The sequence below is a fragment of the Phodopus roborovskii genome, unplaced genomic scaffold (assembly GCF_943737965.1).
Source record: "Phodopus roborovskii unplaced genomic scaffold, PHOROB, whole genome shotgun sequence".
Lineage (NCBI taxonomy): Eukaryota > Metazoa > Chordata > Mammalia > Rodentia > Cricetidae > Phodopus > Phodopus roborovskii.
Window position 1 is genome coordinate 21102790 of NW_026126469.1, and position 72089 is coordinate 21174878.

At 44.3% G+C, this 72089-nt stretch overlaps 1 protein-coding gene across 1 annotated transcript; it reads right to left on the reverse strand.

The window, feature by feature from the left end:
- Nucleotides 1–18812: 18812 nt before the first annotated feature.
- Nucleotides 18813–44123, reverse strand: Casr (calcium sensing receptor). Its single transcript, XM_051191416.1, has 6 exons — nt 43911–44123; nt 41144–41450; nt 35737–36621; nt 24462–24692; nt 22114–22237; nt 18813–20531 (listed from the first exon to the last, which is right to left on the reverse strand). The coding sequence occupies exons 1-6, from the start codon at nt 44093–44095 to the stop codon at nt 19027–19029; spliced, it is 3237 nt and encodes a 1078-aa protein (XP_051047373.1). The 5' UTR covers nt 44096–44123; the 3' UTR covers nt 18813–19026.
- Between the last annotated feature and the right edge of the window lie 27966 nt (nt 44124–72089).

Here is a 72089-nt window from a genome sequence, read left to right on the forward strand (position 1 = left end):
TCATAGCTGTAGTTTTGCTATGGTTATGAATGGTCATGTGACTATCTTGTATGCACATGGGCTGTGAGTCATGACTCACAGGTTGAGAACCACAGAAGCAGAAGCAAGGCAGACCCAAGGGAGGCACAGCAAGGTCATACCTGGAACTTGCTGTTCTAAGAAATCTGTTAATTAATTATATTCACCTACCGACTTCCTAGAAAACTCACATTCTTCAACAGTACAAAGAAGGGCTTACCCCTGGAAATTTTCAAGTCTAAACACCTGCAAGGTAGTGACTCTCACATGTGTGACAACGATCCCCATGTTCCTTCGCAGGGCAGACTGTAGCAAAGAAGTCACAGGGACAGCAAGGCGGGGAGCTGCCAGCCCTGGGGCTTAGCCTGCCTCAAGAGCTAAATCTAGCCTAGCTCCTTATCTTAAAAAGCCCTTTGAGCTAGGAATAGGTTTTGCATTTTATAATTTATTTATTTTATATGCATTGGTGTTTTGACTGTGTGTATGTCTGTGTAAGGGTGTCAGATCCCCCGGAACTGAACTTATAGCCAGTCGTGAGCTTCCATGTGGGTGCTGGGAATCAAATCCCAGTCCTCTGGTAGAGCAGCCAGGGGTCTGAACTGCTGAGACATCTCCCCAACCCCGGGTTTTGTATTTTAGAGAGAGAGTGCAGTGTCTGTGGAGGCCAGAAGAGGGCGTTTGGAGATGGAATTATAGGCAGTTGTGAGCCACTTGACATGGCTGCTGCCGATTGAGCTGAGGACCTCTGCAAGAACATTAGATTTCTTAATCTTGGAACAGTCTCTCCAGCCCCCAGTTTTTGGCATTTTTAAATGGTAGGGGGAAAAAACCCAAAGATGAATATTTTATGAAACATGGAAAGGAGGTAAACTTTCTATTTTACTGTCTACTGACAGTTTCCCAGAACCAGTGGGGCAGCTTGCAGTCATCACCTCTTGCTCCATGGTCAAGTTGAGTAGTTGCAACAGTGTAGTCTTGTAAAGCTTAATATATTTGTTATCTGGTTCTTCCTAGAAAAAAAATATGCAGCTCAGGGTTTAGACAAAGAAAACAAATCCCTCAGAGTACAACACTTTGTCTGATGCCATATTAATAAATAAAACCCAATTCTTCCTTTTAGGATAGTTTAGCTCAAGAGCAAGCCTAAGTTGAATTATCCATTTCTTTCCCTCTGTCTTCTGTCTGTCTGTCTGCCATCTGTGGTTATCTGTTGTGTGTGTATAAAGTCTGTCTATCCCTAACAAAGGGCTTTGCTCTGTGTTTCTTGACTAGTACAGAAAATATGGCTTGGAGAAAGAGAGAGAGAGAGAGAGAGAGAGAGAGAGAGAGAGAGAGAGAGAGAGAGAGAGAGAGGTGGAAAGGCTACCATAAATGCCCTTCCCTGATAATGAGATTGTTGACTAACTTATCCACCATCATAGAGTCCTCATCTAGTAGCTGATGGAAACAGAAGCACTGAGCCGGACTGGAATCCAGATGCAGAGAGGGAGGACAAGACCAGGCTACAGAAATCCACAGAGACAGCTGACCTGAACAAGGAGGAGCTAATGGCTCCCCCCCCCCAGACTGATTAATAGCTGGGAATCCAGCATTGCACTGACTCAGACCCCTGGAACATGGGTCTCAGTCAGAAGGCCTGGGCAGACTAAGGGACCTTTGACAGTGGAACCAGGATGTATCCCTGTGCCAAAAGGACTTTAGGAACACATTCCCTATGGAGGGATACTGCCTTAACCTAGAGGCAGGAAGGAGGGCCTAGTCCCTACTCCAAATGACTTGACAGATTTTGTTGATCCCTCCTGGAAGTCATCACCCTCCCTGTGGAGTGTGTGTGTGGGGATATGGGAGGGAGGGAGAGGGAACTGGGGTTGATATGTAAAATGAGAAAAATAAATTAAAAGAAGAATACAGGTATGCTTTTAGGATAGATAGGTTGTAAAAGCAATTATGTTGGAAGTGCAGGGCATGGTAAGGTTGGTTGCACTGTTTCATAAAGGCAGGTTAGGGCTATACAGGCTCAGCACACGCTTGGGAAGCAGGTGGCATTGGTCATTTTAAGTGATCTCAAGGTACATTGGTGACTTGACTACAAGTCTGGCAGAAGAAGCTCATATTCTGGCGGCGAGAGATGTTTCCACGTAAAGTCCTTCCCATGCTACATTTCAGTCCATGGCTGAACAGAGAAGGTGCTTCCTTTCCAGGCCATATAACGTTAGTTATTGTTATGATTCCAGCCATTCCCTTCACCCTTGAAACACGTTCCAGCTCCAAAGGCCTTTCCTAATAGAATTTTCTAATTTGTCTCCACACCCCCTTTTGGCCCAAACAACACACGTTTTGCTTTGCCTCTACTTCTCCATTAAAGGCCATTCATTTTCTGAGTGGGCCAATAAAAAGCAGGTCTTAATGCCTGTACAGAAATAGCTTTACATTTTAATTTTTAAAATAAATTTATTTATTTTACATCCCGGCTGCAGTTTCCCTTCCTCTTTCCCTCCCAGCCTCTCCACCCCTCCCCCCCCCCGCTCCTGCCCCCCAATCCTCTCCTCCATTTCTGTTTAGGAAAGGACTGCTCTCCCATGAATATCTACAAAACATGGTATATCAAGTAAGATATACCAAGGTAAGAATGAGCACTGACCCATGTGTTAAGACTGCTACCCAGCCACTTTTTATCTTTTTTGTTTAAAAGCAGCGTAATGGAGCCAGATGTGCTGCTCACATTTAATCTTAGCACTCGGGAGGCAGGGACAGGATGATCTCTGTGAGTTCTAGGCCAGCCTGGTCTACCTAGTGAGCTCCAGGACACCCAGGGCTACATAGTGAGAACCTATCTAAAAATCATTTCAGAGAAGTTATTGCAGAGGTCTGCTTTCAGCCACAGGATGAGCCTGCTCACCACACAGATACTGTCTTCTCTCATGTAATGGCAAATTATTTGTTCACGTCTTTTGTGTATTTTTTATTGGACGTTTGTTCTTTTTTTATTTCAGTTCCTTATAACCCCCTTCCTCTCACCTGAACAAGAAAAGTCAAATTTTTATGTATCAGTACAAAATAATAATTTCTGAAAAGAAAACTTTGAAGGAATTTCTCAGCTCACCTCAGGCTTCTCCTGCAATTTAGATAAGCTCCACTAGGTGGTAGCAGATCTCTTAGCTATGGCTTCTAACTAGCATTCGAATTAGCTTTCTGTTTTAATGACAGTACCGTTTAAATTGCGATTAATTAAAACACTATTTGAACATTTAAAACTTTAAACTTAGCTGGGCAGTGGTGGAGCACATCATTAATCCCAGCACTTGGGAAGCAGAGGCTCTGTGAGTTTGAGGCCAGCCTGGTCTACAGAGTTCCCGGACAGGTTCTAAAACTACACTGAGAAACCCTGCCTCAAACAAAACAAAACAAAAACAAGCAAACCAAAGCCAAAACAACCCAAAACTTTAAACTATTTATTATTATTATTGTTGGTTTTGTTTTGTTTTGAGACAAGGTTTCTCTATGTAACAACAAATCCTAGGTGTCCTGGAACTGGCTCTATAGACCAGGGTGGCCTCAAACTCAGAGATCCACCTGCCCCTGCCTTCTGAGTGCTAGGATTAAGGGTGTGTGTCATAATCAGCTGGTTAATTATTACTTTTAAAAGCCAGGCATGGGGACACAAGCTTAGTTTTTAGCTAAATATTTATTTTGTTATTTTATGTGTATGGGTGTTACCTGTATGTATGCATATGCACCATATGTATGCCTGGAGCCTACAGAATTCAAGAGAGGGTGTTGGAGTTCCTGGGGCTGGAGTTACAGATGAGGTGCTTAGAACTGAACTGGGGTGCTCATCAAGTGCTCTTAAATGCTGAGTCAACTCTCCAGCCCTGTGTGCCACCACATATGGCTATTGTTTGAATGCAAATAAAAATCATTTGTTTAAAAAAAAACTTAAAAAGAAACTTGTGTAAATCTGCCTGTCATTCTTTCTTTAACCAGTTCTTATCCTTATACCAATTAGGAAGTTAGCCCTTCATTCTCTTTTATAGTTTCATATGGGAATATGTTAGCAAGAAACAGTTGGCTTAACTCTGGGCCTTTAAACTTGGTGACCCTAACTTCTCGCTTGTGACTTCTGTCTACTGTGGTATACAGGATGTTGAGGTGTAGGGAATAATGGCTCGGATTGCCTTTTTCACTTGTGCACAAGCTTCTATTTTTCTTTTTTTTTTTTTATTTTTAGAGTCTCACTTTTATCTGTTTTGTTGGCAAAATCAAGAAATGAAATCTATGATTTGCTGAGACCAAAAATCCCCACTCTGCCAAGCTGGGTTTTATCTTGTGGGAAGCAATTTCCCACTGATTCATAGAATGACATCGTCCTATGCCCATAAGCTTTCTAACTAGAAACATACTTAAGCTATTTTACCTACGAGCACATTTTCTACAAATTTGAGTTACTGCAATTCATTTTTTTTTTGCTTTTTTTGAGGGGGGTGAGGAGGCTGGAAGTTGAAAGGGGGCCTTAGAATTAGTAGGCAAATACTAAGCTATCTTACCAGCCCTGCTATTAATTTTATTTATTAATTTTTTACAGTCTTGGGAGATACAATTAATTTTAGAAAGAAAAATTCTATTTATAGAAGGAATTTAAAACTAAAATGGAAGGTTTTTGAACAAGAATTAAATAAGTACTCACAGTTTTAAAAACTAATTTCCTTAGCTTTTAAGGTTTCATACAAGCATATGTTGTGTGCTACATATCCCACAGTTTTTTCCCCAAGACATTTATTTATTTGTGTGTGTGTGTGTGTGTGTGTGTGTGTGTTTCGCACACACACACATTGTTTGCAGGTGTCTGAGGAGGCCAGAAGAGGGTGTCAGATGTCCTGGGGCTGGTGGTTGCGACTGCCAGATGTGCATGATGGGAATTAACCCTGGTCCTCTTCAAGAGCCACAGACCTCTTACCCTCTGAGCCATTCCTCCATTCCCTTCCCTCTAGCTTTTATTATATCCAAACACCAAGGCAGTACAACAAAGACTCTGAACCACTTGATCAAGCAATTATCAATATTTCTTATATATTTTAATATTTATGCATTTTGGGGGACATTTGAGAGCAAGTTATATCCATCGTGACAGTTCACTCTGAAACTGATCATCATGAAGTTCTTAAAGACAAAGAAATTCAGCTGGGCAGTGGTGGCACATGCCTTTAATCCCAGCACACAGGAGGCAGAGGCAGGTGGATCTCTGTGAGTTTGAGGCCAGACGTCTACAGAGCAAATTCCAGGACAGCGGGGGTTATGCAGAGAAACCCTGCCTCAACAGAACAAACAAACACACAAACAAACACACAAAATTGGTTTAATTCTATCACTGCCATAAAGAAAAAAAGATATATTTTTAGATGATACAGATCTAAAGGACCTCGGCATCAATAAACATGATTCTTACTGTGCTTGAACTGGAGAAATGCAAATGTATTTTTAAAAGGTTGGGTACTTTGCTTTTGAAATTTTATTTTATTTTAGTTTTTGTGTAGGGAAGTCTGACCTGCATGTATGTCTGTGTACTACATATATACAGGGCCCTCAAAGACCAAAAGAAGGTTACAGATTCACCTGGGACCAGAGTTAGAGTTGTGTGCCACCATGCAGGTGCCAGGAATTGAACCTGGGTCCTCTGGAAGAGCAGCAAGTGCACTTAACAGCTGAGCTATCGCTCCAGCCCATAAACATGGGCACCATGTGTATATAGGAGGCTGAGGAGATCATCCAAGGCATCAGATGATCTGTAAGTGAAGATACAGACAGATGTGAGTGCTAAAAATTAAACCTGGGTTCTCTGCAAAAGTAGTGATGGGTCATAATTGTTGAGCTACCTCTTTAGCGCCAAGAAAGGCCTTAACACACACACACACACACACACACACACACACACACACACACACACACACCACACACACACCACAAACACACAGACAAACAGACACACAGACACACAGGCACACACAACTGTAACTCCAGTGCTCAGAGGGTGGGTACTTGTGTATGTCTGTGTGGGTATATGTATCTGTTTTAAAGGAGACTTGGCCCGTGGCCCTTTTAATACGTTGGCATCATGCTTTTATCTGATTTTCCTTTGAAGTATTTAATTTCATGACTTTTAGTTCTGAGCAGTGTGTGAGGTTTTTCAGAAGTGGCCGTGGTTTGAACCCACAGTCTTTTGGTTTGAACAATTCTTTCATGGCTCAGGAAGACATGTAACCATAGACTGTCAGAACAGGGAATCTACTCCCACACACTAGAGAGCCGAGACTGTGAAAGGATACGTGCCCTGGTTTCCTGTTGTTGCTGTAGTGTGTTACCACAGACCAGACACTTCACATGACATAGATGCATCATTTCACACATCTGGAGGTCAGAAATCCACATGGGACTCCCAGGTTACATCACAGTGCCAGCAGGCTGGAGACAGGGACACCAACCTGTTTCCCAGACTCTGTTCCTCGGCTTCTGCTTACTTCCACCAGAGCTAGCAGCGGAATGTCATCTTCAACTCTCTTTCACCCAGACTTCACCTTTCTGCCTCCCTCTGATATGTGAGAGGACTCTGGAGAGCACACTGGACACACTTGAACAATCCAGGACACCCTGCTGATCTCCAGGTCATCTGATGAGCAATCTGAGCTCCACAGGCAACCTCATTACTCCTGGCCAGTAACATAGCATAGTCACGGGCTCTGTGGGCCAGGGCATGGACATTGTTCGAACCATTATATAATTAGGAGTTTCTTACCAGGACCTTTAGCACACACAATCACAGCTGTTTTGTACTGGAATTCAGCAAAAGGTGGGCATAATGGAACCCTATTCAAGAGCTTACTAAGAGAGAGATGTTGAAAGTTCTGTATGATAACCTTACCTTCAGACAGCCAGGTGGAGACAGCTGAGGGGAAGCACTAATCTGCTCATCTGAAGATTTTAAAGTTAGACTTTAAAAATAATGTATTTTTATCTCATGTGTATGAGCATTTGCCTGCATGTATATCTGTGCACCATTGTATGCAGTGCCCATAGAGGCCAGAAGAGGGAGTCAGGTCCTCCTCTGGAAGTGGAGTTACAGATGGTTGTGATCCACCATGTGTGCTGGGAACCAAACCCAGGTCCTTTGGAAGAACAGTCATCTTTCCTGTTCACTTGTCTTGTTTTTGAGACAGGGCTTCACCTTGTAGCCCATGTTTGTATTGAAATACGCATATATACTACATACATATATATACACACATACATATATATATATTTGTATATTATTTGATCTTGATGTATGTACACATATATACATACATACATATATATATATAGGTACATATATATATTCGTATATTATTTGATCTTGTACAGATCTTATGCAGTTAACTACAGCTGCTGTGAGTTCATCAGTTATTTTAAAAATGTACACACACACGTGCACACACACACACACACATGCACACATGTGCGCGCGCTTGCGTGCACACAAGGACATAGGGGACATAAGAGAGGGAAGAGGGGGAGGAGTGAAAATTGTGTAAATACAGTAAGTACTTGGGCATGACATTTGTGTTAGCTAAGGTGTCTATTGCTGCAACAAAACACCATGACCGGGGAGGAAAGGGTTTGTTCAGCTTACACTTCCATATCATTGTTCATCATCAAAGGAAGTCAGGACAGGAACTCAAGTTGTGCAGGAACCTGGAGGCAGGAACTGGTGCAGAGGCCATGGAGGATGCTGCTTACTGGCTTGTTCATCATGGTTTGCTCAATCTGCTTTCTTATAAAACCCAGGACCACCTAGGATGGCACCAACCACAATGGACTGGGCCCACCCCCATCAATCACTAATTAAGAAGATGCCCTACGGGCTTGCCTACAGTCCAATCTTATTCTCAATTGAGGCTTGCTTCTCTCTGATAAGTCTAGCTTTGTTTCAAGTTGACATAAAACCAGCCAGTACAACATGATCAAAAGGAGAAGAGGAGAAGGAAGAAGAGGACATGTTTTGGGGAGGGGAAGATGTTGGGAATCTAGGGAGAGTTGTGGGGGGATGGGGGTGAATATGTTCACAATGCATCTTGTACATGTATAATATTCTCAAAGACTCAAAAAGTTCTACTATGTCGTCTTTTCTCTCTTATATCAGCTCAATTAACCTTCTTAAATCAGAGGTCTCCTCTCAGAGTTTTGGTTTCGTAGGGGGCATGGTGATAGGTAGAGGGATAGCTACAAGGAAGTGCCAAATTGGACTCAGCTCCAACAAGTAACAGTAGAGATTTTAAACCAAGGAGTGGTAGTGGAGGTGGGGGTGGCGTATCAGCAGAAAATTATTGAAAGGGAATATTAAAGTCAGGGTTAAAATGAGTTTATAGGGTCATTGCTGAGGACAGGTCAAGCTGGCCAGCATTCGAAGGTGATTGTATATGCTTCCAGCAAAGAACTCCCATTTCACAGGGAACAGGAGATAGTTTCTTCTGAGTCACATGAGTGACAATGACCTGGGAACACAGGTTCAGATACTGAATGGCTTGTTCTACTGTGGAATAGTTTACACAAAATTTTATGGTACTATAACAGAAGACATTTACAAAGCAGTGTGCTTGATAAGAGTAATTGGTGGGTACATCACGAGAGGGGCCACAGTAGAACAGGGCCTCAGATGTCTTAGTTTTAGGGTTAGAATGGAACCTGGCAGTGAGTTAGCCAAGTTCAACCATATATCCCAAAAGTTGCCTCAAGGATGTTGGTTCAGCTGCAGGGCTTGGCAGTGAATGGCTGGTAAAGGAATGAGAGTCAGTCCATGACAATTTTGGCCGTTAATCTGCCACAGCTCATGTTCCCACCATCACACTGTCCTAATCAGTCTGTTGCAGGGTCTGCAACAGATTTCGAAGTTGCTAAGAGAATATTTGTTCACAGTAGCAAGGGTAGAGGATCTTCCCTAAACTGACCAGATTCAGCAATTGATGGAGGTTAGGGCAGAGGTCAAGAGGAGAACTCAGAGAGTCTTACAACATTTGGACCCAACTAGAGCCTTTTTTATAGTGGAATTCCATAAATGGAAGAGCAAAGTGGGCACTTGAGATGTGTTGAGTCTCCGGTTGAAGTGGTGTTGGGGAAGTACACTGAGCATCTTTGTGTACCACATTGGGTCATTTATTCTATCTGGTGGCTATTGCTTCTCAGGAGAGAGCTGATCTCCACCCAAGCTTGAGGATTTAGAGTTTATTCTTTTGTATATTCCTAGGTCCTACTCAACAGGAGAACTGTCTGGTGAGGCAGATGAACTATACATTGAAGGAAGCCTGGGATAGTAGAAGCATTACTTGTGATTTTCACTGATTTGTTTTGTGTTTTTTTTCTTTGCATTTTGTTGGAGAACAGTCAAAAAAATTAAATAAATAAAATAAAGGAAAAAGGAGAGAGAAAGAAACTGAACCATCAAATAGTTGGTACATTTGAGGATAAGGTGACAAAAGGAACAAATGTCACAGCTTAGCAAACTCCAGCGAGGACTTTCTGATATGATCCAAAGAGTCACCATGGATCTGGTGTTGGAGTTGGAACCCAGGACCTCAGCAAACACTAAGATAAGCACGAACTCACCTACTGACTCACACACAGCCAGTTTTATCCAAAGGCTTTTACTTAATGAAAATGCTGACTCCAGAGCAGACTTTCAGGTTCTTTTTGCTCTGATCACTTGAGTGACTAAGGTCACCAGTGATTAATCTCAGTCAAGTCAGGGAAATTCTTCAGTGTGACTTTTAAGCTGTTGAATTTTAAAAAATCCTTTGGCTGTTTCATGATAAATTTTTTATTACAGAAGATAATTAACCTTCCCCCTGCCCCTTGCCCCAGAGGCAAAGAAATAAATGTAGCTTTTAACACTAATGACCCAGCTGGGTGGTGGGGGTGCACGTCTTTGGTCTTTGATGGGTCTCAGTGAGTTGGAGACCAGCCTGGTCTACAGAGTGAGTTCCAGGACATCCAGGATGGGTTATGCAGAAAAACCCTGTTTTGAAAAACCAAGAAAACAAAACAAAACAAACAAAAACAACAACCATGACCTTTTATTCTTCTCTTTACTACGTATCTATCCTTGCATGGCTGTATTATATTTGTGTGTATATGTGTTTGGGTCAGTGCCTGTGAACACCCTTGGAGGCTAGAAGGGAGAGTCAGAGCCCCTGAAGCTGTTGTGAGCCTTCCCAGGCCGGCACTGGGAAGAGAACTTAGGTCCTCGGCCAAGGCACCCACTTAGCGGCTGAGCCCTCTCCCCAGCCCCCTCCAGGCTTCATTTTAAAGAAAACTGTGAGATCATCAGATTGCGAGCATATGGGCTTCTGTTAAATGAGCATAGCACAAGTCTCAGAATAAATGGGATAAAACAGATGTCAACAATAAGTTACTCTGGTATGGGAGAGTTGGGAATTTTTTGTGTTACTTTTATTTTTCAAATTTTCTGTCATTTGAAGTTACTTCTAAATAATAATAATAATAATAAAACCCCAATGAACAAAGGGAAACCATGACAATAACACCATTATATCTAATAACCCTGATGACAAGCTTCTTGTTTTATTATAAAGCCCCCTTTTAGAAGTTATTTTTGTTATCTTTATTTTGTGGTGCTGGGGCTGAAACCCAGGAGCTTGTGAGTGCTGGGCAAATGCTATCACAGAATGACATCTCCAGCTTTGCTTTTTATTTAATTGGGGAAAAAAATCCATCTTTGTTTTCTCTTTGTGGATAGAAGTTAATAGAAAATGAAACCCAGGAAGAGATTAAAAAGGAAATAAAATGATGCACATCCTAAGACCCAGACATAATCACTGTTAAAGGACTGTGCGTGCCTTTTTTCCTGTACACCAGATACTGCCAAGTAAGTGAAGATGCACGTACACAGACACACATCACTAAAAAGCCAACACTAATGGCCTGTAACAGACCCCACCAGACCCCACACCCTTCGGAACTCCCCTGCCTGCTTGGTCTCATCTGCCTGCCAGCAGGTTCTTCCCCCTGGCAAAACACTAGGTCATTTCTGCCTTCCTCCCAGTGCCATTTGATCTACTGAAGCTGTCGACATGAAAGGGGACCATATTTGCTTTTTTTTTTAAATCCCCATCAAGAAAGTATGAGTTTCATTTGATGTTTGATCTTGATCTTACAAGATGCGGTTTGACTTGGCAGGGTGACAGACTAGCCCATTCATCACAAACCATCATCTTCCAGCACACCCTCTCTCACAGAAGAGGGCACAAAAGCCAAAGGCACATTTCCAGGTTGACTGTGGGCCTACAGGCCTGCCTGCCACTGGCTGTGGCAGCTACAGGGCAGCCTCTGGGTCTGGGGTTTTGGGTCCTGTGTGCTGAGGGAAAGTGGGGTAGGTAGTGAAGCTTTTTGCCTAACAACCTGGTGAGGGATAAAGCACAGATTGCTCTTGTTGGGTGCCATCCAAACTTGAATCATTCTCTTCCCAACATTTTATGTGTCCCAGTGCCGTAGCACAAATCCCTCTCTGCTTACGCAATGTGGAGTGGGTGCTGGTATTTCCAGTCCTGACAGAAGAAACCATCGAATTCCATACCTGCTGAGTATTTAAAAGCAAACCTGTGGTTTGGGCACTTATCTATATTTGGCACGTATTCTTGAAGGTGACACTTTCTTTCATTTTTCCCCTCTTTCTTCTGTCTGAGACAGGGACTCCCTTCTGTAGTTCAGGCTGATGATTCTCTGCTCCCTCCTGAAAGCTGAGATGATCAAGTGTGATCAAGATTTGGTATGTTTAGAGGCGTGTGTGTGTGTGTGTGTGTGTGTGTGCACTCACCACATATGTTGGTGCCCAAGGAAACCAGAAGAGGTGGGATGCCTAGAGCTGGAGTTACAGGCAATTGTGAGCTGCTTGGTGTAGTTGCTGGGAACTGAACTTGGGGCCTCTGCTAAGTAGTAAGTAGTCTTAACCACTGAGATTAACTGTCATTTTTGTTTTACAGTGCTAGGCACTGGACTCAGGACATGTGTATACCAATAACTTCACACCAATTACAAGATGTGGCACAGAACCATCGTTTGCAACTTTAGTGGGGGTGTTGTCTCTTCTTGATGCAGGAAACTGAAGCAAAGTCAGAGTGTTATACTGGTTGAAATTCTGCTCCTGGCTTTCCATTAATCTACACAGTCAATGGGTTCATGAATAAATAAATCCAGGACTACTTCAAACTACAGAAAAACTGTAGGGGCTGGATGAACACCCGAATTGAGTGATTCTCATCTTAAACAATGTGCGGATTTGTTTAAAAATTCAGCTACATCCTTTAAATTCTTTTATTTTGAAAGAAATTTTGTTGTATATATTTAAGGGTGCAGAAAGATGCTGTAGGATGAAGACAGATAATGAAACAGTTATTACTAGAAAGCAAATTAACGTAGCTGTTATTTCATAGAGCTGCCTTAATCCATTTTGTGCTGCTGTAAGAGAATACCCAAGATTGGGTGATCAAAAAGAACCGAGACTCATTTCCTACAGTCTGAGAGCCTGAGAAGGCCAGAGTCAAAGGGCCCACACCTGTGAGCACCTACTTGCCCTGCTGTGAGACCAGGGGGCGTGTGAGCTTACACATGTGTACACAGGAGCAAGGAGGTGGGAGGGCGAGAAGACTGGCCCACACTGGTCTGTGGCAGGAGCCCACCTCACTTCCAAGATGTAGAATGAGGAACTGACTTCACGTGTTTTTGTTGTTTTCTGTTTCTAAGGCAGGAGTTCATCATGTAGCCTCTTCAGGCCTGAACTCAATCTGTAGACTCAACTATAGAGTTCAGGCTGGACTTGAACTCACAGACACACCAAGTTCTGCCTTCAGAGTGTTGGGTTTAAAGGTGTGGGTACCTCACCCACTCCTAAGTACCTCTTTAAGGTTCCATCTTTTAACACTGTTTCCTCTAGAGATAACTTTCTACCATGTGAATTTGGGAGGACATACTCAAGCTGTGGTACTACTTTTGTTTATCTATTTATCCCTTTTTAGCAAGAACAGCCAAAATAAATCCATTTAGCAGGAATCTGAGATCTAACAATTCTGATGAACCCTAGTCTTTGTGCTGACCGTTACTTCCTAGACTTATTCATCTTTAGGGAAAAGGAGTAACACCTGTAATCCCAGCACTTGGATGGCACAGGCATGAGGATGGAGAGGTCAAGGCCAAGGCCGTCTTTAACTATATAGTGAGTTTGCGGTTAGCCTGGACTACATGAGACCCTGTCCTGAATTAAAAACAAAGAGACAAAACCAAAACCCAAGACAGAACCAGCTCCAGCCATTCATCCGTTGACTCCAGCAAACTCCGTGTAGACCGTGAACATTGTCAGTGGTCAGAGAGAAGAAAACATTCAAAGAGACTCAGGGCCTTTTGAGCAAAGGCTGCAGGTTTAACATCCAGGAAGAGGACCACATCCTTTCTGCAGCATTTCCTGATGCTTTTGTCAGGCTTCCAGAGCTGTACCAATCCCAAGGGCTTTTCCTGGGATTTCATCTCTTCTGTGTTCAGTAACTATGAAGGCAGACGTTTGTCTTCCAAACTCGAGGACCTCAGTCCTGGAGTTAACTGATTTTTACAGCTGCCAGCCCCTGTGGAAGTTCAGTCACCCAGGTGATGCTCACCCACGCTCCAGAGGCAGGCAGCAGCTGATGCTTCTCTAGTGCCTCTTGACTGTCTCTTCTCTACCCCTCACCCTCCAGTCTGTTAGGAGCTCTATTCCTTTCCTTTCCTTTCCTTTCCTTTCCTTTCCTTTCCTTTCCTTTCCTTTCCTTTCCTTTCCTTTCCTTCCCTTCTCTTCCCTTCCCCTTTTTTCCTTCTCTTCCCTCCCATTCCTATTCCCCTTTCCCTTCCTTTTTTCTTTCTTTTCTCTCCCCATCCCCCCTTTTTTTGAGATAGTGTTTCTCATGTAACAGTCTGGCTGTCCTAGAACTCACTATGTAGACCATGCTGACATTGAACTTGCAGAGATCCACCCGCCCCTGTCTCCCAAGTGCTGGGATTAAAGGTGTGAGCCATCACCACTTAGTTTTCTATTTTTTAATTGTTTTATTTCATTATTTTATGTGTGGGTATTTCACCTGCATACATGTCTGTGTACTATGTGCCTGGTGCCCTGGGAGGTCAGAAGAGGGTATTGGATCCCTTGCAAGTGGAGTAACAGATGGTTGTGAGCCACTCTGTGGGTTCTTGGGATCAAATTCTGTTCCTCTGCAAGAGCAGCCAGTGCCCTTTACCAGTGAACTATCTGTCCAGCCCCGTGAGCTCTTAATATAAACAGATGGTCCTGATTTCTTCTCCTCCAAGCTCCTCTGGGGAGGAGAGGTGTGTGTAATAAACCTCACCCAAAGGGAAATTCACCCCAGACTCATTTGATATTTGAGGTAGGGCTTTCCCTTCATTTCCTAGATAATCTTCAGGCTGGTCCTGGTCAGCTGGCCCTGTGGCCCTTTACCAACTAGTTCCCACTTCTCATCCTACTTGCTAAACAGTGAAATCCTCCATCTGTCCTCAGAATGAGCATCATCCCTGACTGGTCCCATCCTATGCTTACATGACTGGCCTTGTCACACTCTGCTTAACAGCCTGGTTATCTGAGTTCTCAGGCAGCCCTTAAGTTTTTCCTCTGTCTGGGCCAGGGACCCAGGTTCTCCTGAAAAGCAGAGATTTCACAGCTGCCTCCTATTACTCCCCAATTCCATACATATCTAGTGTCTGTGTCTGCCTTTGTCCTTAAAGGATTCTAAAATGACCAGTCAATGCATGTGACCTCCTCCGGTGATTTATTCTGCATTCTTGTGATATTTTTTCACTCCCTCTCTTAGTCCTCCCTTTCTTTCCCCTCTCCTTCCCCCTTTCACAGGGTCTTGCTATGTAGCTCAGGTTGGCCAGGAATGCTCAATCTTCCAGCTTCAGTTTCCACAGTAACTAGGGTTACAGGCAATGCACTATCTCATCCAGTTTAACACTAATTATTTCAAACATAGGTGACAGGGGCAAAAGAAACTCAGGCTTCAGGCAGAGGCAGTCACAGCCATGTGGCTTCCAGGACAAAAGGCAGCATTGTCCCAAAATGTGGTTTGTAGAGAGATAGTTTCAGCATAGCCCAGCGTTTCCCCAGTTTGAGACACTAACCCATGATAGTGGACTAAGCCTCTGAGACTGTAAGCCAGCCCCTAATCAAATGTTTTCTTTTATAAGAGTTGCTGTGGTCATGGTGTTTTTTTTCCCGGCAAACAAACAAATGCAACAGTGACAAAGACAGTGATCCTATGTAACTCGCTGGGGAATGGATGAGAGATGGGATGGGGGGTTGATTGGGGGCATGGGAGGATGGCAGGGAGAGGGAACTGGGATCATTATGTAACATAAGATTGTTTTAATGTAAAAAAGACAGTGATCATATATTTATCTCTTATAATCTTTTATGCAACAGAGAAAACAAACGCCAGTGTGATAAAGCAACTATATGTTAGGTTTCTGCTGCTAAGGGATTGGTTGGGCCAGCATGGCCATTTGTTTTCTGTAGCTAAAGTCCAGCATGACTCACAGCACAGGGTTTACACTTCCTGTCCAGATCTGGAGAGTAGAACACTGCTATAAGACCTGCTCCTGGGAAGAGTGAGAATGTTGGAAGGAAGGATGTGACAGTGAGAGCCAGAATGGATGCCTGAGAAGGTCTCTGTTTGATGTCTTAAAGCAGAGAAGTTCAGGAAAAGCAATGACCATAGGATATATTTGGGCTAGGAGCATCCTTCTGGGGTACAGTGCTCACCTTCTGTGCGTTAGACCTTAAACTCATTCCCAGCACCGGAAAACAATTGGTTCCTGTAGTTGCTAAAAACAAATGACCACAAACTCAGCGCCTTAAAACAACACAAATTTATTATCTTACAGTTCCAGAGGTCAGAAGTCCCCAAAGGGTCTCACTGGGCTAAAAACAAAGTCTCCAGCTCCATGTTCCTTCCTGGAAATTCCTGGGGAGAATCAGGATTCTTACTCTATCCAGCTTCCAGAAACAACCCACACCCCATTGCCCCCCACTTCCTTCCACACACAAAGCAGTGGTAGATGGATGGTCTGCTCTGTAAAATTGACCTGCCTGGTTATTCTGTTACACTAACTGAAAATGGACTGCCACAGATACATAAACGAAGCCAACATGGAGACACTGTTACTGAGAGCCAGACAACATGGCTTCAGCAATGCTAATACTGAAGACCCTCACCCCCATTGACTTGTCTGGAAAGAGCAAGGAAAGAAACAGACTCCTGAGCAGATACCTACAAATCAAATTTTAATGAGAAAACTGTGAAATTACTGGAGGGGAAAGGGGGACCCAACTTAACTATAGCTTCAGTTGCTGGCAGAAAAGGAATTTGAGATTAAAAAGTCAGTTGCTATAGAGACATAACGAAGCGCCTATCTTATCCCTGTGATTGGGTGCAGAGCTGTGACTAGTGTGGTGGTCCCATCTGCCTTTCTGGTGAGGCTGTTCATAGAGATCACTTGACTTGCAAGCCCCTGTCATAATGAGCACATTTCAACAGCAGCCACATGTTTTCCTTGACGAGTGCCAGATTTCGCCCATGGGATGAGGAGATTACTTGTAGAAGAAGGGGTGGTGTGCACTGTATTCAGAACAGGAAGGATGAATGTGTGACAATGCAGAGGTTATTGTCACACAGTTTTAGGACCAGGTGAAATGTTAAAAACAAACCCTCACCCAGCATGGTGCCTTCTCAGAGGGTGACAGCAGATGGCAGCCGGCTCTGCCAGGCTGTGCCCTTTCTGACTGGAGTGTTAGTGCCTCACCAGGACAGTTTTGTGCTCTGTGACAGAGCAGAACTCTACTGCACCCTCATGGAGTTCATCAATATTCTCCATGGTTACAATGCCAGCTGTTACCTCAAAAACCTTCAGAAGGAAATGGTCAGGGAAGACTCACCATGAACTGTAAATTTAAGCCACTGACAGATTTACATTCTGTGGCGTGGTCTTGAGGTCAGTGTAGCTCAGTGGAATATGATCTGAGAAATTGTCAGCCTGCAATGATGCTGGGACTGGTACTGTTATCACAGAGGCAGAACTTTGGGGTCTTTTGGGGGGGGGTGCTAGTAGCTCCTGCTGACACCTTGCCCTGGGCCTCACAAATTTTGGACTTACCCTGAAGCAAGCTATTGTGATCAGCGGATTAGGCATTAAAATCTGAATGCTTAATAAGTTTTGCTTTATATTCTGTATTCATCAGCTTTCTCTAAGCACAATAAAATACTTAAGATAATTAGAGAGGAAAAAGGTTAATCTTGATGCTTTGCTTGGAAGGTTCTGGTCTGTGCTCTTGTGAATCACTGGTCCCTGGTGGGGAGATAGATGGTAGTGATAGACAGCCTGTGTCATAGCTAACTCTTCATCTCACAGCCAGGAAATAAAAGAGACAAAGAGAATGTAGCAGAGTCCCATAACTCCCTTCAAAGACATACCCCAGTGACTTGACTATGTCTCATAAGCCCCACCTCCTGAAGGCACCATGACCTTCCAAGAGGACCACCCAAGGGACCAATCTTTTAATATGTGGACCTTGACGGTAATCTAAACTATAGCATAGTCTAAGCAAATGGAAACTAGTAATTACTCTATCACTAATCATATTTACTAACACTAAGTGCTTATTAGGTGTTAGGCACCATGCTAAAGTATTTTGACACATGCTGTCCCTCTACCCATGTGAGAGCCCCATGGGCAAAGAACCGTAACACCCTACATAGATGCAGAGAAGCTGAGCTTAAAGAGGATGTGGCTTCTTGCTTATCATTGCCCGTCTCGCCAGTGACAAAGCCATAGCCTAAACCTTGGTCCCTGTGGTCCAAAGTTTGAGTTCCCAGCAGTGAGGTGGCTGGTGAGCACCTTTAATTTCACTGCTGAGGGAACTGTGACCTTTGCTGGGAACCATACTTTCTTCTGGGAGCATATTCTTCACAAAGCCAGGTTTAGAACTGGCTTCACAAAGCCTTTAGCGCAGGGATGGGAGGAGTTTCAGGAGCCAGGGGCTTGAGAGGGACCACATGAGCTCTGCTCACTGGGGTTAGGGATGGGAAAGGACAACAGAACTCAATAATACTGCCATGGATAACCCAGACTGAGACACTTTTCAGCAACAGAAGCATTTCCTTAAGGGTAAAGCTATGTACAGCAATATTAATTACAGAGACAGTTCATTGGATTAGTCAGTCCCTCCCCAGTGCTTAGAGGTGACCTTACAATCCTGAGGCCTAAACATGGCATTCTGGACACACCCCAACATGGTGCCATAGGAAGGATACAGACTTGATGGATGTTTACAGTAGCAGCAGCAGGGAGGATAAGAAAGACCACACTCCTTAAAGTCTCTATAAATAAGAGAGGACACATTCCCCTGTCGTCTGGAACATGTAAAGTTCCATCCACTGTCAATGTGTTAGACAGTCCCAGTGACTGTTGGGTTTTCAGACTCAGCTCTAATAGTGTCAGATCTGATGTCCCGTTGGCCTGTCTCTGGACTGTGATTCAGATCTTGCTGTCCATGGAATCTCAGGGCGGGCATTGCTGGATATATGCATTTTTAAAGGAGAGTGCAGGTGGGTGGTATCTTAGAGCCTTGCTTTTGTCTGAGCCGTTGGTGGATATAGCAAAGGAAGAGAGACTTCAATAGATTCGGGTAAAGGAAGAGAGACTTCAATAGATTCGGGTATGATGCTGGGCTCTGGAAAACAAGCGCCAAAACATGGCTCTTGTTTTAACTGTAAAGGGCACATCAATCAGCTCATTTCATTCAAAGCAGTGCAACCGAGTACAGGCCTTTGATGTACCTATCATCCCTGGCTTCCTGGGAAGAAAGGAAGGACCTATCCTTATTCCTGGGACTCTAAGAAAAACTGTCAGCAGGACAGTCATTATTTACCTCCACTAAGAGTGCAGTACGTTTTCCGTGATGGAGCTACCTCCACCGCTAATGACGAAGCTCCGAGAGGTGGACACAACCAGTGCTGGGGACTTTTCTTCTGGACTTTGGATTTCTGGCTGGTGGTCCCCCACCATGGGCCCTTGCAGGCCTGTTTCCTGAATGGTCATTTCTGAGTCCGCGTCTGCACACTGCAGTGGGAGCAGAGCCTGGTGTCTGCTCAAGGTGTCGTTGCTCTTCTGGGCCTCCAGGGAGTTCTGACGCACGGAGTTCCTGTGGGCCATAGCGTTCTTCTGAGGCTCATCAAAGCTCAGAGAGAAGGTGACTGTGCCACTGCCGAAGATGACCTTCTGTTTGCATCTTGGCTGCTGTGGTGGCTGCTGCTGCTGTAGAGTCAGGGGCTGCTGCTGCTGCTGTTCTTGCTGGGTCAGGGCCAATGGCTGCTGTTGCTTCTGCCTCTCTGGCTGTGGGAATGGGTCTTCGCTGTTGCTTTTGCTACTGATGGAGGAGGAGGGAATGGAACCCGTGGAGCCTCCGAGGCTGCTGGACCGCTTCCGGGAGACGTTGCTGCGGCGTAGTGTGGCTCGGGCTGCCACTTTGAAAGCATGCGCCGCGGTGCTGCAGCGCACCTCCTCGATGGTGTTCCGGGAAGGCTTGAAGAGGATGATGTAGACCTTGTTGAAGAAGATGCAGGCCAGCAAGCCAAAGCTGGCTGCCAGGATGGCTATCACCTCCACGGCGGAGACAAACTTGCCGTAGGTGCTGGCGTAGGCCGGAATGAAGGAGATCCATACGATGAAGAAGATGAGCATGCTAAAGGTAATGAACTTGGCTTCGTTGAAGTTCTCTGGCAGCTTCCGGGACTTGAAGGCGAAGAAGAAGCAGATGGCAGCAAGCAGGCAGGTATAGCCGATCAGGGAGCCAAGCGCCATGAGTGAGCCCTCGTGGCACGTGATGAAGATGATTTCGTCCTCCAGCTCATGGTTGCGGTAGCTGGAGGGGGGCGCCGTGTAGAGCCAGATCACACAGATGACGATCTGCATGAAGGTGCAGAGGAAAACTAGCAGGAACTGCAGGTTGAGTCCCCACCACTTCCGATGGAAGCTGGTGGGTATTTTGGCCTCAAATACCAGGAGGACACGGTTGGTCTTCACCAAGATGCATGAGATACAGAGCACGAAGCTGATGCCGAAGGCCGGCTGGCGCAGGCGGCAGGTCCAGTCCTGGGGCTCCCCGATGAAGAACAAGGAGCTGGAGAAGCAACAGAGCAGTGAGAAGAGCAGGAGGTAGGACAGTTCGCGGTTGGTAGCCTTGACGATGGGCGTGTTTCGGAACTTGATGAAGACGCCCAGCACAAAGGCGGTCAGGAAAATGCCCAGCACTGCAAAGAGGGTGAGAGCGATTCCAAAGGGCTCAGTCCACGCCAGAAACTCAATCTCTTTGGCAATGCACGAAGTGTGGTTCTCATTGGACCAGAAGTCATCCGGGCACTTGTCGCAGGCGCTAGCATCTGTAAAATGAGCCAGTGCAGGCAGATTCAATTACTGTATGGCACAGTCAAGTGTGCACGGGGAGGGTAGACACAGTCACTTCATAGTTTACTTATTGATTGCTTTGCATCTATTAAGGATAAGCATCTTTGAAGATTCTACTGTCTCCCTCCCCGACAATTGAGGGGCGGCCCAATTCTTTTCACACTGTCTGCAATAATTTGTAGCAGACACTGCTTCGCACTCCAGCAGTCTAACATGGCCCATCAACTCGGTTTCAACTTTTGTCTGACTTAAGCTTTTTTTTTTTTTTTTTTTAAATTAAATTGTTCATGTTTGAGGCTTTTCCAGGATGGAGTTGTGGGATGAAAACGGATAGTCCATGGTTACCACAGCAAACTGTATTGACACTGCTACTATCTCTCACATAGCCTGGTTTATTTTGGATATGTGGTTGGATTTGTTGCCATGCCAGAATAGATGTCCTTTTAGATAAAGGCAGAGCGACCCTTGCATGTGGCCAGTCATATCTATGTTAACTTCCCAGTGAGGGAGGCCACATAGTTATCTAGATCAGTGGTTCTCAACCTTCCCAATGCTCTTTCCCTTTAATACAGTTCCTCATGCTGTGGTGACCCCAACCATAAAATTATTTCCATTGCTACTTCATAACTGTAATTTTGCTGCTGTTATGGATTGTAATGTAAATATCTGATATGCAACCCCAGTGAAAGGGCCCTTTGCCCCATGGGGTTGGAGACCCACAGGTTGAGAAACACAGATTTAGACACTGGCTATTTACTAAGCTGTCACTGCCTGCCAGGCAGTATACAGTTTAGAGCAGGGTAGGTAACATGGATTTTTCAGTTAGAGATCAGGATGGGATCCTGGCCATGTCATTTCCTAACTCTCCAAGCCTGTTTCCTCATTTCTAAGATGGAGGGAAAGATGAACCCATTTCCATAGTAAGGTTGAAATAATGAATTACAGTCAATATTTATCTAGTCCTTCCAGTATGCCAGTCAAAATTTTATTTAAGAAGCATGTATTTAGAACCTAATATTAATTTGTTTAATTACCACAGCTCTGAGAGGGGTTTAATTGTGATTCGACTCTAGATGGACTTGAGACTGAGCTGGAGAGATGGCTCAGAGGTTAAGAGCGTTTGCTGCTCTTACAGAGGACTCATGTTGGAGTCTAGCACTGACATGGCAGCTCATAAATGTCTGTAACTCTAGTTCTAGGAGATACTCTTTTCTGACATCCACAGCCACACTCTGTGCAATACATACGTGCAAGCAAAACAGGCACACACATTAAATAATGAATGAATGAACAGAGAACTCAAGATCCAGGAAGAATATCAGAGAGACTGCAAATACAACACCAGGTGGCAATCTGTCACAGCCTGTTAACCCTGGAGCTGGAGCAGATACCACTCTATTCACTTAGGGCCATGGGGCTGTAAGACAATGGACACACTGTTGGAGGGAGAGAGGGGAATGGTTTTAGCACCAGCTCTGCCCAGTTCACCCACGGTCTTTGCTGACCCCTGAGGCAGCCCAAGCCGGACACAGGGTCAGTGAGGGGCTGATCCTTTACCTGTCTCATCGCTGTACTCCCCATCAGGACACTCCACACACTCAAAGCAGCAGGTGGGCTCCCCCTCGATGATCCCCTTCCTAGTCCCTGCCAGACAGTCCCGGCTGCAGTTGGAGAAGGGCACCTGTGGGCAGAGAATACAGAAGGGAGAGGTTTGCAGCTGGGGGTCAAGGGCCAGTCTTAAACTCCTTTGACATATGCAAAGTGAGGAGTTTGGGTATATAAGGATAAATGTAGCTAACTCTGAGCCACTCTAGATGGAGAGAGTAAGGTCCTTGGTTCTGTTCCCTGTAAAAGCAAAAGGTGGTAAAACCAAGTTGTGTACATACTTGACCATTTGCTTCAGACGCACAAGTAAAGTCCTGGATCTCAGTAGCAACTTCATGAGATTTATAAAGAAATTATTAATATGTAGTTTATAATTAAACACATGTGGTATTTCTGTGGTTGCTTCTACAAAATTTTCAGAAAAGTGTCAGTTAGAATCTAAGGTTTATTGTGTTCCTATTGTATGCTAGCTTTAGATCACATTTCTATGGAAAGTTGAACTTTATAATTCTGTCAAGTAGTTAGGAACATAAATGACTGCATTAATAAGGATTACCTCGGTTACACATTTACTAATGATGAATCCTGTCATGCCCATAGCCTGACAGAGGACATTAGGGTTATAGGGAACTGTGCAGGAAATAGCTTCCAAGCAGGAGGGGCGATGACAGATAATGACCAAATGCATTAATAGGACCAAATGATAAGCTGATGACATGATAAAACTACACTGATGATGGGGTAGCCAGACAGTTTGGGCACCAGTCATTTCAAATATAGACAAAGGTATAATTAATGACCATACAGTTTAACTCATGGAAAACCAAAACCTTCATCCTGAGAAGATCAGGACACATATTGCAATTGAGATTTGCCCACTGTGGGTGGGATTAACTGTCACAGGAGATTTCCCCATGGCAAAGCCATCTTACACACTGGGACACAGCAAAATCATATTAATTAGGCAATAAGAACAAAGTTGGCTCTTCGGTCACATTATGAAAAGTGGCTTAGGATGCTCAAAGATCCTAACAGACAGGCAATGTAAACAGGACTGTAGTGGATCTCAGGCAAACTCCCCAGAGAGTTAAAGAGGATGCCTAGTCCTGAGTCAGCTTCTGCAGAGGAGCTGGGTTCTGCATCTTGCTACATTTTAGCAGCCTAGTTGATTGATGCTTTTGTTGCTGTGCTAAACACCATGACCAAAAACGACTTGGGGAGGAAATGGTTTATTTGGCCTGGGTTGCTGTCCATCATCATAGAAAGCCAGGACTGGAACTTGATGCAGGAACTGAAGCAGAGGCCACAGAGAAAAGCTGCTCACTGGCTTGCTCCCTGTGGCTTGCTTATTTTATGTTACTGCTCTTTTATGTTACTTAGGTCTACCTTCCCAAGGGCTGCAACAGTCACACTGGGCTGGGTATTCCCACATCAATCTTTAATCAAGAAAACACTTCATGGACTTCCCCACAAGCAAATATCATGGGGGCATTTTTTTTTTATTTGAGGTTTCCTTTTTTTCCCCTCCCAAATGGTCCTCTCTGTGTCAAGTTGACAAAATCTAACCAGTGCATTAGCATGCAACCACCAGATGGTCATCATTTCAACATGTCTTTCCTTAACGAGCATCCCCACCAAATGATGCTCACAGGACACCTGGTCCAGAGTCACAAGCTTCTTCCTCTTGGTCACAAAATGAATGGCCCTTCTGATGTATGGGTCAGCCTGGAGCTATTTGAATATCCTCATTCTAAAATCACAGAGCTGTGTTTTGGGCTCACATCGATGCATGGTTAATGAAAATTGGGCTAGGTGGAAAAGCTATGAAAGACTTACCCATGAATGCTAGGCATTTAGCATCCCTCAACCCCAAGTGTTGAAGACCATTATTACTTCCTGGTTATTGTGACGATCTATAAAGAAGTCCCTTCAATCTTAAATTTAAATCTCCTACATAAGGTAGGTAGGATGTCTCCCTCAGTGCACTTGAGAGCCAATGATTTGAGATTTTTTTTTTTGGCTGAAATATTTTGCTCTGGTTGGGGGAAGTTTTAGCCTGGAAAACTTTATGACTAGCCAGGGAGTCAAAAATGAGTTGAATCAGGAAGCTCAGGTTCTCAGGCTTCCTCTCATCACTAAACACTCTTGCAGTCAGTTCATGGGAACCTTGGGTGCTCAGGGCTGGGGAGCATAGGACAAGACTTTATCCTAGAAGCTGGTGATGAGCCCTGCCCCGCCCCGCCCCGCCCCGCTCCCGAAGCCAGCAGTCCCCTGCCATGCATGGCCTGTTTTGCTCATACCTCTCTGGAGAACCCACTCCACAAGATCTTCTCCTCATTGATGAAGAGTCTCTCACCCTTCTTCGCATACACGTTGTAGTGCCCAACTTCCTTAAACACAATGGAGCCATCCTCTGAGGAGAGGTGCCAGTTGATGATGGAATAGTTGCCCACCAGGTCACCACACTCATCGAATGTCACCTGCTCCCCCATGTTGTTGGTAAAGTTAAGGTGCCGTAGGTGCTTCAGGACCTGGAGAGGAACAGAGAAGAATGAAGGGGAGCCATGGAATGCCACACGTGGCTATGTTGGTTGTGTTCTGTGAATATTTCATTCCAGCAAAGGATGAAACCTGAACCAAAGAGGAGGCCTTTCTCCATTTTTTCTTAGAGTGCTTGCATGTTCTGAACACTCTTTTGAAGATGGGGAGGAGAAAAGAATATATCTTCCCTGACCACAGTTAAGTGAAGACCTCTGTAGGTCACGACCTTGTGGAGCCATCACCTTCCCCGCATCTCCTGAGATGGGTGTGGGGAAGGAGAGGAGAAAGACGGAGAGTTTTGTTGTCCCTGTGGTTTCGAGTCCGTGGAGATGTCTTACTGCCAAAATTCAGTGTGGAGTCCAAGGGAGAAACAGAAGGACTGTGGCTGGAGCCCTGGCTTCCACTGTTGACACATCCTTGAGTTTATCTCAGGCTTTAGGGGTCACAGAGCCATTGCACAAAAAGCAACTATAGTAATTGCTAATACAAGTGAGTTATTTACATTTTAAAATGCCATTTTAGTGCCTTTGTGGCATGGCCCTTTGTGCTTTATGTTATTTAATCACAAAAATGGCACGAACACCTCCCCCCCCCTTTTTTTTTTATAGAATCTCACTGTGAAATTCTGGCTGGTTTGGCACTTGTTTTGTAGACTCCACTGATCTTGAAATTAAAAGATCCTCCCACCTCTGCCTCCTGGTGCAGGGATTAAAGGCCGGTGTCACTCTGCCTGGCTATACTCCCCATTTTATTAATTGGGAAACTGAAGTACAGAAAACTGAAGTGCTCTGTCTAGGACCACAAGCTCTGCTTGTAAGCAAGCCCTATGCTCTGCTAAGTCCCCGTTCCATAGCACTGAGGCACCAGGGGAGAAGACAGTTCCAGTCATGAGTATGGCACACTCCTTTCTACCACACCCCAGGAGCTCTTCTCCCTGTCCCCTTTGGGTTCTGCTTTCCTGCCTGAGATACAGTGAGGCCTGGCTGGGGTGGATAACATGTCCCTTTCAGCCTGAGCACTGACTTTTTGAGCTGATTTTGGAAAAACGTCTTGCAATTTAACAAAAAGTTAATACAGAGTTGCTGTTCAACCCAGCAGTGCTACACTCAGGTACCCATTCAAGACAAATGAATTAGATCCATGTAATAATCCAAAGTGGAAACAATCCAAATGTCCAACATTTGAATGACTGGATGAACGAAACATTTCCTTACAATGGGATACTATTGGGCTACTAAGAGAAATGAATTAATGGTGGCTCTGTTCCTAGAAACTCTACACCCACAGTTTACTCAAACAATTTCCTCTTCTTTAGGCTCTGTGTTACTAAATGCTTTCTCCATAGGTCATGAATAAGACAAGTATGTGTCATCACCACTATGTCTAGTCAATGTCATGCTGGATAGCCAGTGAAATTGGGCTCAATCAAGCAGATTCAGACAAAAAATGTAAGATCTAGGTACTATAGCCCACCTCCTGAAACCAAGCACATAACAACAAAATGGCCAACTAGATTTTTGAAAGAAACAATTTCCAGGGCTGAAAAGATGGCTGGCCAGTTGAGAGTGCTTACAGAGGACCCAGGTTCAATTCCCGGCACCCACATGGTGCTGCAGCTGCCTGTAACTCCAATTTCAGGGGGACACAACACCTTCTTCTGGCTTCCACAGGCTCCTGCATGTACATGGAGCGCGCGCGCGCGCACACACACACACACACACACACACTGAATAAATAATAATTTAAAAAGAAACACTTTCCATTTTCTCTTTTGGACATGCTCCTTAATATAAATTAAGCTAACAATCTGTTCCTTAGGAAGCATACAAAAGTAATAGTTTAAATTTTAACAAGTTCTAAAAGTTTTAAAAAGATTTATATATATACAGTGTTCTGCCTGCATGTATGCCTGCATACCAAAAGAGGGAACCAGATCTCATTATAGGTGGTTGTGAGCTACCATGTAGTTGCTAGGAATTGAACTCAGGACCTTTGGAAGAATAGTCAGTGCTCTTAACCTCTGAGCCATCTCTCTAGCCCTAAGCTCTAAATATTTTTTACCTTAATAATCCTGCTTATAATACCCCCCCGCCTCTCTCTCTCTCTCTCTCTCTCTCTCTGTGTGTGTGTGTGTGTGTGTGTGTGTGTGTGTGTGTGTGAGAGAGAGAGAGAGAGAGAGAGAGAGAGAGAGAGAAAGTAGCCCTGGCTATCTTGGAACTCACTCTGTAGATCAGGCTGGCCTTGGAACTCACAGAGATCAAGGAGTGCACCACCACCACCTGGCTTGAGAGAGAATATTTTTATGTGTGGATGTGGTGTAGTTTCATGTGTGTGCATGTGCACATGCCTGTACATGTGGTAGAGGCACAAGAAGGATATCTGGTTCTGCTTTGTTTCTTTGAGAAAGGCTCTCCCATTGAAATGGACCTAGGCTGCTTTCACAGCTCTGGAGCATCAGGCACTGGGGCTGCATTTACATAGACTTTAGGAGTCAAATCCAGGCCCTGGGGCTTGCATATCAAGTGTGCTTATCCACTGTGCCATCTCTCCAGCTCCTTGCACATACTCTTTATGTCACAGTATTCCTGCCATTCGCTCATTGATAATGCAGAAGGTTTCAGGTCAAATTTATCAAGCCATACTGTCTTTAGCTTCCTGGGTCACTGATCAAGTGTGTCAATCATTGTTTGAGCACTGTTAACATCATTTGAAATCACTAGCAGGGTCAATGATAAATAAGCTCTTACTATAAGCCCTCCTGACATCCCTTTTCCTATGAAGAAGCAAGGAGGCGGGGATTGGACAATTCTCCCTGGCCCCAGCTGTTGGAATCTCCTCACCTGCCATGGCTGTCTTGGGCAAAAAGACTCAGCCAAGCAGCCAACAGAAACACCATCAACAACCACTTACATCAACACCAGCTGTTGGGAACACCCAATGGATGCTTTGTGGAAGCTACACTATGGTCTGAATGCCTGCTCTGGCTTCCTGGGTGTAGCGCTGACTTGACTGTTAGAAGCAGTGGAAGTGGAACTTTCTCTGTAATCACACTTATCCAAACCAAAGACAGAAAACTGCTGGGCACCTGGCAGGGGCATTGCTGTGATGGGTGCAAAAGGGACAGTGCCAGGACTGGTGTAGCCTCTGTGCCCACGAAAGGTCTGCTATGGCCGATACAAACACTGCTTTTCCAGTTGTTTAGGTCTATCCAGCTCTCTTGGTACAGTGGCTGGCAAGGGGCAGAATGGTGTGGCTGGCTCTCAGAAGTAGGGAATCTCAGGGGACTACAGGCCTTCATGTGGGAGAAGTAGAAGAGAGGTCATGTGACAATGGTTGTGACACTGGCATTGGTTAGAGCACCAGCGTCTATAAAGGCCAAGGGTCTAAAGACACCCTCCGTCTGGGAACTGTATTCTTGGCCTTTGTGAATTGTACCACGGGTAGGGCTGAGTCCTGGCATCTGAGGCTTGCACGAGAACTTAACACCAGGGGGAGCCAGCTGCTGCAGCTCCTGCTTATCTGATGCTATTACTGCTGCCTTCGAATACCTACGGGTAGAAAAACGGCTCAAGACCAGCCCCTTATTTCTCATCTACCCTCATGTAATAGATACTCAGTAAATAGTGGTCCATATGATCTCTACCATGCCAGGATCACAGCCAGCGGATTGGGAACATGTCTGCTTCTCTGAGACCACACACCTTCTCCCTGGACTGTCCATACACTGTCTTGTTACCATCCACTTCACCTTTCTTTTCTTTTGGAATGTATCTGTGGCCAAGTCTCTTCCTTCATCTATTTGTTTATTTCACAAGCAGGAGCCAAACGGGCCATTTTGAGGGTGAGAGATATGGTAGTATTTGATACCAAGAGATGTTGGATCTACCCCAGTGTGGTCAGTGTATCCACTTGAAGCTTTCTCCACTCACACCATACTTTCTCCTGGTAGGAAGGTATGAACTGCTGGGTATGAACTTGGGTGTGAGGACAAGTGCATGGGTTTAACACTGCATCAGTGTCTTCCATAGGAACATATCTATGGGCCAGCAGCCTCTTAGGTTCTAGAAAACGTGTGTGCAGAGGGACCTCTTGGTCACACAGTTTGCAGAAGAACTGGTTGGGACAGGGCACAGGTTGTCTGGATATAGCCTTTCTTACTGGCTAGCTGTATGACTTTGGTAAGATAACTTTAGGTACCCTGGTTTTTTTCCTTATCCACAAAGTAACAGTGCTCAAGACTGCTATTTACTGAACATTTATTGTTTAGGACCAGCCTGAGCACTCTGTGCATATGAACATATTATTAACTTATAGCAAACTTATAAGTCTTGTGATGCCCATTTCTCAGGCCAGGAAAATCAGGTACAGGGCACTAAGTGGCATTAAGGTCAGAAAACTGTTGGCAGCTGAGAATGGTTTAGTCTGGAGGTAGAGTCCTAACTCTGAGCGGATTACATCACCACCTGCACACGTGTAGGAGTTAGGTTAGATGGGCATTAGGCTGTCAATCTCCAGAACAGCTTAACTAGTATGAAGTTTAGGTTGAGAATAAAGCTTAAACATGGGATGGGAGGAGCTGAGAGGGGCTTGGAGAAATAGTTCAGTGGTTAAGAGCACTTGTTGCTCTTGCAGAGAACTCGGGTTCGGTTCCCAGCACCCACATGGTGGCTCTAGTTTGGGGAGTTGGATGCCATCTTCTGGCCTCATTGAGTATCAGGGATGCATGCAGTATGTAGATATCCATGTGGGCAAACACTCACATACATAAAGTAAAAACAAGTCTTTAAAATAAGATAAAATAAAAGTTGAATGGTGGAATAACCGAGAGGCCATAATTGGAAAAGTAGTTTGAAGTGAGTGACGCCTTGGTTTTCATATAAGGTTCATGTTTTCCTCTCTTTGGGACTTAAAGATTTTAAGTCCACCTTCCTGAGAAATAATTTGCATAGGATAAAGCCTGCCCATGTAAGTGTAAAGTTCTGAGTTTTACACAAACATACACGTTTGTTACTCTTGCTGCCATCACCCCACAAGGCTTTCTGATGTTGGTCTCCAGTCAGTCAGCCTCCACATCCTCACAGCCAGGACCACCTCTGTTCTGTCATTAGACACAGAACACAGTACAAATGGTTGATACTCTTCCTCCTCCTCTCCATCCCTTTATGAAGCTACTGTTGCTGTGAATCCTCTGTCCACTCTGAATCTCCCAGCGTTCTTCCACACAGACTCTTCTCCACAAATCCTACCCATTCCTCAGGACCATCAGGCATGACACTTGCCATCTTCTTTACTTCAAATTCTATCCTGAATGGTACCATAGTCTCTTACCCTTAGTCATGTGAGTGAGAAATGTATTTTGTCAAAATTTGTGTCTAGCCCAGGACCAATTCATTATTTGCTTACCAAGTCTTATTTTTTAAAAAAATTAAAAATTATTATTGTTTTATTCTGTTGATGGATATTTTGCTTTCATGGATATCAGTATACCATGTCCATGATTGGTGCTGGCAGAAGCTAGAAGGCAGCATAGGATTCTCCAGGACTGGAGTTGAAAATGGTTTTAAATCCCCATGTGGATGCTAGAACTGAATCTGAGTCCTCGGGAAGAGCAAGCAGCCGGTACTCATCTCTACAGCCCCCTAAGCCCCATTTCTCGTTTTAGAATAAATAATTAATTAGTTTTATGTGTATGGATGTTTTGTCTGAATGCATATTTGTGTACCATGTACGAAGGCAGGGAAAGGGCACTGAATCCCTTGGAACTGTAATTAGAGATCAGCTGTGAGCTGCCATGTGGGTGCTGGGAACTGAACCTGGGTCCTCTGGAAGAACAATCAGTGCTCTTTACCACTGAGCCATCTCTCCAACCCTTAAGTTCTCTTTCTAAGTATCTTTAGCAGGTTTTTTTTTTTTTTTGGCATGCTAGTGTATGAGTTTTATATTTGAGCACTTTATATTCTGCATAATACTTTGCCTTTAAGTTATGTAATGGGGAACACAGAGGTGAAAATAATTTTACACTTAATAGCAATGAGTCTTTACATTGATTATTCCCAGCACACACACAAAACTTCTTTCTTTCTTTCTTTCTTTCTTTCTTTCTTTCTTCCTTCCTTCCTTCCTTTCTTTTCTTTCTTTCTTTCTTTCTTTCTTTCTTTCTTTCTTTCTTTCTTTATTCTGTCTTCCTTCCTTCCTTCCTTCCTTTCCTCCCTCCCTCTCTTCCTCCCTCCCTTTCTTTTTTATTTCTTTCTGGCACTGGGATTTGAAGTAAAAACCTTGTGATTGCTAGGTAAGTTCTTTCCCACTGAGTTATAACTAGTGAAGATGTGGGGAAATGGGAACCTTTGTACAATGCTGGTGGGGATGTAAATTAGACTATGACTTCCAGTATGGAATTTCCCTAGAAAGATAAAAGAAGAACTACCATAAGACCCTGGGTGTGTATCCAAAGAGAACATACCACAGATATGGACATCTATGTTCATTGCAGGACTACTCACATGACCAGACCACTGAGTCAGCCTAAGTGTCTGTCGACAGATGAATATATATGCATATATATGAGTGTGTGTATATACACATACATACATATATGTATGTATGTATATGTATATACATATATATATATATATATATATATATATATATATGTGAGTTTCAATCAGCCACAAATGGGAATGAAATTATGTCATTAGCTGAAAAATAAATAGAAGCAAAATAACTCAACTTGGAAAGACAAATATCACATTTTGATGTTTTCTCTTATTTGTGGACTCTAGCTTTTATACAGATACACAGATCTCACCTATAAACAGAAGTGAGACTGTTTTGGAAAGAATGGGGCTCAGGGGAACATATGGGAGGGTAAATATGGTCAAAGTGCATGACATTGTTGGGATGAAAATGTCTTTATGACGCTCATCACTATGAACAAAAATATATGTCCATAAAAAGCAATTAAAATAAAAAGTAGGTATTTCTCTCAGAGAAAGCATTCTTCTGCTTTCCGAATTCTAAAAGGGAAATGATAATTCCACTGAAAAAGAAAAGATTCTTCTTGAATTCATACATCAGCATATTGTGTTGCTTTTTTATTTTCTTTGTGGAGTGATGGGAGGAAAAGACTGAGTAAGTCAGGGGAGAGAAATGAAGACATAATATAACCACAGTGCCTTCACTTATCTCTGAGAAGGACTTGTGTATCTCCATGAAGGGCAAGTGCATGCGAGTTCTGAGAATTCCACTTTCTTGTATGTGGTGATATTTCCATCTTGTGGCCTTTGCGGGTATTTCCACCAAAGGACTCCAAAGCCAAGATGTATGCATTGTGAGCAGGAATGGGAAGCACCTATCAGCATACATTTAAGACTCGGTAGCATTTCACAGACACAAGAGGCTAGAAATTCTCCACCCAGAAGTAGGACTTTCCATCAACTGAAGAAGCTTATGCTTGGTGGGGAGCCAGAAAAAAGAAGGAAGAGAAATGAACTGAATGGACATACATGGGAGTCTGACTTGAAAAGATTTCCAGGAGAAAATGAACTTTGAACAAAATGAAAAAGTTCATGGTAGACAGAGATTGGAAATAAAATGTGATGTTCCTTGGGGTGTACCTTTCATGGGACATAGCTCTTCCTTTTGGGCTATAGACATGAAGAGATGAAAGACAAAGACACCATGACAACAGCTAATGAGAAACAAGATTTCTGCACCAAAATTGAAGGGTGATACCAAGCAAGTGGCTTAGAAACAAAGAATTGAGAGATGGCGGACATAGGGCTGCAAGCTGATTCTTGGATTGGACCGAATCTAGGTGGTAGGCTCCTGCATAGGTCTTCCTAACGACAGCTACTACTTACTGGTACAACTCCTGATAGTGAGAAACGTGAACAAGATCTTAGAGAGCCTGGAGGCCTCTGTCTCAATGGAGACTATAGTAATAGCACAGGACACATGGACTAATGCCAGGTGCCACTCATTCTCAGTGTTCAGGATCGGCTTTCCATTCCTCACCCATCCCTCCTTCTTAGCCCCTTTGAACTTAACACTCCAGCAGAGTCTGCCAACAATGACACTGGGGAATGAGGAACAAAGAGATGAAGATGGAGAACCAATTGTGGTGGAAATACATCTGAGCTTTGCAGCAAGAACAGCCACAAAAAAATCCCCCCCACCCCTTTGTGTAGGTCAATTTGGCTTGGGTTTTCTATTCTGTTACTAATAAGCTTGAGTCATTCAATCCCTTCTGCCATCTTACTTCCTAGTCTGGGAGAAGAGCCACGTTTCTCACCGGAAGCTTCTTTCCCTTCATTCTTTCCCTGCTCCTGTAGCATGTTCTAGAACCAAGTCTTCCTTTCATGGAACATAGATGCAAAGAGATGAAAGACAATGGTATTTACCACCCAGAGGTTGTCCTTTAATTCATCTTAAATTCTGCAACACAGGTGGGCAGTGGTGGCATACACCTTTGATCAGGAGGCAGAGGCAGGTGGATCTCTGTGAGTTCAAAGCCAGCCTGGTTAAAGAGGGAGTTCCAGGACAGCCAGAGTTATATAGTGAAACCCTGTCTCAAAAACCAAAAACAAAAACAAAAAAACAAAATCTGCAGCTTAAGTGAGAGTCCTGAAGTCTTCGTCGTAGTGTAACTGCTTTGGTAGAGGTTCAGTGTGAAGAAGGTTTGGGTGTGGCACAGAGATGAGAAACTTTGGGGTTGGCAATGATGTTCTACAAGGAGGACTGGGAACCTGTGAGTCCAGGCTTGTTTTTTCTTATTTAAATAATTTTTAAAATTAATTTATTTTTTACATTTCAATCCCAGTTCCTTCTCCTCCCTCTCTTTTCCCTCTCCCCCTCCCATCTGCTCCTTGGAGAGGGTAAGGCCTTCCCTAGGAAGTCTACTAAGTCTGGCCCATAATCACATTGATGCTGGACTAAGGCACCTCTCTGGCTCAGTATGAGCATAGATAGTTACTCCTTAGAATCACATGTGAGTCTCTACATTAACACACATAAGCTACACACTCTTTGTTTCTTGGTGTCTTCCCTGAAAGGTCTGTATATAAGTCTATTCTTGTTTTTGTTTTTGTTTTTTGTTTTTCAAGATAGGGTTTCTCTGTGGCTTTGGAGCCTGTCTTGGAACTAGCTCTATAGATCAGGCTGACCTCGAACTCACAGAGATCTGTCTGCCTCTGCTTCCCAGCGCTGGGGTTAAAGGTGTGTGCCACCAATACCCAGCTTATAAGTCTACTCTACTTATCATTTTTTTCAACTGATTGATTGTAAGTATACTAAGATACCACTATGATAAGGGTTAGGGAGTGGCTCAGCCATTAAAATGCCTGCCGTGCAAGTGTGAGGACTTGGGTTCAGCTTTGCAGCACTTACAGAGAAGGCCAGGCATGCTGGCACACTTCTGCAGTCATAACACTGGAGGGAAGACGGGGGAGATAGGACAAGAAGCTCATTGGCCATCAGTGAGCTCTGTGGTTAGTGAGAGAACTTGTCTCAAAAAATTAGGCGGAAATCTATTGAAGAAGATGCCTAACAGCTGATCTATTACTTCTGCATGCATGTGACACACATGCCCACATCCACACATGAACATATGCCACACACTCACACATATAAATTGTTACTATGATGACTACACCTCTGTTATGGCTTGCAAGTCTGTAACTTGCTTTCATATCTCATTTCATCTTGAAAAGACACTTGGGTGGGTTAGACATAAGGGCCACATGACTGGGGAAGAAACTGTCACTTAGAGAGTCCTGGCTTGCCTAAGATCACAGCTTAGAAAGGTGGTGCTGAAGCTGAATCATTTGATTCAGAGTCAGGGGATACCCCAATTCCATTTTCATGTGGTCTCTGATAAAATCTGGAACTGAGAAAAACATACAAAGATGGTAAAATAGAGTCCGAGTGAAAAACCAAAGTTCACACGTAAGACAGGAACAGCCATGTAGGATATAATTCAGGCCTGGTTGTTTGCTTCAGAAGTTCATGAGATGACAAACACTGTGATGTTACCTCCATGTGTAATTTAAAACTTCAAGACAACTAAACAACTACCCTGTCAAGCACCTGTATGCCCTTCACTTAAGTCTTGAGTATTCTGTGGTTTGCGCTAGTGTTTCCCTTTGAAGTGTTTACCTTTTAGGTTTGCTATGTCACCGGTATGCTTGTGTTCCAAGCTTGTGCTTAGCTGGCCAGCTGCTCAGTCCAGCACAGGCTGTGTGACAATAATAGCAAGTGCAGTGTTTGAACACAGCACTGCTCTCACACTTGTTAGTGTGTGGAAAATAATAGGCACTACCTGACACCAGTTATTCACAGGGAAAGTACCTGTAACTCAGGTATTATTCAGCCACACTAAAGCAGTTCCCAGACACGTGAGAATGTTCAGGAGCAATGCTTTAGGTGATCTGGACATTGAACTAACGATCAGTTGAGGTGTAGCTTTCCAGCAACAGTGAATCAAGCATCATAGGTTGGTAGAAGTCAGTTTTTCAGATGTTTGAAAAGGTTTCATGAATCCAGACTTCTACTTTGTGCTCATTTTGATACTGTAATGTTTGTACTCACTCTGGTTGTAACCACCCCTTTCTTAGCTAACTTAGAATCACCTAGAAGATGAAGCCATACCCCCAAGTGAGTCCATAAAGGGGCCTTCAGAGAGGACTGCCTGAGGAGAGACTCATTCTGATCCCACTGCCTAAGGGGATGGAAGGAGGGGAAGGAGAAGATGCTTGCTAGAAGGCTCTTGTCTCTGCTTCCTGGGTGGTCAGGAATCGAACAGTTCTTTTATGCCATACACTATGATGCCTATGATGCCCTTCCCTAGAACATGGGACCATGTGTCCCATAGACTAAACCCTTGGAAACCATGAGCTCAGGCAAATTCTCCTTTAAGTTGGTTTCTCGGGTACTTTGTATCACAGTGACACAAAAGTAAATGATGTAGTCATTGTGTTTCTTTGCTGGGTTAGCCTGATTCTGCTTTATCACATGGAGCTAGCTAAGTGAGAGACTTACCTGCCAGGCCTCAACCTTCTTGATGTCTGCACAGGACCCATTGGTGAAAAGCCCTCTTCCGGGTAAGCAGGTGTATATATCCTGTAGAGCATGGGCAATGGAGTAGACAGCTAAGTACACATTGTAGGATATCCGTAAATGCTCGTAGTCCATGTAAGGGGTCTCCACACTGTTGATGTTCTCATCCCCTGTGCAGAGGGGTCGGAAGGCAGTGGAGCTATTGCTAAACCTGTTGCCACCTTCCTCGTGACTTCTTATGAAGGTGTCCGCAGGTAAAGCTCCTTTAGCGCCTTCTTGCAGGTGGCAGTCAAATGTTTCCTCCCAGAACTCTTTGGCAAAACCATTGTGGACAGACTTCCTGGGGTGGACTTTCTGCAGGAATTCTCGGAAGCCTGGGATCTGCCCAGCCTTCAGACCGAACCCAATGGTGCCCCCGACCACGTGGAAGTATTCAGGCATAGCAATCAAGGAGGAGCTGGCCCAGGCCTCGCTGGCCAGCCAGATCCTGCCTGTGATGTTGCGGCGCACAATCTCCTTGATGAGGGGCTCTAGGTCTGGGCCGCTGGAAAAAACGACAATGACCTTGGCTGTGGAGCTCTGGATCACTTCCACCACCTGCTGGATCTCTTTCTCATCAGAGTATTGGGAGATAAGCTCACTGAAGTCAATGCAGATGTCCCTCTCCTCAGCTTCCTCTCGGAACTTCTCAATGCCTGGCCGGCCATAGTCATCATCTGCAGCAATTGTGCCCACCCAGTTCCAGCGAAAATACTCGATGATGTCGGCCATGGCGGTGGCCTGGTGCTCATCGTTGGGGATGGTGCGGAGGAAGGATTTATACTGGTTCTTATTGCTGAGGAGCCTGCTGGAGGAGGCGTAACTCACCTGGGAAAAGTCAAGAACTAAGAATGAGTACATGAATGAGGTTCCAACTGAGTCTCAAGGCTTTCCTTAATTAATGTCTCTTATCAAAAGAGTTCCATGTGGGCAGGATGGACGTGTGAGAAAAATCAGTTCCACCCCGACATGAACCCCCAATTACCTGTTAATTTATTTTGGGGAACTTTCTAGTTCCCAGTGTAGGATTCTTCATGATGATGCTATGCTTCAAAGCTGGGTCTAGTAATAGACTTAACCCCTTCATAGTGGAATGTGCTAATCTCTTCAAGAAGTCTTGTGCCACCCCTTGTACCTGCTGTCTTCCTCTGATGCTACACCAGAGCTATATGTTCACTCGACACATGCTTTGCCTGTTGAGCTCAAGTTCTGATCTGAATATGATAGCCTCTCCCACCTCTGGGAGAATCAGCTTTTCTATGGTTCTAAACTTCAGACTCTTCAGAGGACCCCAAAGAGGTCTGCTCTCCTCATTTTTTCTCTTCCCATTTCCCGGCTATTTCCCTGCATTCCTCTCTTACTTGCCCGAGCTCTTTACATAAAACTAACATCAATTCCAGTAAAATCTGAGAGTTGTTTAGCTTTTAGGCTCAGATAAATGAATCAAGTTCAGTATGTAAGCTCAGTTGCCCCAAACTTCAATAGCAATAATGATCATCACCAAATGTCACCAGAAAAACACTTCTGACTTCTCAGTGGTTCAACCATCATATAAAGCCCTTTGTTCAGCTGTAGGTGAGGACTAAGCCTCCCTGCCCAGCCTCTGATGTGAACCTTGAGAACATTATAGAGGCCAAAAAGGAGGCCTGGAGAAGGTATGTTGTTGATGGGCCCACTCTGCACTGTAGGCAGCCCTGTATTTGCTCATGGGTGTCCATCAAGGAAAGAAATTCTTTGATGTTCAGAGATCACTGCCTGGAAATAGTCCAGATACCATTAGATAGTACAGAGAGCTCCTCGATGTTTTTTAAAAATATCGGGGTTGAGTTGAGTGGTGGCGGCACATGCCTTTAATCCCAGCACTCATGAGGCAGAGGCAGAGGCAGGCGATCTCTGTGAGTTCTGAGACCAGCCTGGTCTATAGAGTGAGTTCCAGGACAGCCAGGGATACATAGAGAAACCCTGTCTTGAAAACAAAGATGGAACAAAATGGAAAAGTCACATCACAGAAGACTGGCAATGGAAGAGCTGGCTAGCCCAGGGTCCTTTCTTGTCAGGCCTCACAACACCTGAAAGCTGCAGAGGATCCACACCTCTGCTTGGGCCCCTGGGAGGACCCGGGTGTCATCACAGCTCACCAGCCAGGGAGTCCCAAGTTATTAGAGCATTTCTTCTGACAAACAGAGAGCTTTCCTCTTAATAGAGCTCTTCTGGGAAGTGAAGTAGCATTTACTAGTGTCCTGAAGCATTCTGCGACGTCTTCAGAAGACAGGCAGAAGAGACCTACAGGCACGCTTACCATATACTTCTTTGTTGGGGCAATGTCTCAAAACAAACATTTCCAACTGGCTTCTTTTCATCAATTAAGAGTCTTTATATGAAACTTGTCAAATATACTGGCCTAGGAAAAGACCCAATCATATTTGCCAAAGGCAAGCATAGCTTCTCTGATAGACTTTTGGTTTTAAAATCTGTAACATGAAACTGACAAATTTTTCAACCCAAACAATCCTCTCCTGCTTCTGCAGAAGTTCAAGACCTAGGTGGTTAGATGAAATGACTTGTATACATGTTATTAGTCTTTGAGAGCCTGTTTGTAGGTTCTGTTAGGGGAGCACTGCTACTCGTATACCCTCGACTGGCTGGTCCTCCTCTGTTCAGGGAAGGTCCTCCTTGACCATGTGAACAGTTTCAGGAAGAATGTACATGGGGCGATGAGGGAGGAAGGGACACCTGCCTAAGCATCCAGATCAGCCAAATCAAATCTCCAGATCAATGGGGTGACAGATGTCCTAGCCAGATGACTGCCACATCCATGTTATTAATTTTTGAAAACTTTGTGGATCCAAAAACACTGGCTTCGGAGTCAGGATTTTACAAAGACAAAATCTACCATCTCTAACATCTACATTGTTCATTTGTTTATTTTCTTTTGAAAAAAAGTTCATAAAGGGATACAAATTAAAACCCATAGATGTATTCTCTTCATGTGTTTAATATAATATTTGACCAGTTTCAAATGGCAACCTATAAAGTCAAGTTAATGTCATTCAGTGTCCTTCAAAGAAAAGCCTTTAAAAACAAACCAAACTTTTCTTGAATAATTCAGAGAGCTGTTCTGATCAGTTTCTTCCAGCTGGTCTTTTTGTTGCAGCTACTTGGCAGTGTGACTGACATAAGAACAGGGATGGGCATGTGGCCCTACCCACAGAGCAGTGTTTCCTGAGATATAATCCACTGGGGAAGGATCGACATTCCAGACAGGCTGTATCCTAGCCTAGCAAACCATGACGTCTGTAGGATGGACCCAGGCAAAGGGGCTTTTAAAGCTCCAAAGAACTCCTGATGAAGATGGACATATTAGTTTGACGATAAGCAATACAGGTATTTTTTTTTTTTTTTTTTGAGACAGAGTATCACTATGTAGATAGCACTGGAACTCACTGTGTAGAGCAGGCTGGTCTCAAACTCACAGTGTGTGCATCACTACTGTTACACTACTGTTAGTATTCAGGCATCTCGGGTTCTGACAGGGTACACTCTCAGCTGCAGCCACTAAGTGCACCACCCGTGCATATGCACTATGTTCCCGCTTAAAAGGGCCCCGTCCACCTCCAATCTCTCTCTCCCTCTGTCTCTCTCTGTCTCTCCCCTCTCTCCTTCCTCCCTCCCTCTCTCTCTCTCTCTCTCTCCTGCCTCTCCTGTCTCTGGAGGTCAGTCACCCCTTCCCCTTTCCCCCTTTTATGATCCATTTCCCCTCAAGAAAACCACCCCACTTTTCTTAAATTACAACTACACCCAGCCAACTGCAGATTTGCCACCTTCATCACTCATACTTTCATCTTCCATTCTAGCCACCCAGAGACGGAGCCCTCCCCTTCTCATTCTTTTTAAAATTTTATTTACTTATTTTATTATTATTTTTTTTATCTGATGCCATTTCCATCTTCTACCACTTGGCTATGGGATGAAAACTGACAATCATGTTGCATTTAAAACATGCCCCACATGAATAATGAGGATTGGGTCAGAGGATTTTGGTACAAAAATGACAAAGCCGGGGCTCTATTATGGGAAACATCTTTACTTCCTGAAAGTAAGAGCTCTGTACACAATGACAAGAATGTCTGTGTTGTTACACATCTGCAAAAGGATTGAGGCTGTCAGCAAAGAAGCAGACCCCCTCGCAAGAAGAGAAATGGGAATTTATTCATACGAATTTTGAAGATTAAATTTTTAAATATTAAACAATGAAAAAATTGAATACCGATTTTTAATTTAAAATTGAAGGCTGTACCACAACCAGGCTTATGTTATTTTCTTATTCATGGATATTTAGACTACTTGCAATTTTCACTATGACAAAGTGATGTAACAGATCTATAGTTATCAATTCCAAGAAAGGTTGGCTGGATGGGTCACAGTACTAAAGGGGAAAATCAGTTAATAAAATGACGTTTGAAGTTTGGTGTCATTTAGCATAGGGGAGGCAGGATACAACTTTGAATCACTGCTTGTAAAATACACGTTTTGGTGAAAATGCACCTACCTCCCGCCAGGTTGAATTCCTGCAGGATGGAGACTGTTCATACACACTCTGTAAATATTTGTTTGGGGAGTATTAGAGTATGCTCCATTTCCGAATGTATAGGACAGTGATTACAATTCTGTTTTATGGGGAAACATGTTTTTCCCCCTCTGAGCTGAAGCTGACAACAGGGAAGAAGAAACGTTAAGGAAACAGAACTAGGGGCAGATATTTTTGGCTTGAATGGTGAGACCTTACTCCTTTTGGCAAAAATAGAATGTCAGTTACTAAAGGAGTGACCTGGGAAATAACAGGAAAAAAAAAAAAAAAAAAAAAAAAAAAAGATCAAATTGTACAGATGCAAGTTATGTTTAAAAGCGTACTGGGAGAGCAGTGGAGGCCTCATTGGCGTAAAGTAAAGGTCTCAGAGATCCCAAGTGCTATGCCAAAGTGTTGCAACTACCTTTGTGCCGATGGAAAGCCACAGAGGACACTGCTAGCACTCAACTCTCCAAACCTCGTCTCCTCCTGCCTGCCTCTGGTGCCCACCTAAGCTGGGCTGGAGAGACACGCAGTGGTTAAATGGTTGAGCTGTTCTTTGAGAGAATCTGAGTTCAATTTTCAGCACCCATGTTGGGGGACTCACACCAAGTGTGCTCCAGCTCCAGCTCCAGCTCCAGGAGATCTGACACCTCTGGTCTCTGAAAAGCACTGACATATGTGCACATACCCACGTGCGCATGTGCATGCATGCACGCACGAATGCATGCACACGCGCGCACAGACACACACACACACACACACACACACACACACCAGTACCTGAGGGATGTAGAAGAGGCCCAGCAGGTTGGCTACTGCGGTGGAGACACCCGAGCCGGTCGCTCCCACCACAGCAATAGTCGAAGGGATATGCTCTGAGCAGTTGCAGAATTCATCCAGGTTCAGAGAATCGATTTTGTTCTGGGCAACAAAACTCAAGGTGGCCTCCAAGGCTTTGGAGACGGTGTTGCAGGTGTCAAATATCCTGTATCCCAGTGTCATGTTGGGAAGAAGGGCGGGGCTGCTGTTTATCTCCTCTATGGCAAATATCATGGCTTGTAACCATCGAAATCCACGGAAGTTATACCTGGAAGGAAGACATGGAAGTAGTCTGAGACCTTGTTCAGCCGTAGCGGAGGGCTGCCTGAGCTCGGCTTGAGTCTGGGCTCTGTTATCCTGCAGTTTTGTGATGTGCCCTTTGGGTCCAAAGTCCTCTTGTGTGAAAACAGGAACATTTTCCATTTAGGTGAACTTTAAAGATGTCATGAGATAGGTAAAATTTTTAGCATAGTGTGTCCCTTTGAATTAGAGAACAGTAAGAAAAAAGACTGTTTTTGTACTTAATTGAATAATTTATAGCTGTAAAATTCTCTAGTGTAAAATTTGCAGTAGTGGTGTGAAGGATTTTAGTGAATGTAAGGCATGGCTGGGTGTGTGTGGTGGTTCATGCTTGTGTGATGGCAGCACTTGGCAATTTGGAGCAGAAAGGTTGTAAATTTTGGGCCAGCCCTGAGCTTCATAAAAGTCCTTGCCTTGAAAAAAAAAAAAAAAAGTCAGTAGGGAACTGTAAGTAGATTAGGGTATCAATATGTGGGAGCCTAAACATAACCTCAGATTTGCAAATTTGTCACAAATTTAGACTGTGGCATTCCTGGAGCTTAAAGTTGAAAGTGAAATGAACCCTTTGTAGATAAATATTTGAAGACCACATACAGATGGTGGTACGAGACACCTTAAGAATCATATGCTTGCAGGGCAGAGGTGGCTCATGCCTTTAATCCCACCACTTGGGAGGCAGAGCCAGGCCTATCTCTATCTCTGTGAGTTTGAGGCTAGTCTGGTCTACAAATCTAGTTACAGGACAGCCAGGGCAGTTACACAGAGAATCCCTGTCTTGAAAACACAAAACAGAAGGATTGTGTGCTTTGGATTAATTTATAACTAATAATTTCTGTTGTCCTTATGGCATGAACAGAAATCCAGTTTTCTGTTCATCTTTCCCTTTCATTTTCCAGCTAAGAGGAAGTTCCAGATGAAACGCTTTTAGAAGTTGCAAGATGCAGAGGGAAAATGCTGCTCTCTGAGAAGCTGAGTTACATGAGATGTGAACTCATGGCCTTTGAGGTGTCTGCCATGTAAGCGAGATGACATTGAGGCAATCACATCCTACTACAGAGCTATCTGTGGCTGCATACCACATCCTAAAGGGGTCACAGTCAAGGAGGGAGCATCAGATGGGGGACAAAGAGAATGGTGAGAGCTTCAAAAAATCCACATATATGAGGATGGAAAACTAAGACTCTTGGATTTGGAGAAGAAAGATTTAGGGGGACATATTATCTCCTTCAGGTATTCTGAGAGGCCTCAAGATACCTATGCAATCTGTGATGTCCCATCTGCCAGGTATGTTCTGTGTGTGAGAGGGTCAAAGGTGGGTAGTGTAGGGAGCAGGATAGAGAAAGGGGATTCAGTTTTTTTGAGAAAGATGTTTTAATAAAATGTTCCGAATGTGATGGGCTGTATTTAGGAAGTGCTTGCTTGAGTCTTAGTGGTGACACTGTTTCCTTTAACTGAATCCCTTTATTAAAGGTGTGTAGTGGGATATTCACTTTGTTTCCTTCTGTGGCACTGACCACACCCATTGGGGGGTGGAGCCAGGGGCGGAAGTGACCTGGGGAACTAAGTCGGAGGAGGCACAGGAGAGTGCTCTCTTGCAAGCCAAACCAGGACAGAAGGACTTCCAGAGGACTTCCAGAGGAATTCTTGGAAGCAGGAAACTGTTGGTGTTCACCTGTCTATGTTGTGAGTTATTTCTCCCTGAATAAACATCTGTTCGGCCTAATTGTTTATCCTGATCTTTATTAAACCGAGATAAAGGTGAGCAACAACAAAACAAAACAAAACAAACAAACAAACAAAAAACACCCAAAAACCAGGTGTAGCAGCCAATGCTAATGGATCACTGAGCACATAGGTCAAAGAGAAATTTATTATGAAAGTTTACAAGAGCTAAAATGGACCTCCTTCTATACATTCTTTATTACTCAGTTGATGAATGGATAAATCCATTAATTTTGCAGGGTTGAGGATAGAACAAGTGTATTCTAGAAAGCTGTACCACTGGGCTAAATTCCCAGCCCTTTGTCATCATTTTTTATTTGTTTGTGCTTTACTGAGACAGGTCCTGCTATGGAACCTGGAACTCTCAATCCTCCTACTTCATTGCTGGAATAGCAGTATGTATCACCCTGCATCTTGCATTGAACAATATCGCTGCCAGATGCTGTCACTAGGTGAACAGTGATGCTCTGGCTACCAAATGACTGGTCCTTGGCTGGCCTTGGTATTTTATTGTTTTGAAAAAAACAAAACAAAACAAAAAAAAACTTCTTTAGGGAAAGAAAAGGGAGGAGTCAATATGCCTCAGCATGATAACACGTTGTTTTAAAAAAAGAGAGAGAAAAAAGGTTTTTAATGCTGTTTTGGGTCCAGTGCGGCTTTTCTCCATCCACCCAGAAATGGACAGACCCTTACAGCCTTTCCTTACCTAATGCACTCCACGGACTCTGGTCTTGACTTCAGATCTTGATCTTTGGCTGCTACTCCAAAGTGGATAGGAAAGAGACCCCCAAGGATAATGTCCCCCTTCTTTTGGGCTCGCTGGTCAGGCCCATAGGCAGAAGAGTGCCAGGCAAGAGCCAAGAGGGCCAAACAGCAGGTATAAGACACCATGGCTCTGCCTTCTCTCTAGGGGGATGGTCAAAAGTGCTAGTGGTCTGGGGACCCAAGAACTTCCCTCTTTGATGCAGTTCAAGCCTTCTGGTGGGGACACATGTCTACAAAATGGCTAATGACAGAATAGCAATGATTGCGTTTGTTTCTCTATGTCTGCCTTCTCCACTGCAGAGGTGTAGGGTGGTTGGTCCTGGAGTCCTGAGTGACATCATGTATAGACTGCCCCAGATGATTTCTAAAAAAAAAAGAGAGAGGGAGACAGAGACAAAGTGGATTTAGGTAAACCTACATCACATCTTAGTACGATGACAGAGGTAGCTGGAAATTTCCATCGAGAGGGGCTCAGGGGTAGTGGGCTGAGAAGCATGGCTTAGGATCATAATTTACTGTACTATGTGTGAGACACAGAAAATTTCACTGCTCGTATTGCAGAAGGACTGTATCCAGTTCTGAGAGGCCACCATCTAAAGAGGCCATCTGTAAGCGTGGCCTGCTTTGTAGCTGCTGACTGCAAACACTCTCCCTTCTGCATGGAAATGTCCCAGAAGTAGCAGCTCTTTCAGTTTAAATACCAATGCTATTTATCCCCAAATGTTCCTATAGAAAACACAGAACAAGTTACATTTAAGTTCAGATCAAGAAAAAAAGTCAGAAAAGATCATTCTTCATTCATTTTGATAGCTCCACCCTCCTTAGTTAAGATCTGTTTCCAGTTTATGTAAGTTTCTTTTTCTTTTTTTATTAATTTTTGAAATTTAAATTATAAGCCATCTTATTTTACATATCAATCCCACTTTCCTCTTCCTCCCATCCTCCCATGTTCCCCACCAACCCCCCCATCCCATCCCTTTTTTACTCCCCAGGGAGGGTGAGGCTTTCCATGGGGTACCATCAAAGTCTGTCACATCATTTGGAATAGGACCTAGGCTCTCCCCCATACCCTCTGTGTGGAATGGGCTCCCAAAGTCCATTTGTATACTAGGGATAAATACTGATCCACTACCAGTGGCCCCATAGTCTGCCCAGTCCTTCTAACTAACACCCACGTTCAGGGGGCCTGGTTCAGTCCTATTCTGGTTTCCCAGCTCTCAATCTGGGGTTCATGAGCTCCCCCTTGCTCAGGTAATCTGTTTCTGTGGGTTTCCCCAGCCTTGTCTTGACCCCTTTGCTCATCACTTCTCCCTCTCTGCAACTGGATTCCAGGAGTTTGACTCAGTGTTTGGCTGTGGGCATCTGCTTCTGCTTCCATCAGTTACTGGATGAAGGCTCTAGGATGGCATATAAAGTAGTCATCAATCTCATTATTGGGTAAGGTCATTTAAGGCAGCATCTCCTCTATTGCTTAGGTTATTAGTTGGGGTCATCCTTGTAGGTCTCTGGACATTTCCCTAGTGCCAGATTTCTCTTTAAACCTGTAATGGCTCCCTCTATTATGGTATCTCTTTTCTTGCTCTCCTCTATTCTTCCCCCGACTCAGTCTTCCAGCTCCTTCATGTCCTCCTCCCCTCTCCCCTTCTCTTTCTCCTAACTCCCTCTCCCCTCCCCACATGCTCCCAATTTGCTCAGGAGATCTTGTCCCTATCCCCTTCTCAGGGGACCATGCATGTCTCTCTTAGGGTCCTCCTTGTTTCCTAGCTAGGAAACTCTGGCGGTGTGGATTTTAAGCTGGTAATCCTTTGCTCTATGTCTAAAATCCATAAATGGGTGAGTACATACCACGTTTGTCTTTTTGTGACTGGGTTACCTCACTCAGGATGGTTTCTTCTAGATCCATCCATTTGCCTATGAATGGTTTATAAGGCTTTTAAGAACAGTTTATATGAAACACAGCCTCTTAAATAGTGGATTGTACAATTAAATAGAGGATCATACAATTGAATGTGGGGGACCTTGGGAATTTTGACAAGGGCCAGCAAGATGGCTTTGTGTATAAAAGTACTTGCTATACAAGCCGATGACCCAAGGATTTGAGTTTAATTCCTAAAGGGGAGAATGGACTCTTAAATGTTATCTTTTGATTTTAATATGTGCAGTGGCAAAGAACCCCTGCACCATTGATTTTAAAAGGAAAACACATTTTTGCAATAGTCAAGATTTTATGAAGAACTATTGACCAGAAGTTAATTCCAAATCAAATGCATGATGAATCTGAGGCATTTCTGGCAGCTCTTGCCCATGCTATATCATCACAGCCTTGGTTCTGAACACACAAGTACCTTGGCACTAGCATGCCCTCACACTGAGTGACAACCTAATGCTTCTGGAAATGCCTGTTTAAGACAGGTGTGTGTGTGTGTGAACTGCAATGTTTCATTAAATGTATGAGGTTTTCTGCTCTTAAATCCAATGGCGTAGTAGCAGAAAATGTTTAATATGTCCCTAATGCCATTCCTTGGCAAGCATTGAATCATTGTATTGTATTGTGTCAGATTGTATTGTGTCAGAAGGTATGATTCTTAAACTTTGCCATTTGAGTTGCTGATTTGAATGTCGTTAAACAAACAAATAAACAAACCCTTACCATTCAACAAATTTGGCTTGGGGTTGGGGCAGATTTCCAACAATTTCTGAAATGGCCTTAAACAGACTTCTGACTTTTTGTACTACTTATTTATACAACATGCCAAGCACAACATTGATGATTATAAATCAAAAAACAATGAACTCTCAAGAACATTGAAGATGAGGCATTGTTTTTAGCTGAGATTTAATTTTTATGTGAAAATAAACAAACACACCCATCTCATTAGTATGTAAATTTCTGTTGTCTTTAAATTGTATGCATACTAAATGTTTTATAGGGTTTGTTGATGTTTTTCTTTTTCAGGATCTCTCTGTAGCCCAGGCTGGCCTCAGACTCACAGAGACACACCAGCCTCTGCCTTCCAAGTGCTGGGATCAAAGGTGTGTGCTATCACCCCTCTCTACCAGTTAGCTTTGATTGTCAACTTGACACAGCCTAGAATTGTTTGAGAAGAGTCCTGATTTAGAAATAGCCTCTATATGATTCTGCTGTGGGTGTATCCATGTGGACTGTCTATTATTAATCTACTATTATTATTAGTCAGTGCAGGAGGGCCCAGCCCACTGTGAATGACATCGTTTGTAGGTGGGCAGTCCTGGGACAATTATGATCTCGGAAGGGAGCCTGTAAGCAGTATTCCATCATGGTTTCTGTTCACGGTTCATGGCTTGAGTTCCTGACTTGACCTCCCTCAGTGAAAGACTTCGATCTTCAAGTGTAAGATGAAATAAACCCTTTCTTCCTCTAAGTTGCCCCCCCCCCCTTTTTTTTTTCTGAGACAGGGTTTCTGTATGTAGCCCTGGCTGTCCCAGAATTCACTATAGCCCAGGCTGGTCTTGATTTAGAGATTTTTCTCCCTCTGCCTCCAGTGCTGGGATTAAAGGCATGGGATTTTTTTGGTTTTGTTTCCCCCCCCCCATAGTAACTGAATGAAGCTAGAGCATTAAATAATTGCTTTCGACACTTCTCTTTCTGATTTATTAATCAGTAAAGATTTTATTGTGTGAATATTTTATATGTCTATCTAAAGTCATATCAATTTCTTTTTTCAGGAAAAAGTGGTGACAAGTGAAAAGGTATGAGAAACACTGCTGTAAAGGATTCAGGTTAATTATTGATGGATCACAGATTCTGGGGAAACCTTTCTGCAGTAGCCTGATCAGCCTGCTAAGAATCCTCTGCTGCGTGGGTCACGCACCCACACAGATCCTGCCTACATCCCAGTCCTTCCTGTGTGGGTCAAATGCCAATTGCTTTTTGATGCTGGTTTGTGCGGTCTTTTCTCAAGTTCAGGGCCAAGGACTGTCCTGTCAACTGGACATCTTCATCCGAAGGATGTCCCTCCCAAACTGCTTCACCTTAATAAGCCCTAAACTCCTCTCCCTCCAAAATTTGCTCCTCATTCCTGTTTTCTATGACAGAAAATGATTTTCCACCCACCAAGAAACAAGCTGAGGCCTCATCCTTGTTCCTTAGCCCTTCACGCCCAATCGCTGCAGAGCCTACTTCCTAAATCCCCCTGGAATCCACCTATTTTTCCCATCTTCTCCCAAATTGGAAATTCACACAGTTTCCAAGGGTATCTAAAGTTTATTTTTTTCACCCAAATTTATACACTTTTTTTCCTTAATTTGCCTTCCCAAAATGAGGAAATTTTTGTTGTTTAGTTTTTGAAATAGGGCTTGTTAGAATTCCTTATGTAGTCCAGGCTGTCCTCAAACTTGAGATTCTCCTGCTTCAGCCTCAAGGCTTATTCATAGGCATGTCCCAGAGTCCTCAGATTCACCCTCGGTTTTGTCTCTTTGCAATGTATCTTTGTGAGCATTGCTCTACTTACTGCATGGAGCCTGTTCTTCATCCCTGCATCCCCCTGCTCTGCTGCCTGGAGGTGTGTGACAGCTGAGGTCCAGCTGGAACCGGACCCACATTCTAGGGAGTGATGCTCTGTAGGTTAAGACTCCCAGGGAGCAGAACCTTACAGCTAGACTGTTCTTGCCTTTCATGTGACAGAGAAACATGTTTCTGACTTGCTTAGGACACCATCTTTTTTCTGCATTCTTTCATGATTACTCCTAACTGTACCTGTCCTGAGTCACAAACTCACTTTTTCTCTTTACATTATCTAGTCCATTGAAGTCACATCAGTCCTGTTTGTTGTCCTCCAAAACAGCATCACACACAAAGGCAATGCTAATATTTGTGTCCCCTTCCCCTCTAACTGGAAAACACATATCGGAAGCAGCTGATTCCATGATTAGAAGGGCCTCACCATCATGATGGAGTCAGGATGGTGACAGACAGGTGATTTCTCACTTGAGTTCCTTACTCAAGAGATATGGGGGGGATATCAGCAGCCTGTGCTATGGGGTCTCTAGGTGGGTGATTATTCAAGCAAGGAACACTTTCTGGGCTCTCCTTCTGTTAGACACCATGGCATAGAAAACACTAGAGAAAGAAATGTGAAATTCTTGCCTTCAAGGTACCCACGGTTTAAAAGGAGACAGAAAAGGCATTATAATCACAACAGTGCAAATATTACAAAGAAGCAGGAGCTAAGGACAGAGCAAGTACAGAGCCGAGTGATGTTTTCTGGTGATAGCTTTTGGGAGAGAGTTGAGTCACAGTTTTAATGACACACATAACACTGGAAATAGAGCCAGCTCTTCCTCATCATTGCAGTCTACCACAAAGTACCACCAAGTACAACATCTGAAATTAAGTGGCTGTGAACGGAATGACTAGAGTGTGACTGGTACAGACCGAGACTGGCTGGGTAGCATGCAGAGGAAATAGGGAAAGCACCCACCCCACGTGGCTTAAGGACTCCTGTGGGCAGAACTTCTTCATGATCTCCGTTGCATTTGCAGCACTGAACAAGGGACCTGAGGCTGAATGGACACGTGAAAAGATATCTGTTGAACTTGCCTTTGTACAGAAAAGGAGGGGGTCCTTGGCTCATCTAAGATCTGTGGTTCAGATCAAGTTGCTGGAGGACAAAGACAGGCCTGTCGTCAATATTTCCACTTTCGGTTTTCACGAGATAAAGCCCTCTCTTACTTCCCTTTGATGTCAACATTGCTGGAAGCCATGCAATTCTCCAGCCAACTGATTTTGTCTGTCTAGAGAAAACCCATGCGCAGATCTGAATGCCAAGAGTTAAGGCACGGCAAGCTCAAAAACTATAATTACTAGGTATTAGAAATAAATATTCTAGGTTGTCTATGATAGAATATGGAGAGGAAAAAATATTTACAAAGCCAAATTGATTTGCAATGGATGCCACCTGCCTTTATAGGCTGAGCACACGGATTTCTCCCTGGTTCATTGTAATCTTTGTCCTCTTTGCCACACTGACTGTGGGGCACGATCGGTGGGGTTTGAACCATGCTTGTGGAAAGGTGAAACAGATGCCTTAGTGAGGATGCACACGATTAGCAAACTTGTGTGTGTGGCTCTGGTTACAGCTTCTTTACAAGATCTTGCTGAGGACTGTCCATGGTCAGGGCTTCTGTACACACTTGCTGCCTAAGAATTTAGGGAGGGGCATCCTATCTGCCATCTTCCTAGGTCTGTCTTCATTTCTTTTCTTCTGGTACAATGGGGGTCTCTTTCAGCACCATGGGGAACACAAACTGCCTGGCCACACTCCACTGCCTTTCTTCAGTCCGACTTGTCTGCTGGCCAGCCGTACAGGTTTTGCACCTGCTGCCTCCCCCACACCCAAGCTCCCTGACAACAGGTGTGACTTTTGGAGAGTCCATGCCTCATTTAGCCCTGGTAATGGCTTAATTGAGTTGGAAAAATGCAAGGACAGGAGTGTGATTAAAAACCAGCTGAGCTGGGTTCCTGTTAGTCTCTTGGAAAACACTACTGGAAGGGAAGGAGATGGATAAACAGGAGTTGGGAGGAGCAGCCCAGTACATGGAGCTTTGTGGAGAGAAACAAATGAAGGAGAGGAGCAGGCCAGGGTGCTGACATGTCCATCTACTCTGCCTTAGGCGAGGCCTGGCGCTGCCCACAGGTGGAGGGCCGCATGTATGACTGTCAGGTGTGCATCCCACATGGCGTGTGCCCAAAACACAAGTGCTGGATGAGGAGCCCCTGGTGCTCTCAGGAAAACAGAAGCAAAGGAAAATATCGATGGAAGTTAGAGGTGTGTAAGTTCAAGGCTAAAACATGACTAGGACTTTCTGCTCCTGAATTTTAAGGGCAGAAAATGTTATGGGGAGTTTGTGGTATGGACCCTGCAGATGACAACTCTCCAGGTAGAACTGAGTCAGTTACTGGGGGCACAGATCAAGAGTTAAAAGGTCTGTTCTCCTGAGAGAGCTCTGTTGATGGATGTGTGGGTGCCCACAGGGTTAATGAAATGGTTCATTTGAACTGCAGAGATACCCAAGTCATGACTTAGTCATGTCTTAGTCATGAAATAGACCTTCCAGTCTTACATGGAAATGTCTCTGTGGAATAGCATCATGGAATTGCCTTCTAAAACCACATGGGTTCCTGACTCAGGTTGCTATAGTTCAGTCTGCCGTCCTAACACTTGCCACTGCCTAGGGTCTTGGGTAAAGCAAGTTGAGGAACTGATGTGCTCTCTGCAATGGGATACATTTCTCTCTAAAAGGCCCTGAGAGGTCCTCCAGAAAAACATCACTGCCTCTTGCACACAGATATTTGCCTTCCTCTACAATGCTGTGGAACACAGGCTCCAAAGCACTGACATGGTGTTGCTTCCCTGAATCTGAGACTTTCCTTACTTCTCTGAACAGATTTCTTTTTGTATGAGGAGACATGTTTCCTACCCCGCTGTGGGTGCCACATGCTTGGTGAATTGGCAGCTATGAGATTCCCATAGGGCAGTTCTGGGAGGAAGGAAGTGGATGGGTGACTATTTCAATATACTTCCCCACCATTTCAAGAGTAGATTCAGGCTTCCGTCTGCTCCCCAGGAGCCCTTCTGCTGCCCACTTGCAACTCCATAGCTCTGCGTAGTGCCCTCATTCAGGGACCACATGGAGTGATGTGCTAGAAAACTAGGTGTTGGAAGGAAAGAAAAATAGGGAAATGGACACAATAGATGTCACAGACCTGCTGTTTGTGAGCTAAATTAAAAATGCAATTAAAGGTTGTAATGTTTGCTAAATATTTCTTATAGTGGTTAGCTTCCAGACAGGATCCAGGCATTCAGGGCGGTAAAGGAGGCAGACTCATTGTGGGCAGTTTCAAGCTGCTGGCTTAGCAACCAATTTGTAAAATACCTGAGCACTGAGTAAAAATCCTGAGTATTAGCTCTTAGGAGCTGCAGGATGTCTGGCATGCAGAGGTCCCGGGTTTATTCAGGCTGTATCTGGTGTATGCATGCCCATGAAAAAGGCTTAAAGAGACCAAGAGATCTGTTGGCACACAGAATTACTAGGTGGCTGGGTGGTTTTTTTGTTTTGTTTTGTTTTCCTGCTTATATTTGTCCTCCATTTCCACACCTCCTCAGAGCTTTCCTTTTTCTACACAATAATTGGGACATAAACACAAAAAGAATCATTGAGTAAATCTGGAGGGTTGCCATTGCAACGAGAAGTGTCATCAGGTGAAACCTGTGTGTCATTAGCGGGCAGGGAGCTACAGGAGCTGTCCTGGCTTCCTTTACCGAGAGAACAGATTTAAGCAGACAACCTTGTCATATCGTTACTCTTAGACATAAAGGTTTACAGGCAGAAGAGACCCAGGTAGCTGATCTACTTTTCTGGGAACTGGCTTGTCATGTCAAAACCACTGTGGCCAGTCCCACCAGGATCAGGAGCTGGGACTCACCACATCCTGGAAAGGGGCTTAGGGACATCACTATGCCCCTGTCTCCACTGACATTTGTCAGTACAACATTTCTTTAAAATGTTGGTTTGAGTATTATAAGATTAAGTTTCTTCAGTTGCAGCATAAAATCTACTCACTATGGGATTGTCTTTCACTTTAATTGGACTGCAGGTATTTATCACTGGATTAAGCATAATCATTGGTTAATAATCCCTGCTTCCCATTTGGATTTCTTATTCTTGTGATGAACCTATTGCTCTGTACAACAAAGAGTTCTGAGCTGGGCGGTGGTGGTGTATGCCTTTAGTCCCAGTACTTGAGAGGCAGAGACAGGCCAGGTCAACAAAGCTACCCAAGGAAACCCTGTTTCAGAAAAAAAAAAAAAAAAAAAAAAAAAAAAAAAAAGAGTTATCCTGTTTCTTCCCATCTAGGAGATCATGAATCCTGAACTATAGAGCTACCATGCCTTTTCTCTCTCCCATCCTATGCTATAAACATTTTAAAAAATCATTAAAATGTTCTAAGAAGAGTTTATTACAACAAGGGTGATTAGACCTTGGTGGTGGAATTCTGAACTTCCAGTTTTTCTTGGGAAATTAGAGAAAGAAACACGTATTACTTCCTATGGGTTGCCAAGGCTTGGTTTTCTTTGCTCACTCCATTGTCTTAGTTAGGGTTGCTATTGCTGTGGAGACACCATGACCACCGCATCTCTTCCAAAGGAAAACATGTAGGTGGTGCTGGAGCAGGAGCTGAGAGCTCTACATCTTGATCTTCAGGTGGTAGAAAGAGACTGTGTACCACACTGGGCTTAAATTGAGCATGGAAGACCTTAAAGCCTACCCCCACAGTGACACACTTCCTCCAACAAGGCCACATCTATTCCAATAAGCCACACCTCCTAATAGTGCCACACCTATGAATTGAGCATTCAAACTCATGGAGTCTATGGGGGCCATACCTACTCAAACCACCACATTCCACTCCCTGGCCCCCACAGGCTTGTAGCCATAACATAATGCAAATGCATTTACTCCAACTTCAAAAGTCCCCATAGTCTATTATAGCTCAACAATGTTTAAAAGCCCAAAGTTCAAAGTCTTTGCTAAGATTCATGAAATCTCCTAGTCCCAATCCCCTATAAAAATAAAAAAACAGACACTTATTTCCAACATACAATGGCACAGAATATATATTACCATTCCAAAATGGAGGAAAAGGAGCACAGCAAGGAACTACTGGACCACAGCAAGATCAAAACCAGCTGAGCAAACGCCAAACTCTGTATCTTTTATTCCTTTCCAGAAGTTAGAAGCTTAGCTGGGAGGGGTCTGGTCCTGAGGTCACCACTGCCTTTATTCCATTTCTGTTTTTTGTTTGTTTGTTTTGCTTTGCTTTGTTTTGTTTTGTTTTTTGAGGCAGGGTCTTTCTGTGCAGCTCTAGCAGTCCTGGAACTCTTTCTGTAGACCAGGCTGGCCTTGAACTCACAGAGATCCCTTAACTCTGCCTCCCAAGTGCTGGGATAAAAGGCATGCACCACCACTGCCTGGCCCATTTCTTAATCTGTTTATCTCCTTGAATGTAGGATTTAGCTCCATTCTACTTCCGGGTGCCCCTTTTCTCCTCAATCTGTACATTTTGTATTTTTACTTGCTCAGCATGTTCCTTTTCATTGTAAGTCTTCATGAGAGTGACCTCTGGTATCCACACTACAGAGTCAATACTAGGCTGTTTTGAGATTTTTCTCTGCCAATGGAATTAATCCAAAACTCTTCACTTTAGCCTCAGGTAGACTCTTCAGACAAGGGCAAACGGCAGCCACATTCTTCACCAAAATATCACAAGAGTGATCGCTAGACAACATATTTAAATTCTTCTCTGAAATCTCTCTAGCCAGGACCCCACAACTCACCCTCAGCTCCACTGTCTTCCATATTCCTACAAGGATGGTCTATTAAACCCCACTTAAAGAATTTAACTGCTTTTCTAATCCAAATTCCCAAAGTTCACATTCCTCCAAACAAAAACATAGTCAGGCCTATCATAGAAAAACCCTACTCCTGGTACCAAATTCTGTCTTAGTTAGGGCTTCTATTGCTGTGAATCATGGCATGATCATGGCAACTCTTATAAAGGAAACCATTTAATTGGGGCTGGCTTACAGTTTGAAAGGTTTAGTCAATTTATCATGGCAGGAAGCATGGCAGTGTGTAGGCAGACATGGTGCTGGAGAAGGAGCTGAGAGTTTAGATCTTGATCTGCAGGCAGCAGAAAGAGACTGTGTATCACATTGGGTATAGCTTGAGTATATGATACTTCAAAGCCCATGCCACAGTGCCACGGTTCCTCCAACAAGGTCACGTCTCCTAATAGTGCCATCCCTATGAGCTAAGCATTCAAACATATGAGGTGCCATACCTATTCAAACCACCACACCCATTCTCCACCAGCCTGTATTCCTTCTAAAACATAAATTATGCACTGTAAAATGTTACTAAGAGAATGCTTATGGGACTAGAGAGATGGCTCAGCAATTAAGAGCACTCTTTCAGAGGACCTGAGTTTGGTTCCCAGCACCCACAATATGTGATTCATGACTACCTGCAATTCTAGATCCAATGGACCCAACACCCTCTTCTGAACTCTGCAGGTATCCACATGAAAATTCCCTGCACATCCATTAAAAATGGATGAACACATGAACAATTAAACATGAAAAGTCGAAGAGTTTTTTTTTTTTTTTTTTTTTTTTGTCTAGTTATATAGCATAGCCTTCAGATATATTTCTGGCAATGTATGCTTGTGGATATCTCATTGAATCTCCATCCCATTTTTCCTTATTGCCTATACCTCTCCTTTTATTTTTCACTCTCCCTTGAAATAAACTTTTATTAGAAATGGGACAGATATCAGACATGTGCACAAATCCTAAGTGGATTTTTGGTGTGGAATATCTGTGGAGTATGTTATGATACAGCATAAGACTGGACCTTGGTGGGCAAGGAACAAACATACCATGTAAACAGAGCTTACCTGGGGAGTATTATTTGGGGAAGGGAAGGACATGGGGGAAAGGACAAAGGAGAGACAGAAGGAGAGAGAGAATGAAGAGAGAGAGAGAGAGAAGAGAGAGAGAGAGAGAGAGAGAGAGAGAGAGAGAGAGAGAGAGAGAGAGAGAGAGAGAGAGATGCAAAGAGAGGAAGAAGTAGGCTTCAAGCTAAGAACCTCAGAGTCTGGCCCAGGTCACCCCAGTCACAATGCTCTCTCCCGGGGCACTAGGGCTGACCTCCACCACCAGATTGGCTTCTCCAGCTTTAACCTTCATATAGATAACTATGCATTCTACCCTCTTGGCTGCACACACACTAAGCAAACTCTCCAACAGAAAGCTTTCTTCTTAGCTTTAGGTTTCATTCTTCTTTGTCTGGGCTTCTTTTGCTTAACATATTTGCAAGACTCAGCCATGTGGGAATATGGGACCTGTTTGCTTTTCTTCTCCATTGTATAATGAATCCATGTGTCAGTCAGCAGTGAGATATGGTCTTATACCAGGAGGTTATGAAAGTCACTCAATGTGTCTTCTCATTTAAAACAGTTTTTATGTGTATGGGTATTTTGCCTGCATGCATGTCTGTGGACCACATGCGTGTTTGGTGCCCTCAGAGGTCAGATGAGGATGTCTGATCTCCTGGAGCAGGACTACAGACAGTTGTTGATGCTGGGGATGAAACTCAGGTCTCCTGGAAGTGCAGCCACTGTTCTTAGCAGCTGAACCATCTCTCCAGCCCTTCCCAGCCCCCAGCCATTATTTTAAAAACAGTTTTAAATCTTGAGGCAGAGTATCACTAAGCAGCTCTCTCTGTAGCCCAGGCTGGCTTGAATTCAGAAATCTGCCTGCCTTTGTCTCCTGAGTGCTGGGATTGGAGTACCACCTGGCTATACATTTTATTTCTTTTTTAAAGTTCACTTACAAAACAACAGGTTCCTATATGGGCTTTGCAGATGTATTTCATGTTGGTTGACTCTTTCCTCCCTGTCCCCTTTCCATGCTATGCTTTGGTCCCCAGTGTTTGTTCTGCTGTCTTCTTCATTCCCTCCGTTACAGCCTCTCTGATGGGCAGGTGTTGTGGGCTCTTTTACCTCCTTTGCTAGAGATTCAGATCTACAGATGCAGCTTGTGTTTCTAAGTTTGGGCTACCTTGCTTCATGTAACACCTTCTAGCTCCACCCACTTTGTTCCAGATTTCATTTTTATTTGTTTGTCATCTTTTTATATTGTTATATTGTGTTTACCTGTATCCCCAAAAATACTTGAAGATCTTTATTATTTTAAATTTTGTAAAAGAATACCATGCTGGGTATAGTCTTCTGATACTTTTTTTTTTTCACTTCAGAAAATTCATCTATGTGTTTCTATTCCAAGTCATGATTTTGACTGGAGTATATCACTATGTGACTAGATCACAGTACACTCATTTATGTTTTCTTTGAAGGGCATTTGAGATTTCTCAATCGTCACTTTCATGGAAGACCTCCATGAAAATCTAAGGCATTTGACATATGTAAATGCTATCTAACTTTTTGTAAAATTTTGAGGCCTTAGATGACAAATTCCCACTTTCCCACTTGGGGGAACAGGTTCAAAGTCTATTTATGTTTATGAAATTATGAAAGAACATATAAATAATGGCCTCAAAGTTATCTAAAATTAGGGCTTTTTTGTTGTTTTGTTTTTGTTTATTTCTTTTTTCTTTTCTTTCTTTCTTTCTTTTTTTGCTTGGTTATCATTGTTGTGGGGAAAAAACAACAGAGACAAAATGCTCATTTTTGTAGAGGTAGAATCAAACCAGTTTCCTTGTTTCAGGATTAGCATCTCCAGAGGCCTTTGTTTCCAGAAACTTCGAGTTATGTCATATTTTTTCTAAAGATTTCTATTAATATCTTGTGGACATTTTCTACCTTCTTTCTGCCATCTGTTAGGGCATGCTGGCAAACTGACGTCAGTTTGAGAGGAACAGCCTAGCAGACCTCAGGGCACAGGTATACACGTTCCCTGTGATGCCACAATGTGGGCTCCGCCCACACCCGGGTCACCCAGGTCCCCCCTCCCCCCGCTGTGCATTCCTATGCCTTCTTAGGAAGTCCTTTTGGAATCTATGTTAGTGTTTTAATCCACAAATATACCACATTACAACTGATAAAACTGAGTTTGATTTTAATTTTTGAGGAACCATGTCTCTTGCTTAAATTCTTTTTGACTGTTGTTCCCAGTTTTAAGGGAACATATCTTCCTGTCAGGAAATAGTCATAGACTTATTAGCGGGCCTCTCCAGATTTTCCCTCGAACCACCCTCTAAAGGAAACAAACCAAATGGAAAAACAAAATCCTGGAGTACGACCGTTGCCTCCACAAAGAGTCTCCATCAGTGATGAAACCTGAAGCTGTCCTGAGGGAGGGAAGTTTCAACTGTGCCTTTCCTAGATGAAGCCAACTTAAAAGCAAATGGAAAAGCATTTTCCTCTCAGCACTAGGAATTTAACCAGGGGGGTGGAGGGGGGTGGGGGGTTTGGGGGGTGGAGGGTGGGGAGGGGGGTGGGGAGTTAGCAATGCTGGGAAGCACTCTGTTGCATAGGCAGCCTCTGCCCGCCCCCGCCCCCCCCCAGGGTTAAAAGGCATCCATTGCTTTCAGAAACCCATGCTACAGAGCTGCTGCAGTCACCAGGCTGCACGCAGGACAGTGAATCTTAGCATGCAGTTCTGGAAACTGGTTAGAACGGTAGGTTCCTGGTCCTGACCATCCACTGAACCAGAAGCCCCAGACTTTAACAAGCCCGCTGCACATTTGTGTCTAAGAATCTCAGCTAAATTATCTCTTATCTGCATTCACCCAAGGTCATATTCTTTTCTAAGAGCTGCCTGAATCCAAGAATGGGTTCTTTGTTTTGTTTTAAATGAGTATTTTTCCTTCCAGCATGGTAATTTTTCCCAACTCTGAAAAACCCGCTTGGAGGCACCTGCTGGTGTCAACTCTTCAGTTTCCCCAAAATCTCAGTCGTGCAACAAGCTGCTCAACCCTCTGAAACTGCATTCTAGGAAGCCACTCAGAAAGCACTGGTACCACAGCCTTCTGAATTTCTGTGAGCTAATGAAACACAACCACTGCCCACAGGAGGCAACTTCCACCCTCCATCGCAGCCATGCTGAAGGGAAGCTGCAGCTGAAGGGAAGGGACTTACCTGTGAGGGCGTCACCCTTCTCCACCCGTTCCCAGAAGTCTCATGAGGTCTAGTTTGAATTTGAATCTCATTATTAAATCCCTTTTTCAGTTATGGAGAAAAAAAAAACTACATTCTTTTTTCCTTCATCACAGTTTGTCCACTGGTCAAAAATAGGACGGCTTGAGACTCTTAAATGGTGTTTTTACAAGCCCCTCTTGGCAAAGCCCTCGTCTATCACTTTCTGCCTCCCAGGAGTCTTTCTCAGGGCTGCCTTCTAGCATTCTGCATTCTGTGCTTACCTGGAGTGCTCTGTCCCTGTCTTTCCTGCACCTGGCCTCTGTGAGGCACAGAGGTCACAGCTGGCCAGCATCAGTGCAGATGACTAACCTCTCAGTCACAAGGTGGCCCTGCATGCAGCCCAGAGGCCTTGTTGAAAGTTCTTTCCCAGATCCTGAATTGAAATCAGATTTTATCTTTTCATTCTCTCTCCCCTTCATTCCTTTTTTTCTTTCATCTCCCAGAACTGTCCAAACTGATTTTTAAGTCTCCTCGTAAACTCTCTGTAAGTTGTCTAAAAGTCAAATGCGTGCCGTTTCCTAGTTTTGTGTGGGTTTATGTTGATTTCGTTACACTAGGGCTCAATATGGCTCATGGGTGGCTTGTGTGCAGAAACACATTTTCTGTTAAAATACAAGCATGCTGCTGGCTTACTTTTAGTAACATCTGTGATTGTTTTTGTGTGGCAAGGTAGATCTGAGTAGTTATGGAAAGGGCTGACTGGCTCACCAAGTCTAAAATGTTTGCAGTTTGGTCCCTTACAGAAAAGTCTGCCTGACGCCTGCATGAAGTTGGGTACAAACCCCCTACTCTTGTCGCACAGCAGACAACCTGACTCTGAAAGTTAATGCACTTGGAGAGAGCTGCATTTTCTGCAATTTAGAAGGAGTTCATTCTACTAGGAGTCTCAATAGGAGGACGGAGTTTGACAGTCTGACTGAGGTTAGGGACGGAGGTCAGCTCTTTCTGCTGCTTGTCATCTGTCTCCAGGCACCTGGAGCCTGGGTTTATTTACTATTTGTTGACAAGAACAGAACAGAGAACAGATTGGGAGCAAGAGATGGAATGCACACCTCTCCCATCACCGGAAACTCTTTAGCTAAGAGCAGGAAATCAAGCTGTGGATCTGACTCACCTGCCCCTTAGCGATGGCCCAGAGGGCCAGCTCTATGGTATACTGGTTGCTTTCCAGTGAAATGACCTAAAGGGATCTTTTGCTTGATGGGGTTTTGGCTGTTAAACAGAAATGTCACTTCTCAAGTAGCCCTAGACCTTAGATCAGGGTGTGTGTGTGTTGGGGGGGTGGGTAGGCACACAAGAGAACAAGAGATAAACTGTGCTTGCAGAGAAGGGAGGGAAGCCACTCTTGGTTTTAATTCTGCTCTTGGAAAACCTCCCTGTTGCTCTCCCGTGTCTCTCTTCTTTTCTTCTTGGTAGAACAGGAACCAATCAGAGAGGACAGGCTGGCGTCAATATCCTCCAAACAGGGTCTGCCATGACAGGCTGAGCCAAGAGGCGGGACATGAAGGGATGCACATCTTGGCACAGCCAGCCCGGGCTGACACACTCCCAGCCATGCACTGTATCACTGACAGGCTTGGGTCAATTAGGTTTCTTTCTCATGGCAGAGGAGGGCGACTGTGGGGCAGTTCATGAAGAAAGCGCTAGAAAGGGCTTGCAGGGGAGTCCAGCTCATTGAATGGTGATATGCTGTTGTCATCTACAAATGTATTCATACATATTCTGGGATGCATACGGCATAGGGGCTGCAGGTTGAACATCCTGATAGAGGAATGGAGCTCGTACTGGGTGATTTGTGAGAGGGTTTTCATGCTGCCAGAAGCAGCTGTCGATCAATCTTAATAACTCTAAGGCTAGAGCCAGGCTGGGGCTGGAATTGTAGAGTAGCAGCTGCCACTGACTGGAAACCCATCCAGAAAAATGATGAATTGTTTCTATTGATTAGATCACGTTAATGTTTCTGTGTATACTCAGACATGATTCAGAGCGGCTCACTCCCTGTCCTTATCACAGTCACAGGGTGGCCTTGCTTGACACTCTTGTTCTGTGAGGTCCTGGATGTTCAACACTCATTAATAGGCTGCAGAAAGTTGCCAAACTTTCCTTTTTGGCACTGACTGCTTCACTTTCCTCAAAGTCACAAAAATCACAGGACAGTGGAGTCAGGGAGGATTGAAAATCATCTAGCTCAAACCCTCCAGGTTCAAGGAAATGGACACTCAGAGATGTTACCTGCTTTGTCAGTCTCACTCAGGCAACAAGTATCACAACTGGTAACACTGAGCTCTCACCAGTGTGTGCCTGGCTTCCGTCAGGGCTAATTGCCTATCCTTTTACTCCAGCCCACATGCTGTTTAGTTCCCATTAGCTCCATTTTTTTTTTTTAAGATAGCAGCAAGCTAACTTTATTCAGAAGAAAGCAAGAAAGCAAACGATCAGAATAGAGCACCAGAGAGCAGAGAGCAGAGAGCCTCATGAGTGAAGACACAGGGGGCCACTCAGGGTCTGTCTGTTGCTTGGAATGTTCTTCCAGCCCTCTAACCGACGTCTTTTTATGAGAGGTTCCTTTCCACCCTTCTGAAAGGGCTCACAACCCACAACTCCACAAAGTCCTTCCCCATCCTCAGTGCTGCGTGCCTCTGCCTGGCACTTGTGTTTCAAAGTCTCTTGTCCTTGCCAGGCAGCCAGTACCCACCCGGATCTGTCTTGTCCATGCGATGTGTTCAACTAGCCAATATAATATAAAAAAGGTAAACATTAAAAAAAAAATGAATGCTGCCTCACGTCAAGCCTAGTGGAAGTTCTATGACCGTCATTCTTTTTCTAGTACAACTTAAAAGGATACTGAAATCTCTTCTAGTGTGGACACAAGTAAAGAACACAAAAGGTGAGGTAAAAGTGCTGAGGTGTTTCAGGAGGAGGGAGAATCTGATGCTCCCGAGGCCACCCTTCCTGTGATGACTATCTGCGTATGCGGGCATGCTGGAAGAGCTGACCACGCCCTGAGCCACACAGGGCAATCTGGCTCAGGGTAGCAGCGGCCTGCAGTTGCTGTGTTCAAGCCTGTGTTGGAAGAGAACCTAGGGTTGGCTGTGTAGCACAACAGGGTCAGAAGCCTGAGACAACCCTGACAAGTCACGGTTCTATTTGTGGACTCTGGTAATGGTCTCTTCCGTGTTAATGAAAACTAAGCCTGCTCTTTCCAGAAAGATGCTCACGGGCACATTTGATCCAAAGCAGGAGTTTCATGTATCTGAAAAGCAAGACTCGATGATTTGCCCAAGTGCACACAGAGGCAGAGCAACAATAAGGGTGGTGGTGGTGCTTGCTGGTGAGATGGTTCAGGGGTTAATATGGACTGCTCTTCTGGGGGAACTGGGTTCGATTCTCAGCACCCATATGATAGCTCACACTGGTCTGTAACTCTAGTTCCGGGGGATCTGATGCTCTCTTCTTGACTTCATGTACATTGTATTCATGTGGTGTACAGATGTACATGCAGGCAAAACACACACCCATACACACAAAAACTAATAAAGACTAGAAGGCAAATTTCTCGTCCCATATCCCAAAGGTTAATCCCACCATGAGAGGCAACAGGGCACAAGGCACAGGTGATGGGGTTCAACCCTCAGCTTTAGCAACTACGGGAGAGGAGAGCAACGTGGGGCAAACTGTTCGGTCTCCATGCTTCTGCTTCCTCGTTCTGTGACACAGGAGTAATAGTGGCAGCGTTGCTGTGAGAGTTATATTAAAAGAGTGCGTGTGAGCGCTTAGTATGGGCCTGACACACAGGAAGTATCAGTAAAGCGTAGCCCTTAATGAATAATGTAACAGTGACCTTCCCCAGGTGCTCCCAGGGCCCTTACTGGTCCTTACTAATCTAACTGAGCAGTAGAGGGACAGAGAGCTCTCCGATGACTCCAGAATCCTATGGGCTTAGTTCCTCCTGGAGGGGTCAACCTTCTACAATGAGGTGTGATAAGGAGGCAGGAGACACAGAAAGCCATGCAAGCCACCCCACTGGATCAGACACATGGTGTCATTGGATACAGCCTGCATTCTGTCCATGAGAGGGTGGTGGTAGTGGGTATTGTGGTGTGTGTGTGGAGGTCCGACAAAGTGACACTTCCCTACCACAGCGTTATGATCTAAAGAGACATTTTCTGACTTCTCTAAAATATCTGCAGCTGGATGATGAAACCCAGAGAGCTACAAAAGGTCTGAACTGATGGGAAGCAGGACAATCCCAAGGTGTAGGTATGGGTGAGGGATGAATTCAGTGGGAGGGGGTTATAAAGGCAGGTCTTCCCATTCTTTAATGACCAGCTTGCAATAGGACTGCAGAACACCTTGAACATGCTTTCCTAAAGAAGAGAGAGAGTACATTTTGGCTGAAGAAGTCTGGGGGAGGTAATGGAGGACAGGAAGGAAAGGGACCAGGCGACTGGGTGAGGCTGGCTCTGGGTTTTTGAGTCTCTTGGGTAGGATGACTCAGCTGGGTCCTATGCCTGGAGGCTCAGAGGTTGAGTTAGAAGCGGCCTTCCTGCTGTGTGCTTCTCAGAGCCTACCCCAGGCCGCACTTGCACTGGGGCCACAGCTCCTTTCCCAGCGTCAGCAGCCCGCATCGGCCCACACCTGCCTCACCAGAGCAGAAAGATCTTGGCTCAGTTTGCAACCCATCCTGGCTTGGTGTCAGCAGGAGAGGTTTGGTTTGTAAAGCATTTCTCTGGAGCAGTGGCCATCTGGCTAGGGGAAACCATTTTACAGTCCCTCAACTGCATCTCCTTCAGCTCACATAGGGTCTAAGTTACTGCCTGAATCTGTCTCAGAATAGTTCAGTGTCAGGGTTCCATTTTACAAATGGGTGTGCTGAGGCTCCAAGAGGGAGGAGACTCGTGGTGATGACAGGGGGTGGGGTGAGTGGTGGTGGGTGGGCAGTGTTCTGAGTAGATTGTGTTGTAAGGATAGGAGCCATCTCACTGCGAATTCTCAGGATGTAAACTTCACAGACGAAAGCAAGCCACAATGGGAAGGGCCTTCTCCTAGGAATATTTGGATGTGTCTAGATGAGAGAATTTTTAAGTTTGGAAAGGTATTAGAAGTCATTTAGCTTGTTTACTCATTCATTAGTTGCTGCCTAGTGTTGGGCAAGGGTGTAGACTCCTGTGGTCCCTGCCTACTATCACAGATGCCATGGTTTCTGCTTTAGGAAACAATGTTGACATGCTCCCTTCTTCCTGAATCTTCCCTGGGTAAAGAAATTTGATTGGAATCCAGGTGCTCTATGCATCCCTGTGTATACAGGCATTGATGGGTACCATTATTTAGAGAAAACGAAGGGTCAGAGGTCAAAGAGCCGCTTTTCAGACTCAGTGATCTCATTTTGTGGCATCTCCTTTGAGATCTTTGAAAAGCTATTCCACAACTGCCTATCCTGAAGAAAGCAGGGGCCCAGCTCCTTCTTTCCAGAGGATTCTCTGTCAGGTCAGAGCAGGCCTACCAGTAGATGTGGATTCAGGTGTTTATATGGAGACTGTGTTAGCTTAATGGATATGAATGGAAATGGGAAAAGATGAGTGTTTAATGGATAAATAAAGGAGCCAAGGTGAGTGGTGGGTAAAAGGTTCTGTATATTTGCTAGCATTGTTTGTTAAGTGCTCCAATGTATCTCAAAGATACACTGTCCCTATTTCTAAGTGGATGAACTGGGGGAGACTCAGAGAGGTGAAGAGACTTGGGCAAAGCACACTAATAATGACAGAGAAAGAGTTTAAAACTAGATTGTGCTGTTCCCAGGAGACTGGAGGTTTTTTGTGGATGTTACTTTGTTTTTGACAATAGATCACTACAGATTATGCATCTTTTAAAGTTCAAAGATCCATTGAGTTTGGGCTTCAAGTCTGAAGAACTCAGAACTTGTGAGCCTTTGTAAATATCTACTCTGCCCCACTGTGGACCATCTAGGTGAAGACTGAGGGAAGCCAAGATTGGGACTTGTATGCGGGCCTGGACTGAGATGAGAGAGGGTAGCATCAAGACAGCTGCTACAAGAGTGAAGATTGATGGTTCAACAAGGCAAGGAATAGGTCGAAAGGAAATGGATGACAGCCTTGGAGCAAACACATTTCCCATCACTGTGTTAAGTAAAACCAAACATGCTTCTCTGCTTCAGGACTTACCAGATCTTTCTCTTTTTTGAGACAGGGTTTCATGCAGCCTAGGCTTTACTATGTAGCTGAAGATAACTCTGAACTTCTGGTCTGCATACCTCCATCTCCCAATGCTAGGATTACAAGCGTGTGATACCATGTCTGGTTTTTTCAGGCTGGAGATTGAAGCCAGGGCTTTGTGTATGCTAGGTAACTCTACAACTGAGCTATACTTCCAACCCTTGTCAGACTCTTCAACAGTTGAGGGCACACTGTAAAATCTCCAAGAAGAGGCTCTAGCAGGTAAAGCAGAATGTAAACAAGAAAAGCCAATGCCATTCAGCTATACTCTCATTCCCCCCCCCCCAGTGTTAAGTCTACAGAATTCTGTGGCTTGCTTGATTGATTTGTAGCTGATTATGATCATCAAGGATGTTGACAATACAGAACACTTCTCTGTATTTTTCTAGAAAATCTCAGTCCGTGTCACACTGGATTCCCAGTATTTGAAAAGAGTCAGTACCCCCTGATTCTTCACTGGCTCCTGGCTTGCTGTCATGAGCAGCCAGCATCCTCTAGATGCTACTGGGGAGAATGTGGCATTGTTTGGGGCTGGAGGTCAGAGGAAGAATAGCAAGCAGTGGTTAGACATGAACAGATCCTTCTTCTTTGTCCTGTCTGCCTCTTGTCTTTCTGAAAACTTTTTATTAACCCATAACTTACTTTGATCAAGTTTGCAGTTCTTAAGGTTACAACTCAGTTCATTTTTGCCCAAGGGTGGATCCAGGTAATAACTATTCAGATTGAGACCATGAACATTTCCAGAAGGCTCCCATGGCCCTCCCACTCCATACATCCTCAGCTGCTACTCCGTTTTTGGACCTTAGATAGTTTTGGCATATTCCTTATCTTCATATGTAACTCATAGCACAGAGCTGTGTGTTGCTCTGTGGCTAACATGCAGTACCCAGAGGCAGGCATTGCTCATGGCTCAGTTCCCACATGTGCTGATTATAGTAGATAGAATTCCTTTGTGTCTACATGCAGGTACACTAGGCTGATACTTGACACAGGATGCTACGTGCTTGGCCTTATGTGCAGGACAAAGTGGAGCTGGTAGACAACAATGAGATTAAGAACTTGTAGTGTTCTCAAAAGGCCCCCTCCAAATCCCACACTCAAGCCAGAATGCAGGGCCAGGATTCCTCTGGCCTGACTTGTAAACTACGAAAGAACATCAAGCTCAAACCGTCCATTCTATCAATAAATCTCCGGTGTCAAACACCCACTGAACATCCCATTCAACCAGTATCACAGCTTGCATGACTCCAACCCTCTACTTTAACTTTTGTCACTTTAACCCACCAGTGCCCCAGCCCTTCCCAGACCCAGGTTTTAAACCAGTTTCTGCTTTTAGTCATGGGCAACACTCACAGAAACCTGGACCAACAGATCCTTTTCTTTCCTCATGTGACTTTGATGACCTCAGTATTGCAGACCCCTGGTCTAATCCAGTGGTTCCCGGCCTTGCTAATGCTGTGACCCTTTAATACAGCTACTCATGTTGTGGTAACCCCCAACCATGAACTTATTTTTGTTGCTTTTTCATAATTGTAATTTTGCTACTGCAATGAATTATAATGTAAATACCTGATATTTAGGGTGGTCTGAGGTGATGCCATCTGAAAAGGTGGGGAACTGCTGGTTTAATCTATTACTCTGGGCACCAATATTGCTTTGCTGACTCCTGAGTGGGGTTGTACCTCCTTAACACTAAAGATGTGATCTTTTGGATCTTGGAAAAGTTACAGCCATGCCCTTGCCTGGACTTACGAAATATGTCACAGATTTTGTTTCTCTAGAGGGGCTACACAGGTTCTCACCCTCCAGAAATGAATCATGCCACCACGTTCCAGCCTTGACCTTCCCAGAGGACACTTGACTTCATCTAGAGAACACACCTGATTCCTTCTCACCTGTGATTCACTGTCATAGCATTAAGCTGACTCCGGCTATCCTGTCTTGAATGGCTGGCTCCTAACCGATCGCTGTTTTTACTTTCACTCTGAAATAACCCATTCCTCTCACGTTCCATGTCATAGAGCAGTCTTTGAGATGTCAGCCAGTTTACTCCAGCTGCCATACAATGAGGGAAATGTGACCGAAGTAATCACCAGGCCAGCTTGGAGCTACTTTCCCTTGCTCACCTGTTACATGTCCAGCCACCCTGGCTTCCTATCTACTGGCGAGACACACTGGCATCTTTAACACACTTTCCATTTTACCTGGAATGCTTTTCCACGGATTTTTCTGGCTGTCCCCCTCTCCTTCATATGTTAGCTTAAGTGTCATCTTTCCTCAACATAGTAGTTCTAGTATATCCCTCTTTATTTTTTTTATGTTACTTATAATCACACACTTTGTAATATAATTTATAAAGAAGACTAATTTCTCTATTTAATAGTTTATTGTCAAATTTCCAGTTCCGAACACAAACTAGGCCCTTGAGGGAGTCTTGTCCCATCTTGGTCACAACTGAACCCTCATTACATGTCTAGGATTTAGTAGGGGTCAATAAATGATCACTGAGATGACAAACCAGTCCTTCACATTTCCAGCTCTTTTTTTAAAAAGTTCAAAAATTACATCAATTGATGTATTGTGTGCACACATGCGGGTGTGTGCTCTACAGAGTACATATAGAGGTCAGAGGACAACTTGCTGGAGTTATTCTCTCTCCCACCATGTGAGTCCTGGGGATTGAACTCAGGTCCTCAGTCTTGGCTGCAAGTGCCTTTTCCTGTGGAGCCATCTCACTGGCCCCACTTCTGGTTCTTACCTCTCACAACCAGCTTATCACCAGATCCTGTAGATGGTGTCTCTTAATTAACCCTTGATTCTTTCCACTTCTTTCTAGCGTCACCATAGTACTCTGGGTTAAACTACCATCAGCCCATGAGTCCCGCTTTGACACCAATAGCCTCTTATACCTACTGCCTGCTCCCCTTCCGTCCCCTCCTCTCCCCTCCCGAGTTCCCTTTCAAACCATTCTTCTCTCAGTGGCACAGCCTTTGAATACACACACCTGTAATCAAATGGCCTCAGTGGTTTCCCTTTGCTGTAAGGGTTAAGGCCACACTTCTCATAGCGATTTTTACAGCTCTTAGTCCCCGTTGCACCCTGATCCCCACCCTACCCTCAGCCTCCTTTCTTTGTCCCACACCTCTATTCTGCCCCAGCTGTGACTGCCTCTCTTCAGCCTCTAGGCCCTGTGCACACTGCTCCTTCTGTCTGGAATCTGCTCCTCCTCCCTCTTTTCTCACATGCGGAAGAACTAAGAAAACTTGCCTGAATCCTCCCTGTCTCCCCTCTGCCCATCTGTGCAGCTACATGGCATCACAGGGTAGCAATCTCCCTTCATTAATGGTCTCAGAGGACATTCTGATTGCATACAGAATTCTTTCTTCTGGCCCTATAGTCTTCATTAGACGGGGCTCTCCACAGCATGAGGGGAGGTCTTTCTGGCTGACTTTTATATATATAATACATGACAGAAAGCTTGGCATCTAGAAATAAATATATGGCCAACATGTGAATTTTAAAAAGTAGATGTTCCACACAAGGGTGACTCCAGCTAAGACTCTGAGCATTAGTGGAGAGGATGCCTGAACTGGCCTCCCCCTGTAATCAGATTGAGGACTCCCTTAATTGTCATCACAGAACCTTCATCCAGTAACTGATGGAGGCAGGTGCAAAGATCCACAACTAACCACTGGGCCGAGCTCTGGCAGTCCAGTCAAAGAGAGGGAGGAGCCATAATATGAGCAAGGGGGTCAAGACTAAGATGAGGAAATCCACAGAAACAGCTGACCTGAGCTAGCAGGAGCTCACTAACTCTGGACTGAAAGCTGAGGACCTGCATAAGGTTGAACTGGGCCTGAATGCAGATGACAGTGGGTGGCTTGGGCAGTTTGTGTGGCTATTGGCAGTGGGACATGATCTTCTTATTATCTTATTATCATTATTACTATTATTATTATTATTATTATTGAGGCAGGTTCTCTTAGTGGACTGAAGCTCACTGATTTGACTAGACTTGCACTGGCTGGCCAGCAAACTCCATGGATCCTCTTGTCTCTGCCTCCCCAGCACTGGGATTACAGGTGCACACTGTGAGTTCTGGGATTCTAAAATTCAGTTCCTCATGTTTTCAAGGCAAGAGGTTTACTGACTGAGCCATCTGCCTGGGTCCAGGATTGCTACAGTTGTTGGTCTTTCTTCCCCTGACTATGCATCATGGGGATGGCATAACTTTAAACGTTCCAGATTCTACTCTTATGTGTTATCTATATCTCACATACATATGTGTACACACGTGTGTGTGTGTGTGTGTGTGTGTGTGTGTGTGAAAACAAAAGCACAAGCAAGCAGACCAGTTCTTACCGTGTAGCCCAAGTGACCCTCAAACCCCTGATCTTGCTGCTGTTGCTTCTTGAGTGCTGGCATGGGCATGTGCCACCAAGCCAGTCTCACAATCTCTGTCTGGATGAACTTCTAATCCTCAAAGAACTCTCAGGTATGTAGGAAACTGACTGGGTCTTTCTGACATTGCAAAGTAGACATTCCAGATGGAAATCATTCATTTTGCAGGCTGTAGGGAGCCAGAAATGGTGAGGGGTGGTGAAGACTCAGACTGCATTTGCCAGTCTATCCTCACCCCTCTTGCTCACACCGAGGTACTGGGAATTAACTTGGTAAACTGACAGTTGAGGCAAGGCCAAGGTACCCTGAACAGAGCAGAAGGGAGAGGACAGCCCCACCGACAAGGCCTCAATGACCCGGCTGGCTGATTGTGTCCATGGACAGTGTGCCCATCAAGAAACAAGATTAATTTGACAAATATACTTAAATAATAGAGCCTGACATTTGTATAGCGCTTGACAGTTTGCAAAAGAGCTTTCATGCCCCTGACCTAATTTGACTCTCATAACAGGTTATGAAAAGTGGACATTATGAACAACCCATTAGAGATGAGTAAACAGAGGCTTTGTCAGGGGTAGGGATGGGGAAAGGGGAGGGATTTCATGGAGGCCACAGCTCTCAAGTAACAAAGCTCTGGCTCCATTCCAGAGGTTGTGGTCCCCAAGGCTTCTAACACATGTCCTTCACAAAGAGTCTCTATGAGGGCAGCGACTGCTGGTCACTTCCGACATGTGTCCCCTCATGACACTCTTTGACCTGTCCAAGAAAACCAATTATACCTGACTTGGTGCCAGAGTCCTGTTGCTCAGCTTAATTATTACCCATTCACCAGACCTAAATGCCTCCCAGCAACTCATGCCTATTTTGAAAACTCAAATCCTCTCTCTAAGGATAGAAGCTTGGCCCAAAGCAGTGTTTTGAAAAGAATGGGATATATGGAACAGCATCCACAAATACTAATGGTGGGTTTTAACCTTCTTCAAAAGAAGCCTTTGATTTCTGTCCTATTCTGCATGGCTGGGAATCTGCATGCTGTATCCAGCCATTGTTGTCTCAGTGAGAAACAATAGAAAGATTTTTGATTTTTTTTGGGGGGGGGATCTCACTCTGGCCTTGAATCTACTATGTAGACCAGGCTAGACTCCAGTTCACAAAGATCCACCTCCTGAGTGCTGGGACAAAAGGCATGTGCCACCATGACCATCAGAAAGATTTCTTAAAGAAAAATGCCGGAACTCGAAGTACCAGAATATTAAGAGTAGATAATTCTGAGTTGAGGGCATAGATGACCGTCACTGTCTTCTTACAGTTGACTTTGCTCGGCTGCCTGACAGTCTTTTGAGCAAATGGGTGCGCCATGGAGTAAGCAGGAAACTCAAGGGGTTTCTCTGAAAAGGAGGCTGTACTCATTTGTCGTGTCTGTCTCATCCATGCCCAGTGACCTGGCCATGTTCATGGTTCACTCCTGAAGTCAGAGAGGTGTACGTAGTAGGGCATCACTTCCCCAACTGTGTAGACAAGTCTCTTTATCAACCTGTTGTAGTTTAAATCTTGGTTGTCTCCCAGAGGCCCCTGGGGAAAGACTCACTGTGGTACTGTCAAGAAATGGTAGAGCACTGGGAGCCTTTATGTCATTGGAGGCATATCTTATCCCAGGGCCTTTCTTCCACTCTGCTGCTTCCTAGCTGCAAGGTGAGTGGTTTGATCTGTCACACGCTCCCACCACAGTGTGTTACCTTTCAATGGGCCTAAAGTGATAGTCAATTTATTATGAATGGAAACCTCTAAAATTATGAGCCAAAATAAACTACAACCTTGCCCATCTATCCTTTTGAAATTGTGATGTGGTGTGCCATGTATAAAACTCATGCTCAAGAATGTTGCTATTAGGTTGCACACACACACACACACACACACACACACACACACAGGCACACATGAACATAGAAGGGAGATATGTTGGGAAGAAGATGGGTTTTTCATTATTTTCTAAGATTAATTAAAATAAAAATGAGCACCTGAAGTAGACCTAAACTCTACCTCTTTGTGAGCTGATATTCCCAGGTTTTTTGTTATAGTTGCATAAAGCTGACAAACACACCATCCAAGATGCCTGAGGCAACCATGATTTGAATATTAGCAAAGACAAGGATAACCGTACTACCTTTCTTTCATCCTTCCAGGTACCAGTCCAGAAAACTCCAGTTACAGTTTCAAGTGTGTGGTTTGGGCTAGTCTCTTGGTGATGCATTCCACACCCTCAAAGTTAATGAATGACTAGAGAAAGAACACCGTTTATCATGGGCTTTGTGTGACCCTTAGCCCAGTCAATGAAAAACAATGTTGCGCTCTGCCAGCTTTCAAATAGGAATTTCCCTTACTACTACACTGCCACGAGTCCAGTTAGAGGACACAAACTATTCCTAGTAACTTTATCCCAAGGTCTCCTTTGCAGAAACTCAACATTTTATTGACTAAATTCTAGTTATTAGCATTTCTATATAGACAATGTATATGATGAGTGACAACAGACTCCATCTGGGTGGCAGTGATACTCTTCCCTGGGGTCAGAGTTGGGAATCAGGTGTGTTCAGTTTGTGATGTTACATGACCCCCACATCCACTCTCAGACCCCACCCCAGCTCCCCAACCTGGTTGACATTTGCATTAAGAGGCTGTGATTCTGTTTGTCTTCACCCACTTGCCCTGAGCCACGCAAATGCAC

Excerpts from the sequence above, each read along its gene's own strand:
- Casr (XM_051191416.1), bottom strand. The coding sequence starts at position 44,095 with ATGGTGTCTTATACCTGCTGTTTGGCCCTCTTGGCTCTTGCCTGGCAC. Across the intron at positions 22,238-24,461 it reads GGAGTGGGTTCTCCAGAGAG|GTGCCCTTCTCCAACTGCAG; the intron begins GTATGAGCAAAA and ends CTCTGCCCACAG. Across the intron at positions 20,532-22,113 it reads GGAGTACAGCGATGAGACAG|ATGCTAGCGCCTGCGACAAG; the intron begins GTAAAGGATCAG and ends CTCATTTTACAG.